General features: G+C 44.2%; 1 protein-coding gene across 1 annotated transcript; it reads right to left on the reverse strand.

Annotated features, from left to right (window-relative positions):
- Positions 1-10,566: 10,566 nt before the first annotated feature.
- Positions 10,567-15,508, reverse strand: LOC119363015 (PHD finger protein ALFIN-LIKE 9-like). Its single transcript, XM_037628313.1, has 5 exons — positions 15,418-15,508; positions 15,241-15,273; positions 12,144-12,372; positions 11,329-11,455; positions 10,567-11,158 (listed from the first exon to the last, which is right to left on the reverse strand). Exons 1-5 carry the CDS (start codon positions 15,506-15,508, stop codon positions 10,820-10,822), a joined length of 819 nt encoding a protein of 272 aa, XP_037484210.1. The 3' UTR covers positions 10,567-10,819.
- Positions 15,509-72,089: the final 56,581 nt, after the last annotated feature.

Raw genomic sequence — 72,089 nt, forward strand, 5'->3', positions numbered from 1 at the left:
ATCCACCAAACACAATTGGTTGAGACTCAAGAATATCTTTCGATATTGCATCAAATATCTTGTCCTAATGTTTTTTCAGAGAAATCTGGACACCAATATTTGTGGATACGACGGTCAGATCCTACTACGTGAGATCGTAGACAAGGTTTGTGTTCCTGCTAGGTGTGGTAGACATCTTGTGAGAATCTTTGAATTAGACCTCGTGGCTACATCCACTAACCATTATCTCAAAGATAATGTTGCTCGTGTTGCTCGGATGCAAGCAGGTTACGTAATAAGCAATATCACTATATTGCATATCTTGCAAGTCAAATCATGTGACTCATTTGTTCACCAAGTCTCTACCGACTTCTACATTCCAGAAATATGTTCATGGAATTGTATGTGATGGCTTCGGAATTTGAAGAATCGGGGGGAGTATCTTCCTGAATTGTTCCTGTTCAAAGCATCATATTATATACTCTTTTTCCCTTCATGAGTTTACTTTACAGGATCTCATAAAGGTTTTTAGTGAGGTTATATCAACATGAGATCATATGTCATACTTTCTATTACCCCACCTGGGTTTTTAGGAAATTATATACGACATATTTATTTTCCTCTAAAGTCTATGAGTTTCTCATATTGAGTTAAAAGAGACAATAGCCATGTTGCATCGTTTTCTCCTTATTTTTTCCACTGGGTTTGAAGGAGTTTTAGCAATATATCAAACACCTTTCTCCTCACATTTTTCACACAGGATTTTTGGAGGAGTCTTTATGAAGATGAAGTCTGCTCACATTATCAAGCATTGATTAGGGGGAGTGTTAGGATTAATTAATGCATGTTGATTAAAGGATAATCCATGCTTGTACTAACCACAGGCAGTTGTAAACTGCCGAATAGGCACCTCCCTGAACAGACGCCTTCCTAGTGGTGTCTCTTCCCTTTGTATAAATAGCAGCATTCATCTAATAAACGATACACAGTTTTCATTACTATTCATTGCCTCTCATTTTCACTTAACAAAGTCCTCAAATGACATGTTTGGAGACTTCGAGTAGTCCCACAATCTCCTTAGTGATCTATTTAGCTATGTCCATTTCTGTTGTTGTAATAAGAAATAAGTATTGTTGCTGCCTTTATATTGTATCAACACATTTGATATAATAAGATTGTAACTCTATCAACATATTTGATATAAATACGATTGTATTCTATGTACTTACATGAGATTTTCTTATTGGAAGTTCTTTATCTTATATATAGTTCTCCATGGTGACAATCTGATGGAAGAGGACAGTGCCACCACAAACTCCATACTGAGGGAGATGAAATATTTCCTAACTCTAAAAAAGATGACTGGAGATATTCTAACTATACCACTAGGTGCGATATGGTAGTTGGCACTGGACGTGCCATATTTACCCTCCCAGGTGGTAGACAAGTGAAAGTTGTGGATGCTTTGTTGTATCCCGACTCATCACATGCTCTAATTAATTATCGAGATATCCATAGAAATGTCTTTCACATTAAAACCCATGAATACAACAAAGAGGAGTATCTACTCTTCACCAAAAATCACGGATATGGCAAGCAGGTACATAGAAAAAATCCTTCTATGTCATCTGGTTTGTACTATACGTACATCAAACCCGTCATGTTGCATACAAAGTGATTTTTAAATATGTTGACGCATTTCAAACCTGGCATGATCGCCTAGGCCATCCCGGGATCGGGATGATAAGAAAAATTACTAGCAATTCCATTGGTAATAATTTGCTTGAGTCAAAATTCCTCAATCTTCAGACTTTGTGTGCACATCTTGCCACAGGAAAACTAACTTTGAGGCCCTCGCACCTCAAAATACAAGCTGGACCACTTCAATTTCTTAAACATATTCAAGGAGACATGTGTGGTCCCATCCAACCATTATTTGGACCTTTTCAGTATTTCATAGTTCTAATTGATGCATCTACATGATGGTCACACATGTGTATTCTATCCACGCGGAATCATGCATTTGCCAAGATAACGAGGCAAGTCATTAACTTACAAGCCCATTATCCAGAAAGTGGAATTAAGTCAATTCGCATGGACAATGCTACATGATTCTCCTCACGTGATTTTAATGATTATTGCATGGCCCTGGGGATTGAAGTTCAGAACTTTGTTCCATATGTCCATACACAAAATGGTTTGGCTGAATCATTGATTAAGAGGATCAAACTCATTGAAAGACCTTACTGGATTGCAACTTGCCAACCTCTTGTTGGGGGCATGCGGTTGTACACGCCGCTTGCTTGATACATTTGAGGCCTATTGCATATCACAATACTCCCCCTCTACAATTGGTACATGGAAATCCTCCTAGCATTTCCCATCTATGTAAGTTCGGATGTGCTACATGCATCCCGTTCTCACCATCACAGCGGGCAGCCATGGGCCCACATAGGAAACTGAGGATCTATGTGGGGTACAAAGCCATCGATTATTAAGTACCTAGAACCCCTTAGAGGGGACCTATTCACAACCCGTCACACTGATTGTATATTTAATGAGGACATTTTTTGGCATTAGGGCGAGACTTCAAGTACTAGAGAGAATGTCCAGAAATTGGTTGGAATGCTTAAGCCATTTTGTCCTGTGATCCATGTACCCAAGAAAATGAATTCCAAGTCAGAAAATCATCAATTTGCAACATCTTGCAAATAATCTGCCAAATTCATTTACTGATCTAAAAGGTGTTACAAAGTCCTTCCGTCCAGAAATGCACTCGAAAGAGTGGAGGTACCAATAAAAACCACTCAACTCCCTATTCCTAAAAAGAGGGAGAGAAGTACGGCCTCTACCTGGAACAAGCTTCCTCTGACCTGGAACAAGCTTCCAGCAAGTAACAAAGCAAATTGAGGACAAAAAGCTCAGAGTCAGTAAATGCAAGTCAACTCAATGTTGAACAAGGTTCCGAATATCATATATCGGGTTCGTATCGGTTTGGCTTGAACATATTAGATGTCGGATATTGGGTGATATATCGGACAGTATGTAGATATATCGAAGGAAATATATCTATACTTTTTCCAATATTCTTGTTAAAATGTCTTTTTTTAAGTATAAAAAATGTATGGTGTCAATGCTCTAGCAAAGCAAATTTAAATTCCTAGCTTAAGAACTTGTTAATTAATAAAGTATGTAAGATAGATTCACAAAATCCTCATTCTAAGATTAAGAACAATATATATATATATATATATATATATATATATATATATATGGGTTCTACGAAACGTTATGCATGACTTTGATGATACGATGAAGTTGTAAATACATAATATTTTTTCACAGCTTTCTGATAAATAATTGTGGTCATCGACGTACCGGTCTATACCAGTGGGCATATCAGGTCAAATATCAGTTGATATTTTGGTCCATGTCGGATGATATGTGTGAAAATGATATTTACAAAAATGATATGTTATGTTTATATCCGTAGAGCCCCAAAACTGATATATCGACCTATATATCGGTCATATCGGGCTAGATTTAAAAGTTTGACATTGACAAACACCTGATGGGTAGTATACGCACAGTGGAAGGGCAACCTCCACAACCCAGCTTCAGTTTGCACAAACTGGCTGGGCCATCGGATCATCCAGACTCACGCATATTGGGAAATCACGAAGAGTCACTAGGGGTGCAGTAAATTTCCTTCAACTATATCGATTTTAGAGAATCTTTCAACCGTAAGTCTACGATGTCGACTTTTATTTTGCTGAAAAAATTATGGATACCCTTCTCACTGATCATGATCCAAGGACTATCATTGAGTGCCAAAAGCGCTCCGACTGGCCAAGATGGAAGGATGCAATACAAGCGGAAATTGGCTCGCTTAACAAAAGAAAGGTATTCACTTAAGAAATACCGACACCTCCCAATATTTTCCCAGTCGGATACAAATAGGTTTTTCTCTGGAAACAAAATAAGAACAATGAGGTAGTGAGATACAAAGCAAGGCTCATAGCACAAGGGTTCACGCAGAGCTGGCATTGATTTCAATGAGAAATATTCTCCTGTAATTAGTGGTACCACTTTCCTTTAAAAAAACATATATTAATTTGATAAAACAAGATCCTTACATCATTCGTTACAAAACTAGCCACACAGGGCGGAGCACTATTACATAAAACACCACCAGACCTGCTATCAAAACTAAATTTAGCAATCTCGTGCACCATCTTATTAGCCAGCCTATCAATCTTCACGATCTTAAAATATTTTATAAGTTTTGATATGCTCAACGCCTTCTTTTTCAGATCCACTAGAGGAGACCCATCGATGGAATCTTTTGCCAGAAAAGATGCAACAAAAGTGCAATCAGTTTCCAAGACAATTGATTTATGAAGTGTGATACTGATGTATAACCCGGCGAGGGACGCACGAAGTTTCGCTTCATCCACACAAGTACAAGAGTGAATAAAATCCCATGATGAAACCAAGACTTCACCCAGGTTATTCCTGGCAACAACCCCAACACTAGCAGATCTCATGCTCACCACGAAACTAGCATCAACATTAATCTTAATATACTCAGGATTCGACGGCTTCCAAACTCGGCCACCAATCACGGGTTGGATAACATACCTCCAATTGGCGATCACCCCCTTACCTTTGTTGCTCAAGTCAACTTGCACAGAGGCGTTTGCTGGCATAGAACATTTCCAGCAATTTCCACAAAGATAACAGAGGCGGATAAAGATTCTTTCCCTCTTCCAAAGATCAGATCATTCCTCAAATGCCAAGCTCTTCTGAACATGAATACAACTTGCTCGCGAACCAGTGACCCCAATTGGTCAAGCAGAATAAGAAACCAGTACGGCCCCATACATTTGAAAAGCTCCTCTCCAGGAATATTCCACACATCTCTCATGGCAAAACAGAAAGCACGTGCCTTAGGACAAGTCACCCGGGCATGGAAAATACTTTCATCCTCCACACCACAAATAGTGCAGATACCTAACACCGTCTGGTGATGAGCAACTCTGTTTAACTGGGTCACCAAACTGTTTGATGCAGCTCGCCAGGCAAAAATTCTTATTTTCTGCGGAACTTTGGCCTTCCAAATAACGTCCCACACCCTCCTATCCTCATTACCGACAGTGCTAGGCATTCCAGCCTCGCCCTTACAATCCTTTAGATTTAAATCCGGTCTGTACGTACTTTTAATAGAAAACATACCATTTTTCTCATAATGCCAAGCAATTTGATCGCCCTCTCCTACAACCCGAATATGTAAATTTAGGATCTCCTCAGCAACATGGTGATAGAATAAGTACTTGATTAAAATTGTCATCCAATCTACTTGTTTCGTTCATGCATAATTCAGACACCCATTTAAGTGTACTACAATTCTTCTTTACTATAACTCTGAAGCCGAAGTTTGTAGGAAGCCAATTATCTTTTCAAATATTTCCATTTTTACCATCAAAACTCTCTAGAAGACCCCTTTTTTAGCAGATGCAGGCCAAGCATAATGCCTTGCCAATTCACCGAAGTAGCTTGCGGGAAATAATATCCAGGGTGTGACCATTGGGATAATATTTTTCCTTTGAAACCTTAGCACACAAAGAATCTGGGTACACCAATAACCGCCACGCCTGCTTGGCCAAGAGTGCTTGATTAGATAACCTAAGATATCGGAAGCCCATGCCTCCTTATCTTTTTGGATTAGTGAGTTTATCTCAAGCTAACCAATGAGTTTTCCTCCTGTCTTCTTCGTCTCCCCACCAGAAATTCCTTATAATCTGAGCCAGCTCATCACATAATGAGGCTGGAAATTTGAAGATGCCCATGGCGTACACTGGGGACGCTTGCAACACTGCCTTGATTTGAGTTTCCTTAATACGGCTTGAAGCGTATTTTTCAATCCAATTTGATGATCTTTTTAAAGCCTTATCTTTGGTCGACTGGAACTTACCAACCTTCATTCTACCCTCAGGTACCGGTAAGACAAGGTACTTATCCTCACAAACTTCTGCAGTAATATTAAGAATGACCATCGTGGCCACCTGATCTTCCATGCTACACTTTTTGCCAAATTTACTCGAACACTTATCAGGACTCAGAAGCTGAACAGTTCCCACCTCATAGGTCGAGAAAATATTTTAATGACTAAGGCTTGATCTATGGACCCCTTGAAAAAGAGCAGACTGTCAGTCGCAAACAATAGATGAGAAATACTTGGAGCTTGTCTGTGCAAGTGAAACTCCTTTAGATCACCTTTATCACATGCATCCTTTAACAGCAAAAAGAGGGCCTCGACCACAAACAGGAACAAATATGGAGATAAGGGATCCCCTTGCCTGAGACCACAAGATGGATAAAAAGGTTCCAACAAATGGCCATTAAAACGAACTAAGAATATCACTAATGAAACACACGCCATAATCTAATCCAAATTGGCGCAAAACAAAAAGCCCCCAACATACTCTTTAAAAATTGCCAATCCACTCGATCATATGCGTTTGCCATGTCCAACTTATAAGCACAAAACTCTCCACACTGATCTTTTAATGTACTGAACAAATGAATACATTCGAAAGCAATAAGTGCCTTATCCGAAATTAGCCTTCCTGGAATAAAGGCACTCTGGGTGGGATAGATCATACCATCCAAGAGAGGTCTCAGTCTATTCACGAGGCACTTTGAAATAACTTAATAAATGACATTACACAGGCTGATGGGTATGAAATCTTTGATGGACTGAGGGTTCTTCACCTTGGGAATAAGGACAATGTAGTGTAATTTACACCTTCGAGCATAACACCCGAGATAAAAAAAACTATCGAGCTGCCTTTACAATGTCCTCCTTGATTAAACCCTAATTTCTCTAAAAGAATCTTGCAGGAAACCCATTTGGACCTAGTGCTTTTAATGGACCTATCTAAAAAAGAGCATCATTGATCTCTTCCTCAGAAAAAGGTTTACAGAGCTCTGCATTCATATCATCTTTGACGAGAGGTTTCACAATCAAAATAATACAAAAAGGATCAACATTAGTGTCAAAAGTGTCAAGTTGTTGGAAAAATGAATTTGTGATACCCGTGATTTCTTCCATGTTCTTCGTAAGAGACCCATCACTCCTCTTAATAGCAAAAATATATATTTTCGCCCTCCAAGAGGCATTTCTCTCGAATTTTTTTGTATGATAGTCCCCCAAAATCATTTTCTCGATACATGACCTTTGTTTCCACATAATTTATTCCTTTATAAGAAGCTCATCCCTCTCCAAAAGAATTTCCTTTCTCTCCACCATGGCCGCCTTATCGCTCCTTTGAGAAGAGCATTTAATCTTTTACGAGCAGCTTCCAATTTTTTGGGAGATAACCAATGTGAGCCTGACTCCAGGAATGCAGGGATTTCATTAATTTACCCAGATTAGTCGCCACATCCTTCAAATCCTTAACTTGCGTACTTTTATCCAATGCTCTCTAACCTGTTCATCCAAAGCCAGACTTTCCCTCTCCCAAAAAGCTTCATATCTCAAATGCATTTGAAAGGGACGTTAGGCTAATTACCGGACAACTGAATATACAAAGGATAATGATCTGACCTGGAGTAAATAATGTGTGAAACCTTGCAATGAGGGAAAATAGAAGACCACTAAGGACACGCCACCGCACGATCAAGTCACACCTTCACATTTCGATTTCCTTCCTGCTTATTATCATACGTCCAAGGCACTCCATGAAAACCCAGATCAAATAAATTGCACATAGAGAGAACTTCCCAGAAATTAGCCATGAGTTTAGGCAATCTTTTATTACGATAAAAATGCTCATATTGCCACATAGCTTCATTAAAATCGCCGACCATAAACCAAGGGCAAGAACCAAGAAATTTAATCTGCCTCAAACAACGGCGAAGCTAGACAGAACTAGCTGGGGGCGAAAGGTAAAATATGAGTGCTTGGGGGGGGCAAAAGCTAAAAAAGTTCTCATCTAAGCCCTCGCAACAATTTTTTATTCAAAAGTTGCTTCAATATTGGGGGAGGGGGGCACAGCCCCCAGTAGCCTACATAGCTCTGCCGTTGTCATCAAAAGCTTCCACATGACATAACTCTGGCTCGCCTTCGGTTCCCCATAAACCAATGTGCATCTCCATTTTGGTACCACTCTTACAGATATACAAGTCAATAAAGTGATCACCAAATTTGTTTAACTCCACAAAGAAGCATTCATCCCAGAATACCACTAAACCACCGTCTTTGGCTTTACTCGAAACTGTAAAAACATTTTTCATACCCAAACGATACCGCAAACTCTCAACATAATCTTTAGTTTGCCTTGTTTCAGAAAGAAAAATAATGTTGGGTCGGTAAGACTTATTGAGGCACACTAATTCTTGAACTGTACGAGGTCGTAGTGGTGCTACTTTCTGATACTTTATATCTTTGGTAGTGCAAAATCATCTATCTATGCAGTTGATGAATGTGATGACATTATATCTTTACGGGTCACTAGATTCGGACATGTATATGAAGATTCCTCACGGAATCTCTATCCCGAATACAAGTGTAAAACGCAACATGTATTGTGTAAAACCCAACATGTATTGTGTAAACTTCAATATGTCATTATATGGCTTAAGGCAATTGAGGCGGATGTGATACAACCAACTCAGTGAGTTCCTTCCACAATAAGGTTACTCCAATAGTAGTGATTGCCCATGTGTCTTTATCAAAAAAGTCTACAGGATTTTGCATCATTTTAGTGTACATCGATGATCTCAACATCACAGGCAACACACAAGACATTGATGAAGCACACAATCACCTAAAGATGGAATTTGAGATGAAGGATTTGAGTAAAACCAAATATTGCTTAGGTATTCAACTTGAGTACCTTCCCTCGGGAATCATGGTACACCAAGTGATCCAGAAAATATTGGAGAAATTCAATATGGACAAATCCTACCCATCTGAAACTCCCATGGTGGTTTGTTCTCTTGACGTAGAGAAAGATCCATCCAGGCCAAGGGATGATGGAGAAAAAATATTGGGACCCGATGTTCTAAACAGACTCCGGTGGCCATATCTACCAATCATTCTGAAATAATTTCATTATTTGAGGCATCACATGAATGTGTGTGGCTTCGCAGAATGATAAACCACATACAATAGTCATGTGGAATTGGTTCTATTGAATCACCTACCATTATCTACGAAGATAACGCGGCTTGTGTTGCGCAGATGCAAACATGATAAATCAAGAGTAATATCACTAAGCATATTTGTCATAAGTGTTTTTCCCCATGATCTTCAGAAATGTGAGGAAATAAACATCTTGCAAGTTAAATCATGTGAAAACCTTGCTGATTTACTTACGAAGGTTGTACCAAATTTTACATTCCAGAAATATGTTCATGGAATTGGTATGCGACGACTTCGGGACTTACAAGTATCAGCGGGAGTATCTCCGTGAACTATTCTTGTTTAAAACATCATATTGCACTATTTCTCTTTGTGAGTTTATGTTTCGAGTTCTCATCAAGGATCCTAATGAAATTTTGAAGAAGAGTCTTTCGTTGTGATGATACTACATTGGACAATCTTAGAGAGGATGATCCTACCAGGACAAGCGTGTGAAGATTCTACATGGACAAGCGTACATTAGGGGGTGTTATGATTAATTAGCACATATATTTACTAGGGAAAATCTCCTCTTGTCTAACTGCATAGCAGTTCCTTAGTGTCAAACAACGCATCTATAGGATGCACCTGTTCGACATGTCGTGCCTGTTCGACGCGTCTCTTCCAGAGGTATATAAACTGTACTCAATCCATATTATCAATCAATACAGTTGATCATTTTTACTTTAAACAGGATGGTCACATGAAATGTTTGTTGCTTGTTGCTGATTTTAAGACCTCTTCTTTAGAACCGGTAAACTAAGTTGTGTCCTTTTGAGTACCTCTGATTGCAATTTTATTTGCTTGACTTTTTTTTGAAACAAGTTACTTGCTTGACTTCAACATTGTTAAGGAATAATGCTTAATCAACAACTGACTTAGTTTAGCAATAGTTATGCGGTTATCTCTTCCGAGAGATGCTTCCCCTGACCTATCTCAATAAAAACCTTGCAATGCTGGCTGCTCTTGAGCCATTGAGGAAATCATGCTGCCCTTTGTGCGCCTCAGGCTTGCGTGCAGTTCCCCAGCGCTCGCCTTTGGCAGTTCGCGTGCCGAGAATGACACGGTCGTCCATGCCTTGCCTCCTGGGGCGTTCACGCGTCGGCTCCTGGGGACGAGTCCTTTGACGACCTCGCTGCGGCTGCCTCCCAAGGTGGCTTGTAAGGTTACGGCAGCCTGACTCAGTAAACCAACGCGTGAGAAAATAGTTGGCGTGCAATGTGACGCCCTGTTTCGGCTCTACACAGGTCGCCGTCCGTGGCACGGACGCACAAGGCCATGCTACAGGTGGCTGAAGTCGTAGTGATCTCCTGCTACAAGCCTACAAGTAGAACGGCAAGACAACCAAGCCAAATAATGGGCATTCTTACAGAAACTGTAAATAAAACGGGCAGCCCAGCTAAACAATCATCGTCGAACTATGAATTTAATTAATAGTAATAATACAACAGATATCAAATCCACATTCATCCCAGCTAAAATAAGAAGAATCCTCTACTCGAAGCCAGATTAATAAAGTTACATTTTACAAGCCCTCCTAAGGGCACGCGCCTTGACGCCTGGAAACTTTTGTTACAGCGACTGCAATAAGAGCTCAGTCCTACTACACGGCGAGGCCGGTCGGTCGCCCCTCGCCGGATGACCGCGACGGCCTTACGAGGACGGGCGCGCCCGCTTGTTGCTGCCGCTGCCGCCGCCGTTGGCGCCCATGCACGACGGGCACTTGTACTGCTTGATGTGCTCCGCCTTGGCCGGCGTGATCTTGACACACTTGCCGTGGAACCACTTCTCGCACATGTCGCAGCCGATCCAGAACTCGTCCTGCCCGTAGTTGTCCCCACACGCGCCGCACAGCGTATCGCCGTGCTCTTCCCCGCCACCGCCACCGCCGGCGGCGCCTCCACCATCCTCGCCCGCATCCGGGGCTTCGTCCTCATGATCTTCCTCCTTCAGCTGGGGCTTGGGCTGCTTCGCCCGAGGCTCCGAGGTTTTCTGCTTTCACAACGGAGGGTGCAAGTGAGACGACCATAGGGCAAACTAATATTCAGACGCAATAAACTTCAGTAGACGACCTTGGCATCTACCAAAAAGTGTCAAACTTACTTGCACGGGCAGAAGACAAAATCATGGTATGAGTAAATCAAAGGAAAAGTGAGCCGTACCATTTTATTGTTGGCCTTGGATTTGCTATTGCTGTGGTTATTGTTGGTCGGAGCCTTGGTTTTACTCTTCCCACTAACAACATCAAAAATCGTGGGAAGCTCATTAATCATACCAAACAGGCGCTTCCTGCATTAAGATAACAGCAAAGCATCAGTAACAACACATCAGGTCAACAGCGAAAGAAACAGCAAGAATCTCAGAGTAGGTGGTTCTCATTAAGATACAACATGCTTTAACCGCAGAATGTCATGGATCATCTTCTGTATACCAAGCAACTCTAATAAGCTCACATTATGAATGCTACCAAAAGTTAACCAATTCTCACTCTCATTATTATGGGTCTTTCAAAACATGGGCTAAAGTTGCAAAATGACATTAAGCAATGCACATTTACACAAGTACCCATGATACCAGGTTAAAATGTTTCCAAGCGTTTCACAAAATGACATGAAGCAATGCACATTTACACAAGTACCCATGATACCAGGTTAAAATGCTTCCAAGCGTTTATGGAAATTGCTACTGCAGGTTTGTGCAGTTTGACGAATGCATTTTGGTTACAACTCATTAGACGTGAGCCAAACAATTTCCAGCAGTCCATTCTGGGCTTTATTGTTAAGACCATGATTAAGCTGCAATTACCTAGTAAATTTCGTTTCTTAATGCTAGGCATCAAATGTGGTTATGAAAATAATATAGGAAAGAAGGAACTGCACAGATGGAAGAGAAAGAAAGCACAGCACGATACTGGCAGGATAGTAGGTAAACAGAACAGTATAGATTCATGGAAGATGAGTGGAAAGTGGAAACTCACCTGTCACTTTTATCAAATCCGAATCGAGCACCAAAGTAGAATGCAACAGATAGTAACCATGCGTCGCTGTGTACTGCAACCATGGATAGCCAATCTTTTTCCTGCATTCCATCTCGTGCAAAGTTGATGCCCAATGCTGGCTCTGGGAGCTCAGGTGGCACTTCTTCAGCAGGTAAGTTTACTTCCCAATGCTCATTGGGAAACCCATAAAGGCACAAATTTTCTTTTTCTGCAGACGAGAACACTGAGTTATGTATGTATGGACTCAGAAGAATCTCAAAGGGCTCTCACAGCATTTAGGCTGCGCTGTAACTAGATTACCCCACATAATCATAGATATGTAACTGAAGAAATAAAAAAGAAGATGCTCCAAGCTTGAGTTTGCACATAAGTTGAAATCATCAAGCATATTTGAAATGAAGGAAAGACACATGTAAACCTACAAAATATTCAATTAAATCACGTATTCATGGCAACCGTATTCCTAACAGAAGAAGCAGTATATATCATACAAGTAATCAAGATGAAGAAGGTGACGTTTTGGCACTAGGGGTCCAGATGAACCCGTTATCTGAGCCATCAAACTTATTGTATGGATCTGTGCCAAAAGCAGGGCAGACATATGGGCATGCAGACATCTTGCATGGACAGGAAGTGTACGTCAGGCCAGCATACAAATTGCAGCGCTGAATCTCACAGTCTATTTTGGCAAGCTAGACTACAGATCCGACATGACCGATGGTACATGAAACAACTAAGTGTCTGTACCATAGTACACAAAATTTAGCCGAGTCAGTATTTTTTTGAAGGGAAGGAAAGAGTCAGTCGTGGTACTCCCAGTTTATCATTAAAACATTGTACCTGCATGTACCTAAGTCCATGGGTGTTGCTTGTTTTGCATTGCCGTCTGAAATGTGCTGTGCTCAAGTTGGATTAGTGTGTGCATTTTGTTTACACCGTTTAGATAAGCTACAACACATACTCCATTGGGTTGTTGTGAGTCTCAGGCAGCAAGTTTGGGATGGCTGTTACGACTAAATAAAAGGAAGAAGAGGCACAAAGTTACCACATCACAAAAATTGTAGTGTCTCGTGTTCTTTCAAGTGGTCGCATGAGTATCCCTCCGTGGCTGCGTCTACCATTCGTGTTCCTCGTGTGAGTTGATGCTGGCCTGAAACCAAGACTTCTAATGAGCAGCTCACGCTAGCGTGGCGGCAACCATGGCACCACGTATCAGCTCGATCCTGATCTACCGCAGCAGCTTCTCCTCTGGCCACCGTCGACACCAACTGGCCTCCTGAGTACCTCACTAGGAGCAAGACGAGCAGGACATGGATCTGGTGGAAGTTTTTGTTCGGCTGAGCAGATGGGGCAGGTGTAGTTAATGGCTTCTCCCGAGCCGGTGGCACGTAACTTGCAACGATAGTTCATGAAACTTATTCTGCGTTTGTGGTGCCAAGGAAAAGACAGCAACCTCATTATTATTGCGCAGACATGGGCGAGGTCACTAATCTGCAATACAGATGAGTGTACAACCGCTAGCAGGAATGTTGGCACCACTCATCGGTCGTGACAATGACATCGAGAGTATCTAGACCTGAGAGCCAAACTGAATATCTGGATGAAGAGCTATAAAAAATAGCCAAGACTCCAATCATTACCAAGCCCGAAAATACACGAGAAGAATATCAAAGATCAAGTCATTTACAACATAAAAAGGACACCATTTGATCAAGATAATACTTAACCGTGTTATGAGCTTAGGAAGGGAAGTTAGCACACTGGAAAAAGGCAAACATACAATTGATGTAATCAATCCATTGCAGGAGAATAGACATATTGATTCATCTATTAATGGGATAAAGTTCCCTCTGAGATTTTACCTTGCATTTGGCACACTATGCATGCCGAATGACACCTCACGATAATTGCACTAACCAGCATTCAAATTCATTTTTATCCAACCCTATAGCATTCTGCCGATGAATCTACATAAGCCCATTCAACTCAATTCACCGTGTTACACTCCTAGGCAGCTAGAGAAATACGGATGCTCTCTTGGTTTCCTCCATATTCATAGTAAGTTCCTCAGAGCATTCCGATGGTTACAAGCTGCAATGGCACTATACTGTGCAGAGGGCAGTAGAGGCATTGAAGAACAAAGAAGGGGGAAAGGCTGACGACAGGGCTATGTTAGGGGTGCAAATTTACAAAACATTAAAGAATGCAATGCTAGGCAATCCTCCACCACCAATACACTGAAGGAACCAACATCGCTGTTCTTTGCCCTATGCAACAGTAGAACTGTACACACACTGGTAGACAGCAAGCAGCAAAGAAAGGCATGTCCTACTCCTATCATTGTAGTCTGCCAGTCCTTGCAAGTCAAGAACTGCATCAACCATTATTAGGGCAGAAGAATCACACCCCACCAACCAAGCAGGACCCAGTAGTGCTGAACCCAACAAACCAAACTCACATACGCACTAGCCAACTAGCAGCTCCCCAACGACCAGTGCCACCTTTTCTACTACTACCAAGATAACTACTAGCTCCCAAAGGTGGAAGCTTTCAGCAGGAAGGGACACTGATGAATTCATTGACCACTCAGTCTCTAGGGCAGCAGGGCCAAGCATGTGGAATGATCTGAGCCGTCCGTTTCCGGGCATCCGACTGGTGAGGCCTACGTCAGAGTCTCCCCTCCACAGGAGGCTCGTTATTAAGTCCAACAATTAAGGCCCTCTGCTCGATATTCAGAGGGCTTCACGCACCCTGCATATTCTATTGCGACTTCTTCGGTCCATGGATTCAAAATAAGCACTAAAATTGCGGGGAGGATTTGAAATAAAGTAGAGATTAGTCTGTTAATTCCTCAGTATTCAGAGTAACACTCAGTCAAGCATGTTTAGATGAAAAGGCACATCGATTATTTTCTAAGAAACTCCACTAAACACCCATCCCTAATTGGTAGTAGTAATTACGATATAAATGTTAATTATCTGCGAGATTATGGAAGGATAATACAGCAAAATCTGCAGGGAAAGAGCAGCGAAGAACAGCAGGGCAGACAGACAGACAGACGCGAGAATTCACTCACCCGGGTCGCATTGCCGGAAGAATTCCTCCACATCTGCAGCAAGAACAAAGGCAGAAACAGTCAGGAGAAAAAAACAAGGCGAGAAATCCCATGCAACGGCAGCGTAATTCGGAAAGCCGGAATCTTCGGCCGCCGAGAAGAAAAACCAATCTGGCGAGCGAATCTGCGGCGACCTACCGGTGGTGAGCGCGCGGGCGAGGCCGTTGCGGCGGCCCTTGTAGTCCCGGAAGACCTCCTCCACCGTCCTGGGGTTGTACTGCGCGTCCATTGTTAACCGCAGAGGATTCGAGCGCGGGGAGGCGGAGGGGGAGGGGGGAGCGGAGGGGATGGGTACTGTGCTTGTGTTTTATTTTGACGTCTTCGGGGTAGTATCTTTTTTTTAGGGAAGTTTTAAAAAGAGGAAAGAGGGGCGGACGCCAAGGGTGGGACTGCGACTTAAGTGGATTGGAGAGCACGGCGGACGTGTCCGTGCGGGTGGGGCCCGCCGCCCGTGGGACGTCCATCCATGGAACGGAATGGATACGTGTATCTTTTTCTTGTGGGCGAGTTGCGTCAGCGTGCGTGCGTTTTTTCTTGCACATTTTTACGGTGTCCTTTTTTGCTCTTGTTTTCGTTTTTTTGGACTTTTTGTTCCTTTGTCTGCATGACGTTGGTCAGTTTCCGGTTGCGGATTTTTTTTCAAGAGTACGCCAAGAGCGTACCTAAACTTTATAGAAAGGAGAAATAATTATAAGAAGATTGTTCTGGCCCTCACCATAGGTCGGCGATGCCAATGAGACTCCCACTCCTACTCCTACCATACACGACTACTCACATAACTGTTGTACACTCCTTGCTCCTGCCGCTAACCAAAGTCGTAGCTCTTGGTAGATCTTGGTGGAAAGTTCCTCTTCATTGCTTATGCATTGGCCATCAAAAACTCGTTCATTCCTTTGCTTCCAAATACTCCAACAAGTCAGTAGCACCAGCAAGTCAAATCCCTTCCGATACCTCTTGGGGATCCGCTTCCGGGCGGTTGGCCACCAATCCTGTAATATCTCTATCGCAGAGAGAAGCATCTGCATGTCAATCTGGGCCCACCGGAAGCATTGTAACCACACTTGCCTCGAGTAAACACATTGGAGCATTATATGATCCACCGAGTCTTCCTCTTGATCACAAAGGAAACACACCGATGTTGCGTCCTGTAATCCATGCCGAAATCTTCGATCGGAGGTCCAAAGTCTTCGTTGCAGTGCCAACCACATGAACAATCTGCAACCCAGTGGGACGCAGCATTTCCACAGTCCTTTGGCGCATCCTAGTTTGACAACCCCCTCGTTCATAATTTGGTAAGCAGATGAAGCCGGGTACTGTACCGATGCGGACCACTTCCAGATCGCTTGATCCTCCATAGAAGTGTCAAGATCTGCAGCACTTAAGATCTCCCGTAGGTGGATGAATTGGACAAGTCCCTCGGTGGACAGTTCCCCTTTGATGTCATTGATTCAATTACTCGAGGTCAGCCCTTCCCTTGCCAACTGTCGATTCACCGTTTGAGTTCTTACTTGTGCTACTACCAGCGGTGCAATTTCCGCTATGCGGAGACCCTGGATCCATCTATCTTTCCAAAACAAGATTTGGCTCCCATTGCCCAAAGTCCAATGCACTAAGCTAGCGAAAGTTGCTTGCATCTCCTTGTCCGCCGACATAGTCAGGCCCTGCTAAGGTTTGGAGTTGTCAGTATGTCTTAGCCATTCCCATCTGAGTCTGAGGGCAATTCTTTGAGTATGTAGATTTATCACACCCAGCCTGCCAAGCTCCTTCGACCGGCATACCCGGCGCCAGGCCACCAGAAACTTTCCACCATGGATCTCCTTTGTTCCTGCCCAAAAGAATGCCTTACATCCTCTATCGATGCTATCCGAGGCCCACTTTGGAGCATTAGCCACGATAAGATGATGGGTAGGCCTAGCCCTCACGACGTTGTTGATTAGAATCAACCTGCCAGGCCTTGTTATCAGGCCTCTCGTCCATCCTGGCAGAAAGTTGAGCATTGCATCAACCATTGGCTGCCACTGATTGCGTGTTAGTTGCTTGATCGAGAGTTGGAGGCCGAGATACTTGCACAGGAAATTCTAGATCCTCCAAGGTAGGGTTGCGGCTACTCTCTCGGTGTCCCTCAAGTCCGGCCTAATCAGGATCGCCGATGATTTTTGGTAGTTAATCTTCAGTCCTGAGGCCTCTCCAAAGATGTGCATTACTTCCTTGACAAAATCTAGATCCATGTGTGTCAGCCTGATGAAGAGAACGACATCATCTGCATAGATCGAAAGCCGTTGTATCGGAGAGCATCCGGGCATCGGGCTTAGGACTCCAGTTTGTTGGGCCTGAACAATGAGAGCAGACAGAGCATCCATAGCAATGACAAATGGGAGAGGGGAGATTGGGTCGCTTGCCTCGGGCCACAAGCATGCATGATCTTCTCTCCTATGTTGCCATTAACAATCACTCTAGAACTGGTCGAGGATAACAGCATGGCAATGAGCGATCTCCATCTACCTGGGAATCCTTTCTCATGAAGCAGTTCAAAAAGGAACGGCCAGGACAGCGAATCAAACGCTCTCGAGATGTCCATCTTCACCATCACCCCCTTAGCTTTCCGTTTGTGCAAATTCCTCGCCACTTGACGCACAAGCATGAAATTATCATGAAGGTTTCTGCCCTTGATAAAAGCTGATTGGTTTGAGTGAATCATCTCCTCCATGCGCCCACTAACTTTGGATGCCAATAGCTTGGCACAGATCTTAGGGATGTTGTGGAGCAAGCTGATCGGTCTAAAATCCCCTATCTCTGAAGCATCCGTTTTTTGGGGGGGATTAGAGTTATCAGCGCCTTATTGAACCTGCCAAAACCTCGTCCATTATCCAGCATAAACTTCTGAATTGCAGCAATCATGTCTCCCTTAATTACGGGCCAGGCTTTGTGGAAGAAAAGCCCAATGAATCCGTCCGGCCCCGGCACTCTGTCAGCTGGTTTTATGACATCCCAGATTTCCTCCTCTGAAAAAATGGTGTCCTGATCTGACAAATCGATGGCCTCCATATTCAGATATTGCAAACCAAGAGTGAACTCTCTCGCCCTGGATGTGTCCAAAATCTCCTCGTAAGCCTGATTGAAAGTCGTCTCATTTCCCTGTTGATCGGTGATGATCTGTCCTCTGACCGAGATCGTCAGAATGTAGTTTTTGTCCTTCCTCCTGTTCGCAAGAAGCTAGAAGAATTTTGAGTTTGCATCGCCCTCACGAAGCCATTTGATCCTAGATCGCTGCCTAGCAATCGTTCTTTCCAACGAAGCCAAGCCAAGCAGATTCTTCTTCGAAATACCATGGAGCCATCTCTCCTCCGTAGTCAGGCTTATGTCTTCCATGGCCTTGTGAAACATCTTGATAACCAGGCTCGCGATTGCCATCTGAATTTTGACATTACCAATCTTTTTCTGCCCCCAAGCCATGAGAAATTTGGCGGTGTTCCTAAGAAGCTCATCAAGGCGCTTATACGGATCCGTGATGCCCGGCGGGCACACCCAGGCCTCCTTCACAGCCTCCTCGAATCCATCGATCTTGGTCCAGAAAACTTCAAACCTGAAGCGCATGGGTGTGAGAATGTGTTCCTCCAAAGCGAGGTGCAGGGAACAATGATCAGAAATGTCAGTGGGCAGCGCTTGCAGCATGCAATTGGGGTATTCCAATTCCTGTCAAATGAGATGAAAGCGTGATTGATCTTGGTGAGGGTTGCTAGCTCTCGTTCATTATTCCAAGTGAATTTGCGGCCATGAAGGAAGAGTTTCTTTTAGTTCCATGTTGTCGATAAAACGCCTAAATCTACCCATCATCCTCCTATCAAGGTTGGCGTTGCTCTTGTCAGAAGCACACAGGATGAGGTTGAAGTCGCCAATCACCATCCAAGGCCCCGGGCATAGAGCACGCCTTTCCACCAATTCATCCAGGAAAGCAATCTTTTCCGTGTCCCCCTGGAGGGAATACACAACAGATAGCCACCAGGGCGATCCCACTAGAGGAGCGACATAGCCCGTGATGAAATTTGAGTCATTGACCAGGTTAGACACCTGGACTAGAGTCGAATTCCATGCCAACAAAATACCTCCACGTGTCACAATGGCAGGAAGATAGGCAAAACCGTCATACGTCGGACCAAGACATTGCAGAATAGTAAAGCGGTCCACCACAGCCAATTTGGTCTCCTGGATACAAATGAAAGCGACATTGATAGAATCTACAAATTCCCTAAGGGCCTTCTTCTTGGCCGGACTATTGAGGCCTCTCACATTCCAACACACGAAATCCACATTGGTGCCAGACATCAAGAAGTCTAGCATCCAACTGGTAGTAATCTACTTACTCAGGCAGTGCCCACTATCGTCTCTCCATCCAGCCTATCCAAGTCCATGGGAATGGACTTGCCAAAGATTGTTGCTATCACTCTAAGTTGACGCTCCTGAATAGGTGAGTCAAATATCTCTTTAAGCATTATCATAGCACTGTCCTGGACCGCAAGGTCGTCCTTTGCAACTCCCAGAGTCTTGAGCAGAACCGCTTCAGCAACAAAGCTTTTTGCTTTCTTGGCGCCGCAGTGCTCACCGAGCGAGTGGTGCGTCTAGGAGTGAACGGGTCCTGCCCCATATGCACCCCTTTGATTGTTTCAATTTCCTTAAGCAGCGGTGGTGCTAGTTTCTTGAGAAGACATGCATAGAAGGATTTTAGCTTCCCCATTGCCTCTCTTTCTTTTTCCGTCAGGCAAGGATGTTGCAGTACTCGTCTTGTGTAAGCCTCATGGGCGAGAGTGTCATCTGCTCCGTCCCGTTGCGCGGTGGCGTGTCACGGGGCCTCTCTGGTTCTCTTTATGTTGTCCAATCTGCTCAGACGACATGTATTTGGGTGACTCACCGGGGATTCATGACAGGTGGACCGTCGGCACGTCCGGAGCCACAATCATGTGGTGTTGTGCGGCAAGCCCACGTGCGTGGTCTTGCACGTTGTCCCGTACGTGACGGGCCAGGCACCAACCGCGAGGCTGGTTTGGTCGCGATAATCGAGGCTTGTGTCACGCCTGCAGGCGCCGACTTCGCGTGGGTGCCCTCTATCGAACTGGTTCGGCTCGCGCATGGGGCCAGCCTATCAACACTGTTTGCCTTGTAGCGGGTTGTGTTTGAGTTGTTTTGTTGGCGTTGCTGGGTACGTGCAGGCGGGGCGCATGGTGCAAGCCGAACAACCGAGATGTCCGGCAATCAGACGCACGGTCAGACAGGCCCCACCGCGCGCGCACCCTGTTGGCGTGACCAAACCGGCTCAACCGGAGACGAACATGCGGGCAGACACGCCGACTGCCCCAACGCTAGTCAATGAGTGCCGGGCAAGATCAGTTACGTTTTGCTATAAGTTTGTTGTTTTATGCCGCCCGACAAATGTGGTGCACACACTAGCAGCATATCGTCAATTTTAGGTGACCCGACCGTCGTCACCGACCCGGCTAGGTGAGCGAGCGAGCGCTCGTGCGGTATTCTGTTTTTCTCCTTCACACCTTACTAAATGTGGTGTAGAGATCCTGATACATAAAAATGTCGCACACCTCCTAAACTAGCGGTATGGGACTAAACTTTTAGCACCATCACTTGTCGTTTTCCATGGTCCTATAGTTTGAGATTTCAAATATTCTACATGGGCTAGGCCCATTATTTCTAACGATCCTTCACCAGATCTCAAATACCATTTAGAGACTTTTCTTTTCTCGTTGCTTGTTTAAGACACTAGTGTTTCAACAGAGGGTATTAAGTTGAACTTCTACCCAGAGCTTTAAGCTACATCCATCCAGAACTTGACAATGAGACTATCACTTGAATTGCAAATTTTGTGTGGACATATTTCACTCAAAGTCTTAACCAGTACCTAGTTGTCAGTAGGCTACCCTGTGGTTTGGAGCATATACACCGTACTCCCTGGTCTCTTCGTGAGCTTGCTAGAGATCATCCAAATCTCATAGAGTGCAACGTTTACAGTCAGAACTCATATAGGTGCATTCTTTCAAGATTGCTTTGTAGGACAACATCTTTGCTAATCATAGCCAGTAGAACCACACTAAGGCATGTTGCCAACTTGCCTTATATCTCTGAGAGTTCTGCATCTTCATCTAGAAACGACCATCATATATTACTCTCCTCAATTAACCAATAGCTTGTCCTTCCCAGATCCTAATTCACGAGATCTCCGGTCACAAAGGTTGGTTTACTACTAAGGTGTAACATATATGGGTCGCATACCCATCTCCCTCGATGCATTATCTATCACATTTCGTGATAGTCCCTTTGTAAAGAGATCTGCAATGTTTTATCTGTTTGATTATATGTAACAGTTATTACTCCGGAGTTTCTCAACTTCCTGATGGACTTCAAACGTCTCTTCATGTGTCTTAATGACTTTGCATTATCCTTAGAATTGTTCACTTAAGCGATAATTGTTTGGTTGTCACAACTAATAAGAATAGTCGTTACAGGTTTTTCGACCACAAGCAAGTCCATCAAGACCTCACGCAGCCATTGTGCCTCAATAGTGGTTGTGTCAAAAGTAGTAGGTTCAACTTCCATAGATGACCTTGTCAATATGGTCTATTTGCAAGACCTCCATGACACTGTGCCACCTCCATGAGTAAATACATACCCACTTATGGCGTAGAGTACATCAACATCGGAGATTCAATTCGAATCACTATATCCTTTTAGCACAACAGGATGCCCTGAATATTGAATTCCCCTCAAATAGCGCAAGACCCTTTCTAATGCATGCCAATGATCATCACCCAGGTTGGACATGAACCTACTCAGTTTGGTCACAGCAAAAGAGATATCTGGCATGTTGCGCTAGTAAGTACATGAGTGAACCGATAATTTAAGAGTATCTTAATTGATCTCTCATTTGTTTCTTATTCTTTCTGAGTGTCACACTAGGATCATAAGGTGTTGGAGAAGGCTTGCTATCCATAAAGCTGAACTGGCTCATGAACTTTTGAACATAGTGAGATTACATTAGAGTAATCCTACTCTCATCCTTAATAAGTTTGATATTTAGAATTACATCAGCTTCTCCCAGATCTTTCATGTCAAACCTCTTTGATCGAAAAGACTTGACCTCATTGACCGCAACAATGTTTGTACCAAAAATCAGTATGTCTTTCACATACAAACATAATATAACACTATTGCCCCCACCATGGCGATAGTAAACACACCTATTAGCCCCATTAATAACAAATCCCGCAGAAGTCAGAGTTCTTCCAAACTTCTCATGCCATTTCTTAGGTGCCAGTTCCAGACCTTACAAAGATTTTAACAACTTGCATACATTTCTCTCTTCACCCTTTACCACGAACCCATCAGGTTGATCCATATAGATTTCCTCTTCCAACTCTCCATTTAGGAAAGCATCTTTACATCCATTTGATGAATGATAAGACCATAAGAGGTTGCCAGGGAAAGTAGCACCCGAATGGTTGTCATTCTAGCAACAGGTGAGTAGGTGTCAAAGTAATCTCTGCCTCTTTTTTATTGTAGCCCTTGCCATAAGTTGTACCTTGTACTTATCAATAGCACCATTAGGCATTCAGGCCTTATATAGCTTCTTTTTGAGCACCCACTTACAACCATAGGGTCCTTCGGTTAGCTCCCAAGTTTCATCAGAAAGAATTGAGTCCATCTCATTATGAACAGCTTCTTTCCAATCATCTACATCCGGAGATGCATATGCCACATAGACCAGCTTGAGCGGTCGCTACTTTCATGTTTCCCGGTGAACGTTTTGTTTTTATCCCAAAAAAGGTGCGAGAGGGGGGACTCCAACCAGGCACCCCCTGCACCATTGTGCATGCCTCCAGCACTTAAACTACAACAACTTTTGTGTACAAAACGCACTAAAACATGTATGTTTGTTATATGAAGCTATACTTTTTAAAAATATATATTTTTTTTTCATTTTAAAAAATACAAAAATCCAAATTTTTCTCCATTATTGGTAGAACAATAAACCTTTTTTAGAGGGGATTTTTATTTTTCTAAACTTGGCATGTGCATTTTTTTATTATATGTAACATGACATTTGTAGGCCCTTTTTAATGCCCCACATGGCAATTCTTTAGTGAAGAGCATGGTATTTTAATAATTAATAACATCGCATTTCTATTATTAAGAGCATGTCAGTTTTATTATTAGTAGCATGGCATTTTTATTTTTAATTACATGATTTTTAGTTTTTCAAGAGGGATGTCAGTTTTATGATTAAGAACATGACATTTTTATTATTAATAACATGGCATTTTTATTATTAGGTGGGTGGCAGTTTTATTATTAACATGTTGGTAGTTTATTATTTTGAGCATGACATTTTTGTTATAGTTAGCATGGCATTTTTATTTATAAAGAGGATGGCATTTTTAGTGTTGAGATGATGGCATTTTTTTAAAAAAATTGTTCCATGACAATTTTTCTGGGCTTATCCATATAAAATATTTTTTATCTAGTGGAAATTTTATAAAGTAGCACGGTAATTTTCCTTTTTTTTCCTTTTAGAGCATGGCATTTTATTATAGTTTTCTGTATTTTTAGAGCATGGCGTTCTTAATAATTTTAGCATCGAAAAAAATTATAGATCGCTATCATTTTTTTATAAAAAGTTTTAGCATGGCAATTTAAATTGAGGAAAAACACTTTAACTGGGCCTTTTGGGTCTCAAGTTTTCCCTGCCCCCAATGACCAGAAACGTTCGCTGGGGGATGCCTCTCCGAGCGAATGAAACATGCAGCTAGGAGCCCCCTCCCCTGGCGTCCGTTCCCCGGTTATTGTGCCTACAGAGGACATACTACATCACCGAAATATGGCTACGTATGATACCAGTCCATTGTGTGGATCCCCGAACAACTGAAGACACTCGCTAATGGAGTGCAGCATGGCAAGGAACATTTGGGACCTGTCCAATGACTCGATGGTGGAACATATATGCATGATGTCTACTACACAACTTTGTAGACTCATGTTGGGCCTCCAAGCGCAGAGTTTTGTAGTATAGTAGCAAATTTCCCTCAAGTGGATGACCTAAGATTTATCAATCCGTGGGAGACATAGGATGAAGATTGTCTCTCTCAAACAACCCTGCAACCAAATAACAAAGAGTCTCTTGTGTCCCCAACACACCCAATACAATGGCAAATTGTATAGGTGCACTAGTTCAGCGAAGAGATGGTGATAAAAGCGTAATATGGATGGTAGAAATATATTTTTATAATCTGAATAAATAAAAACAACAAGGTAGCAATCGATAAAAGTGAACACAAACAGTATTGCAATGTTTGAAAACAAGGCCTAGGGTCCGTACTTTTGCTAGTGAAATCTATCAACAATGCTAATCTAATCGGACCATATAACCATCCCTCAAAGTGTGATGAAGAATTAACACCAAGTTATTCATTCCGATCGATCTATCAAGAGTTTGTACTAAAATAACACTAAGTTATTCTTTCTGATCAATCTATCAAGAGTTCGTACTAAAATAACACCAAAGCAAATTCAGATTCATAATAGTCAATCCAACAGAAGGAACCTCAAAGAGTGCCCCAAGATTTCTACGAGAGAAATAAAAGACGAGAACATGCATCAACCCCTATGCATAGATTGCCCCAATGTCACCTCGAGAATCCACGAGTTGAGTGTCTAAACATATACCAAGTTAATCAATATAATACCCCATTGTCACCACGGGTATTCATATGCAAGACATATATCAAGTGCTCTCAAATCCATAAAAATATTCAATTCGATAAAACGAAATCTCAAAGGGAAAACTCAATTCATCACAACAAGATAGAGAGGGAGAAACACCATATGATCCAACTATATTAACAAAGCTCACGATACATCAAGATCGTGCCATCTCAAGAACATGAGTGAGAAAGATTAAACACATAGATACTGGTACAAACCCTCAGCCCCGAGGGTGAACTACTCCGTCCTCATCATGGTGGTCACTAGGATGATGAAGATGGCCACCAGTGATGATTTCCCCTTCGGTGGTGTGCCGGAACGGGCTCTCAATTGGTTTTTGGTGGCTACAGAGGCTTGTGGCGGTGGGACTTCCGATCTAGGGTTACTGAGGGAGTTCCGGACTAGGGGGTGTCCGGATAGCCGAACTATCATCATCGGTCGGACTCCAAGACTATGAAGCTACAAGATTGAAGACTTCGTCCCGTGTCCGGATGGGACTTTCCTTGGCGTGGAAGGCAAGCTTGGCGATACGGATATGTAGATTTCCTACCTTTGTAACCGACTCTGTGTAACCCTAGCCCTCTCCGGTGTCTATATAAACCGGATGGCCTTAGTCCATAGGACGAACAACAATCATACCATAGACTAGCTTCTAGGGTTTAGCCTCCTTGATCTCGTGGTAGATCCACTCTTGTAACACACATCATCAATATTAATCAAGCAGGACGTAGGGTTTTACCTCCATCAAGAGGGCCCGAACCTGGGTAAAACATCGTGTCCCTCGTCTCCTGTTACCATCCGCCTAGACGCACAGTTCGGGACCCCCTACCCCAGATCCGCCGGTTTTGACACCAACATTGGTGCTTTCATTGAGAGTTCCTCTGTGTCATCACCGATAGGCTCGATGGCTTCTTCGACCATCATCAACGATGCAGTCCAGGGTGAGACCTTTCTCCCCGGACAGATCTTCGTATTCGGCGGCTTTGCACTGCGGGCCAATTCGCTTGGCCAACTGGAGCAGATCGAAAGCTACGCCCCTGGCCGTCAGGTCAGATTTGGAAGTTTGATCTTCACGACTGACATCCGCGGGGACTTGATCCTCGATAGATTCGAGCCACAGCCGAGCGTGCCGCACTATCATGGCGAGCATGATTTAGCTCTGTAGCCGGACAATACCCTGGAGGCCGCACTTGAACCTGCTCCGATCTTCAATTCGTAGCCGGCTGCGCATATCGAGGATGGATGCCTAGACACCGCCTCGGGGGCTGCAACCTCTACGGCGATAGAGCCGAACACTGACTTTGTCCCTCATAAAGCTCGTGATTCCGAGGCGCCGTACTCCTCGCCGAACTCCGAACCTCCCGCGCCCCCCCCCCCGATCGAATCTGATTGGGCGCCGATCATGGAGTTCACCGCGGCGGACATCTTTCAACACTCACCTTTTGGCGACATCTTGAGTTCGCTAAAGTATCTCTCGTTATCAGGAGAGCCCTGGCCGGACTGCGGTCAGGACGGTTGGGATGCGGACGATGAAGAAATTCAAAGCCCACCGACCACCCACTTGGTAGCCGCTGTCGACGATTTAACCGACATGCTAGACTACGACTCCGAGGACATCGACGGTATGGACGACGATGCCGGAGACGACCAAGAACCAACGCCTACTGGGCACTGGACAACCACCTCATCATATGACATATACATGGTGGATATCCCAAAAGATGGGAATGGCGAAGGAACAGAGGAGGATGACCCCTCCAAAAAGCAGCCCAAGCGCCGACGTCAGTGGCGCTGCTCTAAATCCCGCCACAGCAAGAATGAAGACTCCGGCACCGGAGATAATAATACACCGGACAGTGCCGAAGACAACCCACTCCAGCAAGATGCAGCGCAGGAGGACGGAGACGCCAGCCCTTATGAAGGAGCGGCAGAAGAAGAGGCAGAGGATTATACGCCTCCCTCCGGAGACGAAGCGAGCCTCGACGATGACAAATTCGTCGTGCCTGAGGATCCCTTCGAACAAGAACGTTTTAAACGCAGGCTTATGGCCACGGCGAACAGCCTCAAGAAAAAGCAGCAACAGCTTAGAGCTGATCAGGATCTGCTAGCCGACAGATGGACTGAAGTCCTCATGGCCGAAGAGCATGAGCTCAAACACCCCTCCAAAAGCTACCCTAAACGCAAGTTGCTCCCCCGATTAGAGGAGGAGGCTTACGAACCCGCATCACCAGGAGACAATACGGCTGACCGACCACCCCGTGGTCGCAATAGAGAGGCCTCTAGGCCCTTTACTAGACCCGTACCCCGGCATCGCTCGAAAAGCACACGGCCACAGGGGAACACTCCGGACTTGCGAGATATATTGGAGGATAAGGCAAGACAATCAAGATCGATCTATGGATTGCGTGGGCGTCCCACGATACGTGATGACAACCGTTGCGCCGGACACAGTAAGTCCGGCCGGGCCGAACAAAATAGACCAAGCTCCCTTGAGCTCCGTCGTGATATCGCCCAGTACAGAGGCACCGCACACCCACTATGCGTCACAGATGAAGTAATGGATCATCAAATCCCCGAAGGGTTTAAACCCGTCAATATTGAATCCTACGATGGCACAACAGACCCCGCAGTTTGGATCGAAGACTATCTCCTTCACATCCACATGGCCCGCGGTGACGATCTTCACGCCATCAAATACCTCCCCCTCAAGCTTAAAGGACCAGCCCGACATTGGCTCAACAGCTTGCCAGCAGAGTCAATTGGGAGTTGGGAGGACCTGGAAGCCGCATTCCTCGATAACTTCTAGGGCACTTATGTGCGACCACCAGACGCTGATGACCTAAGCCACATAATTCAGCAGCCAGACGAATCGGCCAGACAATTCTGGACACGGTTCTTAACCAAGAAAAACCAAATCGTCGACTGTCCGGATGCGGAGGCCCTCGCGGCCTTCAAGCATAACATCCGCGACGAGTGGCTTGCCCGACACCTGGGACAGGAAAAGCCAAAATCCATGGCAGCCCTCACATCACTCATGACCCGCTTCTGCGCGGGTGAGGACAGCTGGCTAGCACGCAGCAACAACCTCAGCAAAAATTCTGGCAGTCCGGACTTAAAGGACCGAAATGGCAGGCCGCGTCATAACAAAAACAAACGCCGCATTAACGGCGACAATATTGAGGATACGTCAGTCAATGCCGGATTCAGAGGCTCTAAACCCGGTCAGCGGAAAAAGCCATTCAAAAGAACTACTCCTGGTCCGTCCAATTTGGACCGAATACTCGACCGCTTGTGCCAGATACACGGCACCCCCGAAAAGCCAGCTAACCACACCAACAGGAACTGTTGGGTATTCAAGCAGGCAGGCAAGTTAATTGCCGAAAACAATGACAAGGGGCTGCATAGCGATGATGAGGACGAGACCCAACTGCCGAACAATAGAGGACAGAAGGGTTTCCCCCCACAGGTGCGAACGGTGAACATGATATACGCAATGCACATACCCAAAAGGGAGCGGAAGCGTGCACTCAGGGATGTCTATGCGATGGAGCCAGTTGCCCCGAAGTTCAATCCATGGTCCTCCTGCCCGATCACTTTTGACCGAAGGGACCACCCCACCAGCATCCGCCACGGCGGATTCGCCGCACTGGTCTTAGACCCAATCGTCGATGGATTTCACCTAACCAGAGTCCTGATGGACGGCGGCAGCAGCCTGAACCTGCTTTACCAGGATACAGTGCGCAAAATGGGCATAGACCCCTCAAGGATTAAACCTACCAAAACGACCTTTAAAGGCGTCATACCAGGTGTAGAAGCCAATTGTACAGGCTCAATTACACTGGAAGTGGTCTTCGGATCCCCGGATAACTTCCGAAGCAAGGAGTTAATCTTCGACATAGTCCCGTTCCGCAGCGGCTATCATGCCTTGCTCGGACGTACCACGTTTGCAAAGTTCAACGCGGTGCCGCACTACGCATACCTCAAGATCAAGATGCTAGGCCCTCGAGGAGTCATCACGGTCAACGGAAACACTGAACGTTCTCTCCGCACGGAGGAACATACAGCGGCTCTCGCGGCAGAAGTGCAATGCAGCCTCCTAAGGCAATTCTCGAGTCCGGCCGTTAAGCGGCCGGACACAGCTAAGCGCGCCCGGAGTAACTTACAACAAGACCACCTGGCACGTTCCGAGCACGCGTAGCAGTGCGGCCCCAACCCCAGCTCCTGCGAAACGTCAAAGCAGGTCCTTCGCGTACACCATTACGCTCTGAAGATACCATGGGCATGGGGAGAGGGGCACGACCATGATAGACCCAGACTACGGCTCAACCACACCAGGGGCTCTCAAGTGTGTCGTTCTTTTTTCTTTTCTTTTTACCTTTTATTTTTTACCCACAGGACTCCGTTTGTTAGAGGCCTTGTCCGGCAGCAGACCTGCCGAACTCACGATGCAACAGCCAGGGAAGGATAAAGGCTACAATGAATATACAGGTGGTCTCCATTACAAGCATTTTTTTACACCAATCTGCAGCCTACCCCTGGAGGGGGACATGTTTAAGAGTCCCATCCCTTGCTTATCGCACTATTTGTATCGTTCTGCATTCGTAGCAGCACTTATTGAATAAAACAATGCAGCACCTTTTTGCTTATAATTGCATTTCTTTTTCATACATATGTTCATTCACGGCATGTTGCATCCGTACACTTTGGTACGGCTAATATACACCAGGGGCTTATGTTTCCCGCATTATGGTGTGATGAGTCCGAACACTTTCACAAGTGCGGCACCCCGAACTTATAGCACTATATGCATCGGCTCCGAATCATGTCTTGGGTCAATAGTTGGGTTTGCCCGGCTCCCATGTTTTGGTACCTTATGTTCCGTTATATCGGCTAAGGTAGCACTGGGAGAACCACTGCGATTGCGCCCCAGTTGAGCTGGGTTAACGCCTCAGTGGAGAAAGCTAAAACTGACCGTCATGATGAGGTGAGAGTCGGTCGCTGTTTGAGAGGTTTTTTGCAAGTCCTTAAAGACTTATGCCGCTTAGAGCGAGGAGCCGGATACTATCCGGCCAAGGCGTGGATATCGCCCCAAATTCGGCCTTCCGAAGACTAGGGGCTTCACCGAAATTTAAAATTATAGAATTCTATGGCTAAGTGAGAGTGTTCAAGCATTATAAGTCCGGTTGCCTTGTTCGCTGTGTTGAGCGCCTCCCTAGATGGACCCAAAAATGGGAACAAGAGCGCTCAAGTTTATCCCGAACACCCCAGCACTCGTGGCATGGGGGCTGAAGCCGACAACTTGCCATCTCTCAGATTTGATAAACAGCCGCACAGAAGGTAATATTTTAAATTAACAAGCGTTGCTTAGCGCATATGAACTAAGTTTTCAGCGCACAGGATAACAAAATGCGAGTATACTCAAATATTACATCTTTGGAGCACTCACCCGCAATAGTGCGGGCGCCCTTCAGCACACTCTTATAATACATCTCGGGCGTGCGATGCTCCTTGCCCTCTGGTGGCAGGTCCGTCACGAGCTTCTGGGCATCCATCTTGCCCCAGTGCACCTTTGCGCGGGCAAGGGCCCGACGGGCACCCTCAATACAAGCGGAACGCTTGATGACTTCAACCCACGGGCACGCATCCACCAGCCGCCGCACCAGGCTGAAGTAGCTCCCAGACATGGCCTCCTTAGGCCACAGCCGAACTATGAGGCCCTTCATGGCCTGTTCGGCCGCCTTGTGGAGCTCAACCAGCTGCTTCAGCTGGTCGCTAAGGGGCACCGGATGTCCGGCCTCAGCATACTGAGACCAGAAGACCTTCTCCGTCGAGCTCCCCTCCTCGGCCCGGTAGAATGCGGCAGCATCGGACACGCTGCGAGGAAGATCTGCGAACGCTCCTGGAGAGCTCCGAATTCGGGTAAGCAACAGGTAATTAACACTCACATGCTTACTTTGCATGAAAAATGCCTTACCCGCTGCTATTTTCTTCACCGCCTCAATCTCCTGGAGGGCCTTGTAGGCTTCGGCCTTAGCGGCTTTGGCACTCTCAAGAGCCGTTGCAAGCTCAGACTCTCGAGTCTTCGAGTCACGCTCCAAGCTCTCATGTTTTTTCACGAGATCCTGGAGCTCTTGTTGTACCTCCGCCACCCGCGCCTCCTGCTTCTCTCGCTCGGTGCGCTCCGCGGCCGCATTGTGTTCGGCCGCGGCCACCGCCTCCTTCAGGGTCGCCACCTCGTTAGTGGCCCCTACAATACCCACGTTATCCTTGTCATTTTTCTTGCAACCAAATCCTTTTCTGTAAGGTACAATTTTCATAAGGTATTACTCACCTTCTTTTTCCTCGAGCTGCTTCTTGGCATGGCCGAGCTTGTTCTCAGACCGCTCGAGGTTTTCCTTCAAAGTATTGACCTCCGCAGTCCATGCGGCGGAGGTCAGCAGCACAGCCTGCAATCCCATATTGACATATTTTTTATGACTCCTGCGTTTATCTTTCTAAAGATCCTCAGTCCGGCTTTTCTTTCTGAACATCGAACCGAGCATCAGGGGCTACTGTCTATGCGGTACCATTTTACATATATTGAAATTCTTACCTCAAAGCCTGTTAGAAGGCTGCTGCAGGCTTCGGTCAGCCCGCTCTTGGCGAGCTGAACCTTCTGAATCACCGCACTCATAACAGTGCAGTGTTCCTCTTCGATGGAGGCACCGTTGAGCGCCTCCAGCAAATTATCCGGCACCTCCGGTTGGACGGAGGCAGCCGGCGTCGCGGTCTTGCCCTTCTTATGAAGGGGTCGCCCGCCGGACTCCGGAGCCACTGTGGCCTCCGGGGCTGAGTCCGGTGCAAAGTCCGGGAGGGTGTCCTGTGACACCTCCGGGGCCTCCTCCTCCTGGTGGGTCCCTTCCTGGGATCCCACCTCGGCGTCGTCCGCGGAACGGGGGGTGGAGGCAGTCGGAAGGGAATCCATATCTGACGCACCCAAGGACCCGCTAGACAAAACGGGAAGATCATCCTTGGGCGGACTGCAGGGTTGTATGCGGCATTAGAAAGACATTATGTGGCGAAAATAAAAAACCTTGAAGTTATTCGGGAGTCCGCATACTTACGATTTCGCCAGGGGCTTGGCCCTTGGAGGCCAGTCCTCGTCGTCATCACTGGCGTTGGCGGAGCAGTCCGGGGGAAGAGTTTTTCCCTTCTTGGACCCTTCGGCCTCCCTTGTTGGGGAGGCCTTCCTTTTCTTCCCTCCCCCCGCTAGGGGAGAGGCTTTCTTCTTCTCCTCCTCGCCTTGGTGGGAGGAGTCGGCCTCGGATTCATCATCCGATAACACCTGAAAACGGGAACTCTTTCGAGTCCCCGTGGCCTTCTTCTTGGCCTTCTTCTCCGGCACCACGTGGGGTGCCGGAGCCAGCAGCCCCGTTAGGCGGGCGTCCGCTGGGTCCTCTGGCAATGGGGCCGGACAGATAGTCCGTTCGGCCTTCGCCAGCCAGTCCTGTCAAAGGTAAAGGGAGTTTAGATCCCGCATAGAGTCAAACTATGGAAAACAAGTGGCAAAATCACTTACCTCGTCAGCTGGACGCTGCGAGCGGAATCCGCGATCTTCGGTAGCGGATGCGGGAGCCTCGGTGCCCTTGAACAACACCTTCCAGACATCTTCGTATGTAGTGTCGAAGAGCCCGCTCAGGGTCTGGTGCTGCGCCGGATCGAACTCCCACATGTTGAAACCCCGTCGTTGGCACGGGAGAATCCGGCGGATGAGCATGACCTGGACTACGTTGACAAGCTTGAGCTTCTTGTCCACCAGCTTCTGGATACAGGCTTGGAGTCCGGTCAGCTCCTCCGAGTCCCCCCAGATCCGGCCACTCTCTTTCCAGGAGGTGAGCCGTGTAGGGATGCCGGATCTGAATTCAGGGGTCGCCGCCCCATCGGCGTCACGCGGCTCGGTGATGTAGAACCACCCCGATTGCCACCCCTTGATGGTTTCCACGAAAGTGCCCTCCAGCCACATAACGTGGGACATCCTGCCCAGCATGGCGCCTCCGCACTCCGCTTGGCTGCCCTTCACAACCTTCGGCTTGACATTGAAGGTCTTGAGCCACAAGCCGAAGTGGGGCTGGATGCAGAGGAAGGCCTCGCACACGATGATAAACGCCGAGATGTTGAGGATGAAATTCGGGGCCACATCATGTAAATCCATGCCGTAGTAGAACATGAGCCCCCGGACGAAGGGATGAAGTGGGAAGCCTAGTCCGCGGAGGAAATGGGGAAGAAACACTACCCTCTCATGGGGCCTGGGGGTGGGGATGAGCTCTCCCTCGTCGGGGAGCCGGTGCGCGATGTCGCTGGACAAGTATCCGGCGTCGCGCAGCTTCTGGATTTGCCCCTCCGTGACGGAGGAGGCCATCCACTTGCCTCCCGCTCCGGACATAGTTGGAGAAGGTTGAGGTGAGAAGTGCGGACTTGGGCGCTGGAGCTCGAGTTCGCGGAGATGGATAAGCCAAGGAGGAAGAGGCGCAGGTAAAAGGGTTGGATCTTTATCCCCTTATATGGGCGGACAAAAACATGCGTCCCCACCGGCCTGGTAAAACTCGCTTATCTCCCAAGCGTCACAATCAATGGCGCGGTTGGGTTACCCACGTCCGTATTGATGGGAATCCCGGAATAAGGGGAACACGATCTCTGCTTCGACAAGACGTGCCAAGGAAACCGCTTCGCTAAACACGCTGAGGTGGAACAATAAAAACAATTTGAGTAAAGGCTTGGAAGTGGTGTGACGTCACGCCGCAGAATACGTCAGCAGATTGATCTTGTGTAATATTATTCTCTCTACGGTGGTACGTGGAATTTATTTTTGCAGAGCCGGACACTATCCTGGTGTTCACGATCTTCTATAAATTATTAGGAGGAGGAACCCGCCTTGCAATGCCGAAGACAATATGCGCGCCGGACTCGTCGTCATGGAAGCCTGGTTCAGGGGCTACTGAGGGAGTTCCGGACTAGGGGGTGTCTGGATAGCCGAACTATCATCATCGGCCGGACTCCAAGACTATGAAGATACAAGATTGAAGACTTCGTCCCGTGTCCGGATGGGACTTTCCTTGGCGTGAAAGGCAAGCTTGGCGATACGGATATGTAGATTTCCTACCTTTGTAACCGACTCTGTGTAACCCTAGCCCTCTCCGGTGTCTATATAAACCGGATGGCCTTAGTCCATAGGACGAACAACAATCATACCATATGCTAGCTTCTAGGGTTTAGCCTCCTTGATCTCGTGGTAGATCCACTATTGTAACACACATCATCAATATTAATCAAGCAGGACGTAGGGTTTTACCTCCATCAAGAGGGCCCGAACCTGGGTAAAACATCGTGTCCCTCGTCTCCTGTTACCATCCGCCTAGACGCACAGTTTGGGACCCCCTACCCGAGATCCGCCGGTTTTGGCACCGACAGTTACCCCGAGGGTTTTTAGAATATTTGACAATTTGTAGGGCGAAGAGGCGGTGCGGGAGATCACTGAGGGGGGCACAACCCCCTGGGCGCACCCAGGTGGGTTGTGACCACCTCGGGCCTCCCCTCTGGTACTTTTTTAGCCCATCCCGGGTCTTCTGGTCCAAAAAAATCTCCAAAAAAATTGCTGCATTTGGACTCCGTTTGATATTGATTTCCTGCGATGTAAAAAACAAGCAAAAAATAGCAACTGGCACTAGGCACCATGTCAATAGGTTAGTCCCAAAAAATGATATAAAATTGCTATAAAATGATTGTCAAACATCCAAGAATGATAATATAACAACATGGAACAATCAAAAATTATAGATACGTTGGAGACGCATGATACGTCTCCAACGTATCTATAATTTTTTATTGTTCCATGCTATTATATTATCTGTTTTGGATGTTTAATGGGCTTTATTATATAATTTTATACTATTTTTGGGACTAACCTATTAAGGAGGCCCAGTCCAAATTGCTGTTTTTTGCCTATTTCAGTGTTTCGCAGAAAAGGAATATCAAACGGAGTCCAAACGGAATGAAACCTTCAGGAGAGTTATTTTTGGAACAAACGCAAACCAGGAGACTTGGAGTGGACGTAAAGAAAGAAACAAGGAGGCCATGAGGCAGGAGGGCGCGCCCAAGGGGGTAGGCGTGCCCCCCACCCTTGTGGGCCCCTCGTGGCTCCCCTGACCGACTTCTTTCTGTTGGGGAACATAGTAATTTCAAAAATTTCCTATGCACACGCAATATCATGGTGATGCATAGCAACGAGAGGGGAGAGTGTTGTCCACGTACCCTCGTAGACCGAAAGCGGAAGCGTTAGCACAACGTGGTTGATGTAGTCGTACGTCTTCACGGCCGGACCGATCAAGCACCGAAACTACGGCACCTCCGAGTTCTAGCACACGTTCAGCTCGATGACGTCCCTCAAACTCCGATCCAGCCGACTGTCGAGGGAGAGTTCCGTCAGCACGACGACATGGTGACGTTGATGATGTTCTACCGATGCAGGGCTTCGCCTAAGCACCACTACGATATTATCGAGGTGGATTATGGTGGAGGGGGGCACCGCACATGGCTAAGAGATCCAAGGGATCAATTGTTGTGTCTCCAAGGGGTGCCCCCTCCCCGTATATAAAGGAGTGGAGGAGGGGGAGGGCCGGCCCTCTCTCTATGGAGCGTGTCGTGGAATTGTCACGTCAGATGTCCTCATGAAAGGACTTAGTTGAGGAGTCATCGCAACTAGGAAGCTTGAAGGGGTTAATTGGGATAAGGGACACGAGAGGTTTATACTAGTTCGGCCCCTTATGGTGAAGGTAAGGCCTACGTCTAGTTGGATTGGTATTGATGTTTCGATGACCAGGGAGCGAGATACGCTATGCCCGGCTCTCGAGCAGTTGTTTCTTGCCCTAAGCCGCCAGCAGGTCGTCCCGTTATATACACAGGTTGACGCCATGTGGCTTACAGAGTCCCGGCCGGCTTATAAACAGTGTCCGGCTCCGTGACTAGTTAAATCTACCTTATGATACAAGTCATGCCATTGTGGCGGTTTACTACAACGGGCCTTAAGTCGCCTGTGGGCCTTAGGCCCTTTATTGAACCGCCATCTTCATGCTTGGTCTTGGGCTTCTTTCTGGTGAGTCTTCTTTGCGTAACCCGGCCCCTCCTGGGCGGCTTACACAAATAGTTATATCCCCAACATTAGGCTCCAGATTGATTTGAACCTATTCATGTCAATATTAAAATACCTTAAGAAATAAATCTTCAGTCTTCTGACTATGCAAAGGTTTTCTTTAACCTGCCATGACGTCATCCTTTGGATCTGTGTTAACCCGCCGTGACGTCATCTTTACTTAAATTCATTCTTTATTTCATCGTATCCTCCAACCGATCCTTGCCTTTACTGACCGTCCCAAAAACCGAGGCATCAGGGCCGCTGGATAATAATGCTTATCTCCTCGTTTCTCGTGCTGTCTTAGTCATCCTTTCCCTATAAATAGGCATGACCTAGGTCTTCCCATTCTCCTCCTTCAGTCGTCTTCTTCCTCTCGCTGCTTCTCTGCCGCTCGAGCTCCGCCGCCGTCGTCACAGATCTCCTCGTCTTCACCAACTCAGGCCGCTGCATCAACCTGGTTTGACCAGAAAAATGCGACGACCTTCCACAGCAATCCTGCATCCGTAAGTCTCCTCTTCCTCGCTCCTCAGATTCGCATTAGGACCTTCGAGTTCTTCAGTGTTCTTAGTTGCTCATTAGGAACCCCTGGTGGAAACCTAATGCGGTAGCTGTTTCGCACCCACTTTGATTGCAAGTAGATCCCTTTCTGTCGCACAGAGGCCCTGCTCGAGCCCTTGAACTTCATCTGTGCCAGTTCTAGGTCTAGAAAATTTTCTTTTTAGAACAGCTGTTTGATCCAAAATAATAACAACAACTTGTGAAACCTGTTTGTTTGACCCGAAAGTAAAATCTGCCTCTGTCGATATGTTTAACTGCTCTTTGACACCTGTAGCGGCTTAATATTTATTGCATAGTTATCCATATATCATTAGGCCCCTTCTTAAGCCGCCAACTTGACTAGTTTAAAATATTTTCCTCCGGGTTAAATTTGAACCGGAACCTCTTATTTTGTCATAGGCCTCAATTTTCGTCATGGCACCTAAGGCAGCCAAGGCTCCTGTGACCTGTAATTGGGTCCCATCCATAGTCACAAGGAGTAAATTGTCTGAATTTGTGAAGTCTGGCCATCTGCCTAAGAAAGAGGTCATGTCTTATCGTGCCCCTGACCCATCTGAAGAGAAGCCTCAACCCAGAGAAGGGGAGGTGATTGTTTTTACGGATCACATGAACCGGGGATTTGCCCCTCCCGGTTCAAAATTCTTCAGGGAGGTTTTGAATTTCTTTGACCTTAGACCTCAAGACATTGGACCCAATTCCGTGTCAAATATTTACAATTTCCAAGTCTTCTGCGAGGTGTACCTGGGAGAGGAGCCAAATCTGCTTTTGTTTAGAGAGCTTTTCTACTTGAACCGGCAGAATGAACGTGCCAACGGACCCAGTCTTGAACTTGGCGGCATCTCAATCCAGCGGCGGAGAGACTGCCTTTTCCCTTATGCAGAACTGCCGAGTCATCGAAAGATTGGAATCAGACGTGGTTCTATTGCCAGGACACTTCTCCGGCTGACGAGAGCCCTCTGCCCGGCTTCCGCGCTCTGCGCCTTGAGTCCAACCATCCGCTGGCGGATAAGCTAACTGCTATTGAGCGTCTGCCTCTCAATCCCACCATCAAAAAGATCAAAGCTCTTTTGGGAAACGGCCTAAACGGCATTGATCTGGTCCGAGTCTGGGTCACTTAGCGAGTACTTCCGTTAAGCCGCCGTCCCGGCTTAATGTGTACTTACTCAGGCGAAAAGGATGATCCACTACGTCATAGCCCTGATGATTTACCATATGATGTGGTGGAAGCCAAGACCCAGTCGCTGCTAAAGGAGGGCACAGTAACTAGTAATGCCTTCGGCTTACTTCCCTTCTGCAAGAAGAACCCGGCCCCCGCAATGAGTTATCAACCTCAATAAATACTCTTTGCTATGTTATACCTTATTTGTACTCATAATTTCTTATCTTTTTTCACAGGCCGATGATAACTTCTGGAAGGTCAAGTATGACCATGAGGCTGCTAAACAAGCCAGGACAGCCAGGAAAACCGAAAGGAAAGCCGCCAAAACGGGAACTTCAAAGAAGAAGAAGCCCAGCGCTTCCGATTTACTCAAATTGGATGACACTTCTTCAGATGACGAAGAGGTAATCCTTTAATTCTCTTAACTCCTTTGTCATTACTTGATTGACATTCTATCCTTTTAGGAGGATACGGGGAACAGCCAGGCGGTTGACGAAGAGGTAACTATAATCTCCTCCGACTTGGAGCCTTTGCCAAAGCAAAAAATCCGAAGGGTGACCCGGAAAGTAAGATTTTCACATCCTCTAGCTTATCAAGATCCTCAATTTCTTTTGAAGCAACAACAGCTTGAAAACCGGAGGCAGACCCAGACCAACAAGGATGCAGAGCTCTCTTCCGGCTTACCTGGCGTAACTAGGAAGCATCGGACTGAGGTTATCTCCGATTTACGTTCTGTTTTACCTTTGGCGGGTTTAATTTGCCAACCTCTCAATTCATCTGACTCCAATTATCAGGATACCTCTCCTTCCTCTGGCGAGTCTATGCAATCAAACATGCCGGCTTTCAAAACTGCTCCCAGGTAATGTAACCTTATTTACTTTAGGCTTTACCTTACTGATGCTTTTGTATTCACCCTTCTACCTTTGTTGACAGCATGCAAGTGAAGCCCAGTAAGAGGGCAAAGAAGAATAAGCCGCCCCAAGCCCCGGTCGTGACTGAACCGGTGCTTGACATGTCTGCTCCTGATAGTTCCTCCCATCAACCGCCGCCTGAACCGGCCTCTGATATTCCAGTGCCAACCTCTGACCCGCCTGCCAAAGAGACTGTCAATAGCTTTGATAACCCGGAAGCTCCTAGCCTGGTCAAGACAAATGATCCAGAAGTTGAGGTTCTGAAAAGTCAGTTTGTTGAGCCAGGGTGGCCGACTGTCCTTGCCAAATGCACTGCCAAGGAAGAACTCATTGAACGCCGAAAGGCCAAGCTAGACATTACTGATTATACTCACTTAAGTATTGGTGATATAGTCTCAGGCTATCTGAATCAAGTGCATAATAGTCGTGACCTGGAAATTGACATGGTGAAACAAATACAACACAAATCTGAGGTATAATTTATGCTATTTTCCTGAATCTTACTTATTGTACCAGCCCCCAAGTCTATTGCTTATGAATAAATATGTTGTAGACTTAGAAATCTGCTTACTGCTGGTTTGTCCGGTTTAAAGAGAATATATTTAACACGGTTATAGCATGATAGTTTGAACTTGCGATACACATTAGCCCCCAAATGCCAAGTATCTTTACTTGTAAAATGCTTGGGACTTAATATGCATGACCCGGATTTGTAGGTTAAAAAATTCTTTAAAATACATTAGCCCCCAAGTGTCAAGAACCTTTGTTTGCAAAGTACTTGGGACTTGAATGTTACCTTACCACGATCCTTACCATAACCCGGTATCAATGCAGGCCACCATAAGTCAATTTGAGTCGGAGATTGATGACTTGAAGAGCCGTCTGACAGCTCAAGGACTCGAAAATCAAAAGGCCAACTCCAAATTTGAATTTAACGTCTCTGAACAAGAGAAGTTGAAAAAGAATTTTGAGTCAAAGAAGAAAAACTAGACTGACGAGAAGGCTTCACTGGTCACCCGGACCGAGATGGTAGAGGCATCACTTACAGAAGCAACAACCGAGCTGTCCGACTTAAAGCGCCATATATCTCAAATGGTCTCAGCCATCTTCGGTAAGTTATTGTTCATAACCCCAAACATTGCAATCCTTCCTTTGATGACTGCTGTAATCGTTATCTCTGGCTCACTTTTATGTTTGTGAACACACAGGCCCCAGGAGCACCAACCTCAAGCAGAACATGCTGATCAAACTTAAGGCGGTTTACACTCTAGTGGAGCAACTGTACACCGAGTCACAACATGCTTTGGCCGTTGTAGCCTTATCAAATATCACGCCCCACCTTCTGCAAGACGTGCTAAAGTATCTCACTGTGCTACCTCAGCGGATCCAGGATTTAAGGCGGGCATCTTCAAGAGCCGGGGCCGTAGCCGCGTTGAGCCGGGCAAAGGCAGGGATTCTAGAACTAGACCCGGCCGACCTTGCTCTTGGATACCCGAGTCTGAAGGAGGATGGTACCGTATTTGATGATCATGATTTCACCGCCTGCGTCAAAGTCATACGTCCCGTGGCTACTCTTATTGGGAACGATACTGACCTCACCAAGTATTCTCCGGGCTATGACAATGAGAACCGGAGAATTCCAAACACTCCATATGATCAAGTCAGCATGATCCCTCCAACGCGTAAGCATACTTTTGCCCCTGAAGTGGACCCAGCCGGTTTAATAGATGATGAAGCTGAGTTTGAAACCTTGAGTGGCATTGACTGGGCCTCGTTAACCTTCCAAGACAAAGCAACCGACGGAGAGGCGGAGAAGGATAACCCGGAATCTTCAAGCCCGCCGAAGGAGTGAATCGCCAAGCATTTTGCAAAAAACAATGCTTCATTTATTCAGACTCAGGGAGTCTTGTAATAGGGTAGAAAAAACTTCTCAATGTTTGTCATGCCTTCGCGCATGTTCCTAGCGCTTAACACTTTCGTAAGCCGTCATCGCTATATATTTCTAGCTTATGTTGATCGTTTATTTCCTTGACGTTTAAATTTGCTTACCTTATCCTACACATAAAACAAGCAAAATTCCCTTGGCGGTTTATCGCGTCGGGGGTCACATAAAGTATTGATAACCCGGAACACGAACCAAAGACATCATATACAGGCCAGTTTATGACTATATTTGTTAAACATAATCATAATAGCATACCTGTGATCCCTTTGATAATCTTCCCTGCTTATATGATGTTCAACTGGCACTTAACAACCCGGGGTGATCAATATTAAACTGGAAGAATCCAAAACCATCTCATAATGCTTTCAAGAAGGTCTCAAGATAGTCAAAATAGTTATGCTTATGATGGATAATAAACAACATTTACAGGCTTCTGATTTGAATACAATCAATAAACCGTTCCAAAGGGGTTAAGCTAAGATTCGGATATGATCATATAGCCCCCAGTGGCTTTGGTGATGCCGATCAAGTGGGTATCGATAGCTATGTTCTCTTTGGTTCGAATACACCCTATGTTTGAACAGGAAGCCCCCAAGTGACCATAAGAGTTGTTTAATGACGCTAATTCGAATACGATCCATGTCAGACCCAAAGGGGTTAAGCTGTGATTCAAATATGATCAAGAAGCCCCCAAGTGGGTTTGGCAATATGCCGATCAAGTGGGTATCGACAGCTATGTTCTCTTTGGTTCGAATACGACCTATGTTTGAACAGGAAGCCCCCAAGTGACCATGGCTAGATTCAGACATGATCATAAGCCAGACCAAAGGGAAAGCCAGATTCAAATGTGATCCGCTCCCTGTTGGTTGTTTCCACCACCTGATAAAGAAGACACATAAACCTTTGAGGGTAAAAAGGACAGAGGTCCTGCTTTATTTCTTTATATAATATATACATTGTCAAAATATATACATCTTGAGAGCCGGTGGCTCAAGTATAGTAAGGCCGGAGATGAGCAATATTCCACGGCCGGCGGGTCTCCTCCTCCGACTTACGTGAGTCTTTGTGCTCTCGAACATCGATGAGGTAGTATGATCCGTTGTGCAAATTCTTGCTGACCACAAAGGGTCCTTCCCAAGGTGGGGATAGCTTGTGCATGTCAGACTGATCCTGGATGAGCCGGAGCACCAAATCGCCTTCCTAAAAGGTTCTGCTCCTAACCCGGCGGCTATGATAGCGGCGCAGGTCTTGTTGATAAATCGCTGAGCGGGCTATTGCCAAGTCTCGCTCCTCATCCAACAAGTCAAGCGCATCCTGATGAGCTTTTTCGTTGTCAGCCGCAACATAAGCCGCCACACGGGGTGAATCGTGCTGGATGTCACTTGGCAGGACCACCTCTACACCATACACCATAAAGAAAGGTGTGTAGCCTATAGATCTATTAGGCGTAGTGTTGATGCTCCACAACACAGAAGGTAACTCCTCTACCCAACAACCCGGAGTCCGCTGTAAGGGGACAAAGAGCCGGGGCTTGATACCCTTCAGAATCTCTTGATTAGCTCTTTCTGCTTGACCATTGGATTGAGGATGAGCAACAGCCGAAACATCAAGCCGGATATGTTCTTGTTGATAGAACTCTTCCATGGCACCCTTGGAGAGATTAGTGCCATTATTAGTTATAATGCTGTGTGGGAAACCAAAACGAAAGATCACCTTTTTCATGAACTGAACCACCGTGGCTGCATCACACTTACTGACTGGCTCTGCCTCAACCCACTTTGTAAACTTATCCACTGCCACCAGGAGATGTGTCTTTTTATCCTTAGACCTCTTGAAAGGCCCAACCATGTCAAGCCCCCAGACTGCAAACGGCCAAGTGATTGGAATCATCCTCAATTCTTGAGCCAGCACATGAGCTCGTCGTGAGAACTTTTGACAACCGTCACATTTACTGACCAGATCCTCCGCATCAGCATGAGCCGTCAGCCAGTAGAAACCATGACGGAAAGCCTTGGCTACAAGAGATTTTGACCTGGCATGATGGCCACAATCCCCTTCATGGATCTCACGAAGTATCTCTTGGCCTTCCGCAGGTGACACACAGCGTTGGAACGCCCCAGTGATGCTTCGGTGATGTAACTCGCCATGAACAATCGTCATAGATTTGGAGCGCCTGACGATTTGTCTTGCCAAGGTCTCATCCTCAGGTAACTCTCCCCGGGTCATATAGGCCAAATATGGCACTATCCAATCCGGGATAACGTGAAGAGCTGCCACCAACTGTGCCTCAGGGTCTGGCACCGCTAGTTCTTCCTCGGTAGGCACCTTGACAGAAGGGTTATGCAAAATATCGAGAAAGATGTTAGGCGGCACCGGCTTACGTTGAGAACCCAGTCGGCTTAAAGCATCAGCCGCCTCATTCTTCCTTCGATCAATGTGCTCCACTTGATAACCCTTGAAATGCCCAACCACATCATCTACTTCACGATGATAAGCCGCCATGAGAGGATCCTTGGAGTCCCACTTGCTTGATACCTGTTGGGCCACGAGATCTGAGTCGCCTAAGCATCTTACCCGGCTTAAATTCGTCTCTTTGGCAATCCGGAGACCATGGAGTAAGGCCTCGTACTCAACTGCATTGTTAGTACAAGGAAACATAAGCCGGAGCACATAACAAAATTTGTCACCTCAAGGGGAAGTTAAAGCAACTCCAGCCCCCGAGCCTTCTAACTGCCTGGACCCATCAAAGTGAATAGTCCAATATGTGCTATCTGGCTTCTCCTCAGGTGCCTGCAACTCTGTCCAATCATTGATAAAGTCCACTAAGGCTTGAGACTTAATAGCAGTACACGACATATATTTCAAACCATGAGGCCCAAGCTCGATAGCCCACTTGGCGACTTGTCCTGTGGCTTCCCTATTCTGGATGATGTCTCCCAAGGGGGCAGAACTTACCACAGTTATAGGATGACCTTGAAAGTACTGCTTCAACTTCCAGTTGGCCATAAACACTCTGTAAAAAAGTTTCTGCCAATGTGGATACCTTTGTTTAGACTCAATGAGCACCTCACTGATGTAGTAAACCGGCCGTTGAACCGGATGCTCCTTGCCAGCTTCCTTACACTCCACCATGATGGCAACACTGACGGCTCATGAAAATTAGCAGCCACGTATAACAGCAACGACTCTTTATCAATGGGAGCCGCAAGAGCCGGTGCTTCAGACAATTGCCTCTTCAAGTCATAAAAGGCAGCATCTGCAGTATCACTCCAGACAAAAGTGTCAGTTTTCTTCATCATCTGATACAGTGGTAGGGCCTTCTCACCTAACCGGCTTATGAACCGGCTTAAAGCGGCAACACGACCCGCCAATCGCTGAACATCATTGATGCACGCCGGTTTAGACAGAGAGGTAATTGCCTTAATCTTCTGCGGATTAGCTTCAATGCCTCTGTTTGATACCAGAAAACCCAAGAGATTGCCTGCAGGTACACCAAACACACACTTGGCCGGGTTAAGCATCATCTTATAAACCCGGAGATTATCAAAGGTCTCTTTCAAGTCGGATATCAAGGTTTCCTTCTCTCTGGACTTCACCACGATGTCATCTACATAAGCATGAACATTACGCCCGATTTGATCGTGTAGACAGTTCTGCACACATCGCTGATAAGTCGCCTGAGCACTCTTGAGTCCAAACGACATAGATACATAACAGAAGGCTCCAAACGGAGTGATGAAAGCCGTCTTCTCCTGGTCCTTCACTGCCATTTTGATTTGATGATAACCAGAGTAAGCATCCAAGAAGCTCAAACGTTCACAACCCGCCGTAGCATCAATGATTTGATCAATACGGGGGAGAGCAAAGGGATCAGCCGGACAAGCCTTGTTTAAGTCCGTGTAGTCCACACACATCCGCCAGGTGCCGTTCTTTTTAAGCACAAGCACCGGGTTAGCCAATCACTCCGGGTGAAAAACTTCAACAATGAACCCGGTCGCTAAGAGCCGGGCAACTTCCTCTCCAATAGCTTTCCTTCTCTCTTCATTAAACCGACGAAGAAACTGCCTTACCGGCTTATACTTCGGAGCAATATTGAGAGTGTGCTCAGCAAGTTCCCTCGGTACACCTGGCATGTCAGAAGGTTTCCATGCAAAGATGTCCCGGTTCTCACGAATGAACTTGATGAGCGCGCTTTCCTATTTAGGATCCAAATTGCTGCTGATGCTGAATTGCTTAGAAGAGTCACCTGGGGTAAAGTCAACAAGCTTCGTCTCGGTGGCCGATTTAAACTTCAACGCCGGGTCATGCTTTGTAGTTGGTTTCTTCAGGGAGGTCATATCCGCCGGGTCAACATTATCTTGAGAAAATTTGAGCTCTTCCGCTGCACAGGCAGACTCAGCATAAGCCGCGTCGCCTTCTTCACATTCCAAGGCTACCTTTCGACTTCCATGCACAGTGATGGTGTCCTTGTGACCCGGCATCTTGAGCTGCAAATAAACGTAACACGACCGTGCCATGAACTTAGCATAAGCCGGCCGCCCAAACAGAGCATGATATGGGCTCCTGATTTTGACTACTTCAAACGTCAATTTCTCAGCCTTGGAATCATATTCGTCTCCAAAGGCCACTTCCAGTTCAATCTTGCCAACTGGGTAAGCCGACTTACCAGGAACCACTCAATGGAAAACAGTGTTGGATGTCCTCAAATTCTTATCAGTCAACCCCATTCATCGAAAGGTATCATAATAGAGGATATTGATGCTACTACCTCCGTCCATGAGTACCTTAGTGAATTTATATCCACCAACCTGAGGTGCTACCACCAAGGCTAACTAACCCGAATTATCGACCCGTGGAGGGTGATCTTCTCTACTCCATACAACGGGTTGTTCTGACCACCTCAAGTAACGAGGAACTGCTGGCTCAACAGAATTCACGGCCCTCTTATGAACCTTCTGGTCGCGTTTGCATAAGCTAGTGGTAAACACGTGATACTGCCCACTATTCAACTGCTTCGGATTGCTTTGATAACCCGACTGCTGCTGCTGCTGCTCTCGTTGACCAGACTGCAGTTGATTATAGCCGCCTTGATGTCCCTAAAAGCCGGAACTTGAACCACCTCCCGGGCCATGAAAACCGCCAGCCCCTGAGCCGCCGCCAGGCCCATGATTGCCATCAAAGGTGTTGGAATTCTTAAACGCCTTCATGATCGCGCAATCTTTCCACATGTGGGTGGCGGGCCGCTCCAGGGTGCCGTGTCTCGGGCAGGGCTCATTGAGTAGCTGCTCAAGAGATGGGCCTGACCTGCCGGATCGAGGCGGCTTGCCCTTACATCTCTGATTGTTACCTTGCGCATTGGCGTTGGCCACAAACTCCGGGTTACCATCCACCTCACGCTTATTGCCTCCTTGATTCATCGGGTTATGCTGCTGACCCTTTCCATTGCCGTTCTTCTTTCCCTTCCCGGTCTTTTCCTCATCAGATGTAGGATCCTTGGTACTATCAGAGTCGACATATTTGACTAAAGCCGCCATCAGCGTACCCATATCATTGCAATCAGGCTTAAGGCGTCCCAGTTTCTGCCTCAGCGGCTTAAAACGACAATTCTTCTCCAACATGAGGACTGCAGAACCGGCATCCATCTTGTCAGATGAATGTATTATCTCCTTGACCCGGCGTACCCAATGAGTCGTAGATTCACCCTCCTCCTGTTTACAATTTGTCAAGTCCACAATCGACATAGACTGCTTGCAAGTGTCTTTGAAATTCTGGATGAAACGGGCTTTTAGTTCTGCCCATGAACCAATGGAGTTGGGTGGCAGACCCTTTAACCAGGACCGGGTTGTTCCATCTAACATCATGGTGAAGTACTTAGCCATCGCCGCGTCGCTGACTTCCAATAACTCCATGGCCATCTCATAACTTTCGATCCAAGCTCCGGGCTGCAAGTCGGCCGTGTAATTCAGCACCTTTCGAGGTCCCTTGAAGTCCTTGGGTAGGCGCACATTACGCAGAGCCGGTACCAGACAAGGGACACTGCCGGTTCTAGTGGCTACTCCCGTCTCAACGGAAGTCGTTGGATAGTTTGGGAAATCTTGATGTGTCGTCTGTTGAGCCGCTAGCTGAGCCGCTAGCTGAGTCGCCCGCTCGTTCTCCTGACATACTCGGTCTTGCACCGGATTATAGCCACCAGACTGGTTACGGCGTTGGGCGTTGCTTGACAAAGCTTCAGACTCCATGTGCCTGCTGTAACTCGGACTCCGGTTCTAACGAGGCGGTGCTAACCAAGGCAGAGGAGTTGAATGAATCATGTCCCGACTGTAAGAATAGGTCTCTTGCTGAGCCAAGGCCGTCTAGAGAAGTTCTATGACCCTCCGGGTCTCCACCGCTGTCGGGTCATCACTGTCCACGGGAAGAGCCGCCAAACGCGCCGAAGCCGCGATTAAGTTCTCCACGGGGTTGGAAAAGTGAGCCGGCAGTATCGGCACATAATGTGGTGGTGCCATGCTCACATGAGGAGGTGGCATCTCTCGAGGCTGAGCTGGTCCTCCTGCTCCGGCTGTCATAAACTGATTGGTCTCTGGCGGGTTACTTGGGCCAGCTCCGGGTGTATCAAAAAGAACCCGAGGGTCGTAATTCGGAGGTAAACGGGACTGGGTTTTCTGATGTCTCCTCCTCATCACCTCATTGGACACGTTTAAGCTCATCGTGAGCTGGTAAGCTTCTGACTGTAGCCGTTGCGCCTGGGCATCTAGAGCCACCTGCTCTGTGGCTAATCTAGTGTCCTCAGCTGCCAAGGCCTCCTTGGCCCGAGCTATCTCCTCACGTACCCGTGCCACCTCCGCGTCATGCTCATCTTTGTTTGCAGGAATAACCGTGGTGGTTAACAGGGCCGTAAGCTTGTCCATGAGATCTATCAGTACCTGAGCCGGTGGTCGCACAGGGCCTCCTGCCCCGACTGCCCCAGTTCTGGATGTTATCGCCGTAGCGGCCGTAGAATTTTGGCCGGGTTGAGTCCCAGCTATGAAGATTCCTACCCATCTTAGCGGCTCATAGGGGTCCGAAATACTAGTGCCATCGGAACAGCCCCCAAGCACGCCGTGTTGCACTTGGTATGGCGAATCTGTTGAACCGGTGGACGAATCATCATCCGAGAGGACGGCCGTCTCACCACCATCTTCAGATTCTTCAGAGAGTTCCTCTCAGTGGATGCAGCCCACGAAGGCATGCTTCATGACAGGTTGAACTCGGGTCTTCCTCGCACACTGAGCTGTCTCGACGAGGTCGGTGCAGTTGTCCGGCTCAGGGCCCGGCTCACCAATCCGGCTGATGAAGACGTGGATTCCGCCGAAGGGGACCCGGTACCCGTACTCAATTGAGCCGGTGTCGGGGCCCCAGCCTTTGTTGTCGATGTAGATCTTACCGCGATGACTCTTGGTCATCTGGCCCACTACGTATCCCTTGAGCCCTTCGAAGTTGCCCTTCAAGAACTCAAATCCACCATGCGCTGGCCCCACGGTGGGCGCCAACTGTCGTGGAATTGTCACGTCAGATGTCCTTGTGAAAGGACTTAGTTGAGGAGCCATCGCAACTAGGAAGCTTGAAGGGGTCAATTGGGACAAGGGACACGAGAGGTTTATACTAGTTTGGCCCCTTACAGTGAAGGTAAGGCCTACGTCTAGTTGGGTTGGTATTGATATTTCGATGACCAGGGAGCGAGATATGCTATGCCCGGCTCTCGAGCAGTTGTTTCTTGCCCTAAGCCGCCAGCAGGTCGTCCCTTATATACACGGGTTGACGCCCTGTGGCTTACAAAGTCCCGGCCGGCTTATAAACAGTGTCCGGCTCGGTGACTAGATAAATTTACCTTATGATACAAGTCATGCCATTGTGGCGGTTTACTACAACGGGCCTTAAGTCGCCTGTGGGCCTTAGGCCCTTTATTGAACCACCATCTTCATGCTTGGTCTTGGGCTTCTTTCTGGTGAGTCTTCTTTGCATAACCCGGCCCCTCCTGGGCGGCTTACACAAATAGTTATATCCCCAACAACGCGTCCTAGGGAGTCCTACTCCCACCGGGAGTAGGATTCCCCCTTTCCTAGTAGAACTAGGAGCCCTTCCAAGTAGAAGGAGTAGGAGAGAAGGAAAGGGAAGGGAGAAGGAGAAGGAAGGAAGGCCCCCCAATCCCTAGTCCAATTCGGACTAGTCCATAGGGAGGGGTGCGGCCACCCTTTGGGGCCTTTCTCTCCTTTCCCGTATGGCCCATTAAGGCCCAATACAAATTCCCGTAACTCTCCGGTACTCCGAAAAATACCCGAATCACTCGAAACCTTTCCGATGTCCGAATATAGTCGTCCAATATATCGATCTTTACGTCTCGACCATTTTGAGACTCCTCATCATGTCCCCAATCTCATCCGGGACTCCGAAATCCTTCGGTACATCAAAACACATAAACTCATAATATAACCGTCATCAAACTTTAAGCGTGCGGACCCTACGGGTTCGAGAACTATGTAGACATGACCAAGACATGTCTCCGGTCAATAACCAATAGCGGAACCTGGATGCTCATATTGGCTCCCACATATTCTACAAAGATCTTTATCGATCAAACCCCATAACAACATACGTTGTTCCTTTTGTCATCGGTATGTTACTTGCCCGAGATTTGATCGTCGGTATCTCAATACCTAGTTCAATCTCATTACCAACAAGTCTCTTTACTCGTTATGTAATGCATCATCCCGCAAATAACTCATTAGTCACATTACTTGCAAGGCTTATAGTGATGTGCATTACCGAGAGGGCCCAGAGATACCTCTCCGACAATCGGAGTGACAAATTCTAATCTCGAAATACGCCAACTCAACATGTACCTTCGGAGACACCTGTAGAGCTCCTTTATAATCACCCAGTTATGTTGTGACGTTTGGTAGCACACAAAGTGTTCCTCCGGTAAACGTAAGTTGCATAATCTCATAGTCGTAGGAACATGTATAAGTCATGAAGAAAGCAATAGCAACATACTAAATGATCAAGTGATAAGCTAACGGAATTGGTCAAGTCAATCACATCATTCTCCTAATGATGTGATCCCGTTAATCAAATAACAACTCTTTTGTCCATGGCTAGGAAACATAACCATCTCTGATAAACGAGCTAGTCAAGTAGAGGCATACTAGTGACACTATGTTTGTCTATGTATTCACACATGTATTATGTTTCCGGTTAATACAATTCTAGCATGAATAATAAACATTTATCATGAAATAAGGAAATAAATAATAATTTTATTATTGCCTCTAGGGCATATTTCCTTCAGTCTCCCACTTGCACTAGAGTCAATAATCTAGTTCACATCATCATGTGATTTAACACCAACATTCATATCTGTATATGATTAATACCCATAGTTCACATCGTCATGTGATCAACACCCAAAGGGTTTACTAGAGTCAATAATCTAGTTCACATCTTTATGTGATTAACACCCAAAGAGTACTAAGGTATGATCATGTTTTGCTCGTGAGAGAAGTTTAGTCAACGGGTCTGTCACATTCAGAGCCGTATGTATTTTGCAAATATTCTATGTCTACAATGCTCTGCACGAAGCTACTCTAGCTAATTGCTCCCACTTTCAATATGTATCTAGATTGAGACTTAGAGTCATCTGGATCAGTGTAAAAGCTTGCATCGTTGTAACTCTTTACGACGAGCTCTTTTATCACTTCCATTATTGAGAAATATTTCCTTAGTCCTCACTAAGGATATTCTTGACCACTGTCCAGTGACCTACTCCTAGATCAAAATTGTATTCCCTTGCCAAACTCAGAGCAAGGTATACAATAGGTCTGGTACACAACATAGCATACTTTATAGAACCTATGACTAAGGCATAGGGAATGACTTTTCATTCTCTTTCTATTTTCTGCCATGGTCGGGTTTTGAGTCTTACTCAACTTCACACCTTGCAACACAGGCAAGAACTCATTCTTTGACTGTTCCATTTTGAATTACTTCAAAATCCCATCAAGGTATGTACTCATTGAAAAAATCTTATCAAGCGTCTTGATCTATCTCAATAGATCTTGATGCTTAATATGTAAGTAGCTTTACTGAGGTCTTTCTTTTAAAGAACTCCTTTCAAACACTTCTTTATGCTTTCCAGAAAAATTCTACATCATTTCTAATCAACAATATGTCACTCACATATACTTATCAGAAAGGCTGTAGTGCTCCCACTCACTTTATTGTAAATACAGGCTTCACTTCAAGTCCGTATAAAACTATATGCTTTGATCAACTTATCAAAGCGTATATTCCAACTCTGAGATGCTTGCACCAGTCCATAGATGGATCGTGGAGCTTGCACATTTTGTTAGCAACTTTAGGATTGACAAAACCTTCTGGCTGCATCATATACAACTCTTCATTAATAAATCCATTAAGGAATGCAGTTTTGACATCCATTTGCCAGATTTCATAAAATGTGGCAATTGCTAACATGATTCGGACAGACTTAAGCATCGATACGAGTGAGAAAATCTCATCATAGTCAACACCTTGAACTTTGTCAAAAACCTTTTTTCGACAAGTCGAGCTTTGTAGATAGTAACACTACTATCAGCGTCTATCTTCCTCTTGAAGATCCATTTATACAATATGGCTTGCCGATCATCGAGCAACTCCACCAAAGTCCACACTTTATTCTCATACATGGATCCCATCTCAGATTTCATGGCCTCAAACCATTTCGCGGAATCTGGGCTCATCATCGCTTCCTCATAGTTCGTAGGTTTATCATGATCTAGTAACATGACTTCCAGAACAGGATTACCGCACCACTATGGTGCGTACTGTACTTTGGAAGACCTATGAGGTTTTGTAGTAACTTAATCTAAAGTTTCATGATCATCATCATTAGCTTCCTCACTAATTGGTGTAGGAATCACTAGAACTGATTTCTGTGATGAACTACTTTCCAATTCGGGAGAAGGTACAAATTACCTTATCAAGCTCTACTTTCCTCCCACTCACTTCTTTCGAGAGAAACTCCTTCTCTAGAAAGGATCCATTCTTAGCAATGAATATTTTGCCTTTGGATCTGTGATTAGAAGGTGTACCCAAAAATCTCCTTTGGGTATCCTATGAAGACACATTTCTCCGATTTGGGTTTGAGCTTATCAGGTTGAAACTTTTTCACATAAGCATCGCAACTCCAAACTTTAAGAAACGACAGCTTAGGTTTATTGCTAAACCATAGTTCATACGGTATCGTCTCAAAGGATTTAGATGGTGCCCTATTTTAACGTGAATGCAGCTATCTCTAATGCATAACCCTAAAACGATATTGGTGAATCGGTAAGAGACATCGTTGATCGCACCATATCAAATAAAGTGTGGTTACGACGTTCGGACACACCATTACGCTGTGGTGTTCCATGTGGCGTGAGTTTGTGAAACTATTCCACATTATTTTAACTGAAGGCCAAACTCGTAACTCAAATATTCATCTCCACGATCAGATCGTAGAAACTTTATTTTCTTGTTACGATGATTTTCCACTTCACTCTGAAATTCTTTGAACCTTTCAACTGTTTCAGACTTATGTTTCATCAAGTAGATATATCCATATCTGCTCAAATCATCTGTGAAGGTCAGAAAATAATGATACCCGCCACGAGCCTTAATACTCATTGGTCTGCATACATCAGTATGTATTATTTCCAACAAGTTAGCAACTCGTTCCATTGTTCCGGAGAACAGAGTTTTAGTCATCTTGCCCAAAAAGCACGGTTCGCAAGCATCAAATGATTCATAACCAAGTGATTCCAAAAATCCATCTTTATGGAGTTTCTTCATGCGCTTTACACCGATATGACCCAAACGGCAGTGCCACAAATAAGTTGCACTATCATTATTAACTTTGCATCTTTTGGCATCAATATTATGAATATGTGCATCACTACGATCGAGATCCAACAAACTATTTTCATTGGGTGTATGACCATTGAAGGTTTTATTCATCTAAACAGAACAACAATTATTCTCTAACTTTAAATGAATAACTGTATTGCAATAAACATGATCAAATCATATTCATGCTCAACGCAAACGCCAAATAACATTTATTTAGGTTTAACACTAATCCCGAAAGTATAGGGAGTGTGATGATGATCATATCAATCTTGGAACTACTTCCAACACTCATCGTCACTTCCCCCTCAACTAGTCTTTGTTTATTCTGTAACTCCTATTTTGAGTTACTAATCTTAGCAACCGAACAAGTATCAAATACTCAGGGGCTACTATAAACACTAGTAAGGCACACATCAATAACCTGTATATCAAATATACCCTTGTTCACTTTGCCATCCTTCTTATCCACCAAATATTCAGGGCATTTCTGCTTCTAGTGACCATTTCCTTTGCAGTGTAAGCACTCAGTTTCAGGCTTTGGTCCAGCTTTGGGCTTCTTCGCGAGAGTGACGACTTGCTTGTCATTCTACTTGAAGTTCCCTTTCTTTCCCTTTGCCCTTTTCTTGAAACTAGTGGTCTTGTCAATCATCAACACTTGATGCTCTTTCTTGATTTCTACCTTCATTGATTTCAGCATCACGAAGAGCTTGGGAATCATTTTTGTCATCCCTTGCATACTATAGTTCATCACGAAGTTCTAGTAACTTGATGATGGTGACCAGAGAACTCGGTCAATCACTATCTTATCTGGAAGATTAACCCCCACTTGATTCAAGCGATTGTAGTACCCAAACAATCTGAGCACATGCTCACTAGTTGAGCGATTCTCCTCCATCTTTTAGCTATAGAACTTGTTGGAGACTTCATATCTCTCAACTCGTGTATTTGCTTGAAATATTAACTTCAACTTCTGGAACATCTCATATGGTCCATGACGTTCAAAACGTCTTTGAAGTCCCGATTCTAAGCCGTTAAGCATGGTGCACTAAACTATCAAGTAGTCATCATATTGAGCTAGCTAAACATTCATAACGTCTTCTGCTCCTGCAATAGGTCTGTCACCTAGCGGTGCATCAAGGACATAATTCTTCTGTGCAGCAATGAGGATAAACCTCAGATCACGGACCCAGTCCACATCAGTGCTACTATCATTTTCAACATAGTTTTTCTCTAGGAACATATCAAAATAAACATATGAAAGCAACAATGCGAGCTATTGATCTACAACATAATTTGCCAAATACTACCAGGACTAAGTTCATGATAAATTTAAGTTCAATTAATCATATTACTTAAGAACTCCCACTTAGACAGACATCTCTCTAGTCATCTAAGTGATCACGTGATCCAAATCAACTAAACCATGTCCGATCATCACGTGAGATGGAGTAGTTTTCAATGGTGAACATCACTATGTTGATCATATCTACTATATGATTCACGCTCGACCTTTCGGTCTCCGTGTTCCGAGGCCATATCTGTATATGCTAGGCTCGTCAAGTTTAACCTGAGTATTCTGCGTGTGCAACTGTTTTGCACCCGTTGTATTTGAACGTAGAACCTATCACACCGATCATCACGTGGTGTCTCAGCATGAAGAACTTTCGCAATGGTGCATACTCAGGGAGAACACTTCTTGATAATTAGTGAGAGATCATCTTATAATGCTACCGTCAATAAAAGCAAAATAAGATGCATAAAGGATAAACATCACATGCAATCAATATAAGTGATATGATATGGCCATCATCATCTTGTGCTTGTGATCTCCATCTTCGAAGCACCGTCGTGATCACCATCGTCACTGGCGCGACACCTTGATCTCCATCGTAGCATCGTTGTCGTTCCACCATCTATTGCTTCTACGACTATCGCTACCGCTTAGTGATAAAGTAAAGCAATTACAGGGCGCTTGCATTTCATACAATAAAGCGAACACCATATGGCTCCTGCCAGTTGCCGATAACTCGGTTACAAAACATGATCATCTCATACAACAAAATATATCATCACGTCTTGACCATATCACATCACAACATGCCCTGCAAAAACAAGTTAGACGTCCTCTACTTTGTTGTTGCAAATTTTACGTGGCTGCTACGGGTCGAGCAAGAACCGTTCTTACCTATGAAGCAAAACCACAATGATAGTTCATCAAGTTAGTGCTGTTTTAACCTTCGCAAGGACCGGACGTAGCCACACTTGGTTCAACTAAAGTTGGAGAAACTGACACCCGCTAGTCACTTGTGTGCAAAGCACGACGGTAAAACCAGTCTCGCGTAAGCGTACGCGTAATGTCAGTCCAGGCCGCTTCATCCAACAATACCGCTGAACCAAAGTATGACATGCTGGTAAGCAGTATGACTTGTACCACCCAGAACTCACTTGTGTTCTACTCGTGCATATAACATATACGCATAAAACCTGGCTCGGATGCCACTGTTGGGGAACGTAGTAATTTCAAAAATTTCCTACGCACACGCAAGATCATGGTGATGCATAGCAACAAGAGGGGAGAGTGTTGTCCACGTACCCTCGTAGATAGAAATCAGAAGCGTTAGCACAACGTGGTTGATGTAGTCGTACGTCTTCACGGCCCGACTGATCAAGCATCGAAACTATGGCACCTCCGAGTTCTAGCACACGTTCAGCTCGATGACGTCCCTCGAACTCCGATCCAACCGAGTGTCGAGGGAGAATTCCATCAGCACGACGGCGTGGTGACTATGATGATGTTCTACCGACGCAGGGCTTCGCCTAAGCACCGCTACGATATTATCGAGGTGGATTATGGTGGAGGGGGGCACCGCACACGGCTAAGAGATCCAAGGGATCAATTGTTGTGTCTCCAAGGGGTGCCCCCCTCCCCGTATATAAAGGATTGGAGGAGGGGGAGGGCCGGCCCTCTCTCTATGGCGCGCCCTAGGGGAGTCCTACTCCCACCGGGAGTAGGATTCCCCCTTTCCTAGTAGAACTAGGAGCCCTTCCAAGTAGAAGGAGTAGGAGAGAAGGAAAGGGAAGGGAGAAGGAGAAGGAAGGAAGGGGGCGCCCCCCTCCCTAGTCCAATTCGGACTAGTCCATGGGGAGGGGTGCGGCCACCCTTTGAGGCCTTTCTCTCCTTTCCTGTATGGCCCATTAAGGCCCAATACGAATTCCCGTAACTCTCCGGTACTCCGAAAAATACCCGAATCACTTGGAACCTTTCCGATGTCCGAATATAGTCGTCCAATATATCGATCTTTACGTCTCAACCATTTCGAAACTCCTCGTCATGTCCCCGATCTCATCCGGGACTCCGAACTCCTTCGGTACATCAAAACACATAAACTCATAATATAACTGTCATCGAACTTTAAGCGTGCGGACCCTACGGGTTCGAGAACTATGTAGACATGGCCGAGACACGTCTCCGGTCAATAACCAATAGCGGAAACTGGATGCTCATATTGGCTCCCACATATTCTACGAAGATCTTTATAGGTCAAACCGCATAACAACATACGTTGTTCCTTTTTTCATCGGTATGTTACTTGCCTGAGATTCGATCATCGGTATCTCAATACCTAGTTCAATCTCGTTACCAGCAAGTCTCTTTACTCGTTATGTAATGCATCATCCCGCAACTAACTCATTAGTCACATTGCTTGCAAGGGTTATAGTGATGTGCATTACCGAGAGGGCCCAGAGATACCTCTCCGACAACCGGAGTGACAAATCCTAATCTCGAAATACGCCAACTCAACATGTACCTTCGGAGACACCTATAGAGCTACTTTATAATCACCCAATTACGTTGTGACGTTTGGTAGCACACAAAGTGTTCCTCCGGTAAACGGGAGTTGCATAATCTCATAGTCATAGGAACATGTATAAGTCATGAAGAAAGCAATAGCAACATACTAAATGATCAAGTGCTAAGCTAACGGAATGGGTCAAGTCAATCACATCATTCTCCTAATGATGTGATCCCGTTAATCAAATGACAACTCATGTCTATGGCTAGGAAACTTAACCATCTTTGATTCACGAGCTAGTCAAGTAGAGGCATACTAGTGACACTATGTTTGTCTATGTATTCACACATGTATCAAGTTTCCGGTTAATACAATTCTAGCATGAATAATAAACATTTATCATGAAATAAGGAAATAAATAATAATTTTATTATTACCTCTAGGGCATATTTCCTTCACTTTCACACTCATATACCTTGAAAACATCCAAGAGCACCACGAAACCCTATTTCCACCGCCGCAACCTTCTGTACCCATGAGATCCCATCTTGGGGCCTTTTTCGGTGCTCCGTCGGAGGGGGAATCGATCACGGAGGGCTTCTACATCAACACCATAGCCTCTCCGATGAAATGCGAGTAGTTTACCTCAGATCTTTGGGTCCATAGTTATTAGCTAGATGGCTTCTTCTCTCTCTTTGATTCTCAATACAAAGTTCTCCTCGATCTTCTTGGAGATCTATTCGATGTAATACTTTTTGTGGTGTGTTTGTAGAGATCCGATGAATTGTGGGTTTATGATACATATTATCTATGAACAATATTTGAATCTCCTCTGAATTCTTTTGTGTATGATTTGTTATCTTTGCAAGTCTCTTTGAATTTTCAGTTTGGTTTGGCCTACTAGATTGATCTTTCTTGCAATGGGAGAAGTGCTTAGCTTTGGGTTCAATCTTGTGGTGTCCTTTCCCAATGACAGCAGGGGCAGCAAGGCACGAATTGTATTGTTGCCATCGAGGATAAAACAATGGGGGTTATATCATATTGCTTGAGTTTATCCCTCTACATCATGTCATCTTGCCTAATGCGTTACTCTGTTCTTATGAACTTAATACTCTAGATGCATGCTGGATAGCGGTCGATGTGTGGAGTAATAGTAGTAGATGCAAAATAGTTTCGATCTACTTGTTGCGGACGTGATGCCTATATACATGATCATGCCTAGATATTCTCATAACTATCCGCTTTTCTATCAATTGCTCGACAGTAATTTGTTCACCCATCGTAATACTTATGCTATCTTGAGAGAAGCCACTAGTGAAACCTATGGCCCCCGGGTCTATTTTCCATCATATAAGTTTCCGATCTATTTTATTTTGCAATATTTACTTTCCAATCTATATCATAAAACACCAAAAATATTTATCTTATTATCTCTATCAGATCTCACTTTTGCAAGTGGCCGTGAAGGGATTGGCAACCCCTTTATCACGTTGGTTGCAAGGTTCTTATTTATTTGTGCAGGTACGAGGGATTTGCGTGTAGCCTCCTACTGGATTGATACCCTGGTTCTCAAAAACCGAGGGAAATACTTACGCTACTTTGCTACATCACTCTTTCCTCTTCAAGGGAAAACCAATGCATGCTCAAGAGGGAGCAAGAAGGATTTCTGGCGTCGTTGCCGGGGAGTCTATGCACAAGTCAAGACATACCAAGTACCCATCACAAATTCTTATCCCTTGCATTACATTATTTTCCATTTGCCTCTCATTTTCCTCGCCCCCACTTCACCCTTGCCGTTTTATTCGCCCTCTTTTTCCCATTCGCCCCTTTTTCGCTTGCTTCTTGTATTTGTTGCCACTATGTCTGAAACTGGAGAGGTTATCATTGAAAAGGATAACGTGGGAAACTTTGATGCTTTTTATGATCCTGCCGAAGAACCCACCATCTTACATACTAAAAAGTTTCTAATCGGTAGTGGTAATATTATTGGAAAAGGGGTTATTCAAGATTTCTTTACTTGTGCTGGTGCTTTGCCCGCTATGGGTGGATCTATTCTTCATATAACTAGTAGTCTTGTGGATGCTATATCCTTGCTTATAGTTGAACTTGAAAGACAATTTATGCATATGCATCCTTGCATACAAAGGATTTTCCGGGAATTTTCCAATATTGAGCATTCTTCTGTTAAGCATGCAGCTACTATCTTTTTGGCACATGAGTTCAGATTTATAATGAAAGAACCTAAAGAAATTTTTGCGCACTATAGGGTGGACGGTGGTCATCCTCCCATAGAGACGATCCTTTTTAATCAAGAAGACATAATGCGTTTATGATCTTTAGATCATGTTGCTTATAATGAAAACCTTAGAAAAAAGGTTCCTACCGATGTTCTAGTTGATAGAATCTCCGAACTTAATGATGATTTTGCTATTCAAAACAATGGGTTAGGATTTTCTCTTGAGCAAAGGCTCATGACCTTTTGCCAAAAGAATGCTTATAATGATGAATTGGTTGTGCAATATGAGGGGCCAAAGGAGGAACCCATACCTCCCGAGCTTGATCTTGGGGACTTCTATCCCATTAAATTTAGCCCTTTGATTACTTTTGCTTGCCACAAATAAAACTTGTTGATGAACATAGGGAATATGAGATGAGTTTTCGTGATTTACCTTATCATTATGGTGATACTTATATCTATTCTCGCTTTTATGCTAGCTAGGGGCGTTAAATGATAGCACTTGTTGGGCGGCAACCCAATTTTATTTTTGTTATTTACTTTTTGTTCCTGTTTAGTAATAAATAATTATAGCCTCTGGTTAGATGTGGTTTTATGTTTTAATTAGTGTTTGTGCCAAGTAAGACCTATATGATCATCTTGGGTGATAGTTAATTTGATCTTGCTGAAAAATAGAAACTTTTGCGTGCACGAGAATAATTTTCATAAATCACAGAAATGTGGTTTTCAGTTGATTCTTTTTGAAGAAGATTAATAGACAAAGTATCTAGGATTTCCTGTTTTGTTAGAATTTTTAGGGTTCCAGAAGTATTCTGAAGTTACAGATTACTCCAGACTGTTCTGTTTTTGACAGATTCTGTTTTTCGTGTGTTGTTTGCTTATTTTGATGAATCTATGGCTAGTATCGGGGGGTATGAACCATAGAGAAGTTGAAATACAATAGGTTTAACACCAATATAAATAAATAATGATTTCATTACAGTACCTTAAAGTGGTGGTTTGTTTTCTTGCACTAACGGAGCTCATGAGATTTTCTGTTGAGTTTTGTGTTGTGAAGTTTTCAAGTTTTTGGGTAAAGATTTTATGGATTATGGAATAAGGAGTGGCAAGAGCCTAAGCTTGGGGATGCCCAAGGCACCCCAATGTAAAATTCAAGGACAACCAAAAGCCTGGGGATGCCCCGGAAGGCATCCCCTCTTTCATCTTCGTCCATCGGTAACTTTACTTGATGCTATATTTTTATTCACCACATGATATGTGTTTTGCTTGGAGCGTCTTGTATGATTTGAGTCTTTGATTTTTAGTTTACCACAATCACCCTTGCTGTACACAACTTTTGGAAGAGACACACATGAATCGAAATTTATTAGAATACTCTATGTGCTTCACTTATATCTTTTGAGCTAGATAATTTTGCTCTAGTACTTCACTTATATCTTTTTAGAGCACGGCGGTGGTTTTATTTTATAGAAATTATTGATCTCTCATGCTTCACTTATATTATTTTGAGAGTCCTTTAGAACATCATGGTAATTGCTTTGGTTAAAATTTTAGTCCTAAAATGACGAGCATCCAAGATAGGTATAATAAAAACTATCATATAAAGTGCATTGAATACTATGAGAAGTTTGATACTTGATGATTGTTTTGAGATATGAGGATGGTAATATTAGAGTCATGCTAGTTGAGTAGTTGTGAATCTGAGGAATTCTTGTGTTAAAAGTTTGTGATTCCCGTAGCATGCACGTATGGTGAATCGTTATGTGATGAAGTTGGAGCATGATTTATTTATTGATTGTCTTCCTTATGTGTGGAGGTCGGGATCGCGCGATGGTTAACTCCTACCAACCCTTCCCCTAGGAACACGAGTGTATTACTTTGTTTTGATAACTTATAGATTTTTGCAATAAGTATGTGAGTTCTTCATGACTAATGTTGAGTCCATGGATTATACGCACTCTCACCCTTCCACCATTGCTAGCCTCTCTTGTGCCGCGCAACTTTCGCCGGTATCATACACCCACCATATACCTTCCTCAAAACAGCCACCATACCTACCTATTATGGCATTTCCATAGCCATTCCAAGATACATTGCCATGCAACTTTCCACCGTTCCATTTATTATGACACGCTCCACCATAGTCATATTGATTTGCATGATCATGTAGTTGACATCGTATTTTTGGCAAAGCCACCATTCATAATTCGTTCATACATGTAACTCTTGATTCATTGCACATCTTGGTACACCGCTGGAGGCATTCTTATAGAGTCATATCTTGTTCTAAGTATCAAGTCGTAATTCTTGAGTTGTAAGTAAATAAAAGTGTGATGATATTCATTATTAGAGCATTGTCCCATGTGAAGAAAGGATGATGGAAGCAATGATTCCCTCACAAGTTGGGATGAGTCTCTGGACTTTATGAAAAATAAAAGAGGCCAAAGAAGCCCAAATAAAAAAAGAGAGGCCAAAGAAGCCCACAAAAAATGAGAGAAAAAGAGAGAAGGGACAATGTTACTATCCTTTTACCACACTTGTGCTTCAAAGTAGCACCATGATCTTCATGATAGAGAGTCTCCTATGTTGTCACCTTCATATGCTAGTGGGAATTTTTCATTATAGAACTTGGCTTGTATATTCCAATGATGGGCTTCCTCAAATTGCCCTAGGTCTTCGTGAGCAAGCAAGTTGGATGCACACCCACTTAGTTTCTTTTGATGAGCTTTCATACACTTATAGCTCTAGTGCATCCGTTGCATGGCAATCCCTACTCACTCACATCGATATCTATTAATGGGCATCTCCATAGCCTGTTTATACGCCTAGTTGATGTGAGACTATCTTCTCTTCTCCACAACGACCATCGTATTCCACCTATAGTGCTATGTCCATGGCTCACGCTCATGTATTGAGTGAAGATTGAAAAAGTTTGAAAATACTAAAGTATGAAACAATTGCTTGGCTGAAACCGGGGTTGTGCATGATTTAAATATTTTGTGTGATGAAGATAGAGCATAGCCAGACTATATGATTTTGTAGGGATAACTTTCTTTGGCCATGTTATTTTGAGAAGACATGATTACTTTGTTAGTATGCTTGAAGTATTATTACTCTTATGTCAACATTAAACTTTTGTCTTGAATCTTTCGGATATGAACATTCATGCCACAATAAAGAAAATTACATTGGGAATTATGCTAGGTAGCATTCCACATCAAAAATTCTCTTTTTTATCATTTACCTACTCGAGGACGAGCATGAATTAAGCTTGGGGATGCTTGATACGTCTCCAACATATCTATAATTTTGGTTGTTTCGTGCTATTATATTATCTATTTTGGATGTTTAATGGGCTTTATTATATACTTTTATACTATTTTGGGGACTAACCTATTAACCGGAGGCCCAGTCCAAATTGCTGTTTTTTGCCTATTTTAGTGTTTCGCAGAAAAGGAATATCAAACGGAGTCCAAACGGAATGAAACCTTCGGGAGAGTTATTTTTGGAACAAACGCAAACCAGGAGACTTGGAGTGGACGTCAAGAAAGAAACGAGGAGGCCACGAGGCAGGAGGGCGCGCCCAGGGGGGTAGGCATGCCCCCCACCCTCGTGGGCCCCTCGTGGCTCCCCTGACCGACTTCTTTTGCCTATATATACTCATATACCTTGAAAACATCCAAGAGCACCACGAAACCCTATTTCCACCGCCACAACCTTTTGTACCCGTGAGATCCCATCTTGGGGCCTTTTCCGGCGCTCCGCCAGAGGGGGAATCAATCACGGAGGGCTTCTACGTCAACACCATAGCCTTTCACTACATCAACACCATAGCCTCTATATAGACCTCAGACCTTCAGGTCCATAGTTATTAGCTAGATGGCTTCTTCTCTCTCTTTGATTCTCAATACAAAGTTCTCCTCTATCTTCTTGGAGATCTATTTGATGTAATACTTTTTGTGGTGTGTTTGTCGATATCCAATGAATTGTGGGTTTATGATAAAGATTAACTATGAACAACATTTGAATCTCCTTTGAATTCTTTTATGTATGATTTGTTATCTTTGCCAGTCTCTTCGAATTTTCAGTTTGGTTTGGCCTACTAGATTGATCTTTCTTGCAATGGGAGAAGTGCTTAGCTTTGGGTTCAATCTTGCGGTGTCCTTTCCCAGTGACAGCAGGGGCAGCAAGGCACGTATTGTATTGTTTCCATCGAGGATAAAAAGATGGGGGTTATATCATATTGCTTGAGTTTATCCCTATACATCATGCCATCTTGCCTAATGCATTACTCTATTCTTATGAACTTAATACTCTAGATGCATGCTGGCGGCCGATGTGTGGAGTAATAGTAGTAGATGCAGAATCGTTTCGATCTACTTGTCGCAGACATGATGCCTATATACATGATCATGTCTAGATATTCTCATAAGTATGCGCTTTTCTATCAATTGGTTGACAGTAATTTATTCACCCACCGTAATACTTATGCTATCTTGAGAGAAGCCACTAGTGAAACCTATGGCCCTCGGGTCTATTTTCCATCATATAAGTTTCCGATCTATTTTATTTTGCAATCTTTACTTTCCAATCTATATCGTAAAAATACCAAAAATATTTATCTTATTATCTCTATCAAATCTCACTTTTGCAAGTGGCCGTGAAGGGATTGACAACCCCTTTATCGCGTTGGTTGCAAGGTTCTTATTTGTTTGTGCAGGTACGAGGGATTTGCGTGTAGCCTCCTACTGGATTGATACCTTGGTTCTCAAAAACTGAGGGAAATACTTACGCTATTTTGCTGCATAACCCTTTCCACTTCAAGGGAAAACCAACGCATGCTCAAGAGGTAGCAACGTATCAGCATCCCCAATCTTAATTCATGCTCATCCTCGAGTAGGTAAATGATAAAAACAGAATTTTTGATGTGGAATGCTACCTATCATGTTCATCACATTCTTTTCTTTTGTAGCATGCACATATGGGCTTTTATATGGTTCAAAGCAATAGTCTAGTTTTGACATGAAGATTTCAATACTCAAGCATATCAACAAGCAACCATGTCTTTCAAAATATCAACACTAAAGCAAGTTATCCCTAGCCCATCATGCTCAATCATTGGTACATTCATGAAACACACTCGCATATTAGCTACATCCAATGCTCAAGTACGATCATAGTGCCCCTTAGTTGGTTCTTTATAAGAGAAGATGGAGACTCAAAATAAAAACATAAATTTGTATAAAGTAAATAGAAAGGCCCTTCGTAGAGGGAAGTAGGGATTTGTAGAGGTGCCAGAGCTCAAAGCAAAAAATGAGAGATAAAAACATTTTGGGTGGCATGCTTTTCCTGTCCATGAAAACGTTCGAGTAGTTCCCGATACTTTCCATGCTAGATATATCATAGGCTGTTCCCAAGCAGAAAATAAAATTTCTTCCTTTGCTACCATTCTTTCACAATCCATGGCTAGCTGTATCCACGGGTGCCTTCCATACCAACACTTTCCAAGGAATTTATTATTTGACAACATAAAGTAAATTCATTTTTCATTTCGGGACTGGGCATCCCTATTACCTTTGTCATACTCTCATGCAATGACAAGTGAATAAACACTCATCTTGAGAATAACACATCTAGAATGGAAAAATATCAACCACCCCCTACCATTTCATGAGCGATATGAGCACACAAAAAGGAAATTATTTTGAAAATTAGAGTTGGCACATACAAATTTGCTTATAACGGCAAGAGAATATATCATATAGGTAGGCATGATGGACTCATGTGGCAAAACTGGGTTTAAGGATTTTGGATGCACAAGTAGTATTTCTACTTAGTACAAATGGAGGCTAGCAAAAGGTTGAGAAGCAACCAACCAAGAAACGAAAAATCACATAAGCGAGCATTGAGAATAACTAACACCGAATAATGCACCACAAGTAGGATCTAATTTCATTGCATAACTATTGTCTTTCGTGCTTGCATAGGGAATCACAAACCTTAACACCAATATTCTTACTAAAGCACAATTACTCACCAACATGACTCACACATTATTATCTCCACATCGCAAAACTATTGCAAGGAATCAAGTTTATTTTGTCCAATGAGCTTCATGAATTTTTTTATTATATCCCTCTTGAATATCTATCACTTTGGGACTAATTTCATATGTTGCAGTTGCTTTTGACAAGCTCAAATAAATTTAAGTGAAGAAATTGAGCATAAATTTTTTCATCTCTCAAAATAATATAAGTGAAGCACTAGAGTAAATGACAAACTACTCCAAAAACATATAAGTGGAGATTAAACGAGTAGTTAAGTAAATGGGTATCTATTTAAGGGCTTTCGTTTATTTAAACTTTCATATCTAAGTATTTTATTAAAACAACAAGCAAAAGAAAATAAAATGGCATTCTAAGAATAGCACAACTCATGTGAAGAAGAAAAAACTTAGGCTCAACCAATACTAACCGATAATTATTGATGAAGAAAGGTGGGATGCCTACCAGGGCATCACCAAGCTTAGATGCTTGAGACTTCTTGAAATATGAATGTGGGCTTGAGATTTTGTGTCTCCTTAATTCCTTTTATACCACGGTTTCCCTAAATCTCAAGAACTTCATCCACACAAAACTCAACAAGAACTCGTGTGATAAGTTAGATAAATCAATGTATACCCTTATCATTCTCTACTATAGCAAATTGCTAAAATTATAATTTAACATTTCATACTAAATGCCTCTGCATATTTTATACTCCTATCCTCAAATGGAATGATTAAACAAGCAAACATATACAAACATAACAGCAACCTGTTTAAACAGAACAATCTGTAAAGTGTGCAATATTAATCTTACTTCCCTAACTCCAAAAATTCTGAAAAAATTACCACACTGTATAAAATTTATTATATCTTACTATACAAAAAATTTCAACCTTTTAGCACATTTTGACTTTTCTAGAGAATTTTTGCAACAGCGATAAACTTTCTATTTTGAAACAGCAACTCATATACTTGCAAAATAAGCATGGCAAAGGCTATACTTGACATTTTTATTGAAGTAAAAGATGCAAAACATTACTCTAAATATCAGAAAGAAAATCCTAGTAAAGTAAAATTATCCTCCAAGCAAAACATATATCATGTGACGAATGAAAATATTGCTCTAAGTGAAGTTACCGATAATGTTGGAGACGAAAGAGGGGATGCCTTCCGGGGCATCCCCAAGCTTAGTTGCTTGGAAATTCCTTGAATATTACCTTGGAGGTGCCTTGGGAATCCCGATCTTAGGGTCTTGTCACTCCTTATTCTCCTCATATCGACATCTCACCCAAAACTTGAAAACTTCAATCACACAAAACTTAACAGGACTTCGTGAGATAGGTTAGTATGAAAAGCAAATCCTTCACTTTGGTACTGTCAAAGGCAAGATTCATAATTTTTCTCACACAATGCATACTGTAGCATATCATTTCTACAATTTATATTGATCAATATAGGCCATAGAAACAAGAAAACAAGCAAACTAAGCATTGAAAACAGAATCTGTCAAAAACAGAACAGTCTATAATGATCAGGACAACTACCATACTTCTGCTACTCCAAAAATTCTGAAAACTTAGGACAATGTAGGGAATTTGTACATAAATCATCTGTAAAAAATTAAGATCAAAATCACGTTCCAGTGAATTTCTAAAATTCCTGGGCTGAGTGCAAAATTTTTCGATTTTGCACAGATTCAAGTCAACTATCATCCACACTATCTCAAAGGCTTTACTTGGCACTTTATTGAAACAAAAGCAATAAAACATGATTACTACAGTAGCATAATCATGTTAACACATAAAAACAGTAGGGATAAATGTTGGGTTGTCTCCCAACAAGCGCTTTTCTTTAATGCCTTTTAGTTAGGCATGATGAGCTCAATGATGCCCGCATAAAAGATAAGAGTTGAAACATGAAAAAGAGCATCATGAAGCATATGACTAGCACATTTAAGCCTAACCCACTTCCTATGCATATGGATTTTGTGATCAAATAACTTATGGGAACAAGAATCGACTAGCATAGGAAGTCAAAACAAGCAAAACTTCAAGACCTTCAACACATAGAGAGGAAACTTGATATTATTGCAATACCTACAAGCATATGTTCCTCTCTCATAATAATTTTCAGTAGCATCATGAATGAATTAAACAATATAGCTATCACATAAATCATTCTTTTCATGATTCACAAGCATATAAATTTTATTATTATCCACATAAGCAAATTTATTCTCATTCATAGTAGTGGGAGCAAACTCAACAAAATAACTACAATGTGGTTGAAAATTAAAATGATGGTGACAAGTTGCATGGTTATCATTATTATTTATAGCATACATATCATCACAATAATCATCATAGATAGCAAATTTTTATCATAGTCAATTGAAACCTCTTCCAAAATAATGGATTCATCACTAAATAAAGTCATGACCTCTCCAAATCCACTTTCATCAATATAATCATCATAAATAGGAGGCATGCTTTCATAATAATAAATATTCCCAAGAAAACTTGGGGGACTAAAAATACCATCTTCATCAAACATAGCATCCCCAAGCTTATGGCTTTGCATATCGTTAGCATCATGGGTATTCAAAGAGTTCATACCAAGAACATTGCAATCATGCTCATCATTCAAAGATTTTTTGTCAAACATTTTATAGAATTCTTCTTCTATCAACCGAGCACAATTTTCCTTTCCATCATTTTCACGAAAGACATTATAAGTGATGCAACCTCAATTCCAATTTTTCTATAGTTTTCGTTTATAAAACAAATTAGTGATAAAACAAGAAACTAAAAGATTCAATTGCAAGATCTAAAGATATATGTTCAACTACTCACCTCCTCGGCAACGGCGCCAGAAAAGAACTTCGTCGACGAGGTGTGAGTGCTGCACCTAACCTCCCGGGCAATGGCGCCAGAAAAGAGCTTGATGTCTACCACACTACTTGTTCTTGTAGACTTGTGTTGGGCCGCCAAGCGAAGAGTTTTGTAGTACAGTAGCAAACTTCCCTCAAGTGGATGACCTAAGGTTTATCAATCCGTGGGAGGCATAGGATGAAGATGGTCTCTCTCAAACAACCCTGCAACCAAATGACAAAGAGTCTCTTGTGTCCCCAACACACCCAATACAATGGCAAATTGTAAAAGTGCACTAGTTCGGCGAAGAGATGGTGATAAAAGTGTAATATGGATGGTAGAAATATATTTTTATAATCTAGATAAATAAAAACAACAAGGTAACAATCGATAAAAGTGAGCACAAATGGTATTGCAATGCTTGAAAACAAGGCCTAGGGTCCGTACTTTCGCTAGTGCAATCTATCAACAATGCTAATCTAATTTGATCATACAATCATCCCTGAAAGTGCGATGAAGAATCGATCCAAAGTTCTTATCTAGCGGAGAACATAAGAAGAAATAGTTTGTAGCTATTCTTTCCGATCGATCTATCCAAGAGTTCGTACTAAAATAACAACAAGTTATTCTTTCCGATCAATCTATCAAGAGTTCGTACTAAAATAACACTAAGTTATCCTTTCCGATCGATCTGTCAAGAGTTCGTACTAAAATAACACCAAAGAAAATTCAGATTCATAATACTCAATCCAACACAAAGAACCTCAAAGAGTGCCCCAAGATTTCTACCGGAGAAACAAAAGTTGAGAACATGCATCAACCCCTATGCATAGATTGCCCCAATGTCACCTCGGGAATCCGCGAGTTGAGTGCCAAAACATATACCAAGTTAATCAATATCTGATGACCCACAAGTATGGGGATCTATTGTAGTCCTTTCAACAAGTAAGAGTGTCGAACCCAACGAGGAGCAGAAGGAAATGACAAGCGGTTTTCAGGAAGGTATTCTCTGCAAGCACTAAAATTATCGATAACAGATAGTTCTGTGATAAGATAATTCTTAATGGGTAACAAGTAACAATAGTAGCTAAGGTGCAGAAAGGTGGCCCAATCCTTTTTGTAGCAAAGGACAAGCCTGTACAAACTCTTATATAATGCAAAGCGCTCCCGAGGACACATGGGAATTACTGTCTAGCTAGTTTTCATCATGCTCATATGATCCATGTTCGTTACTTTGATAATTTGATATGTGGGTGGACCGGTGCTTGGGTGCTGTCCTTCCTTGAACAAGCCTCCCGCTTATGATTAACCCCTTTCACAAGAATCCGCCACTATGAAAGAAGAATTAAGATAAATCTAACCATAGCATGAAACATATGGATCCAAATCAGCCCCTTATGAAGCAACGCATAAACTAGGGTTTAAGATTCTGTCACTTTAGCAACTCATCATCTACTTATTACTTCCCAATGCCTTCACCTAGGCCCAAATCATGGTGAAGTGTCATGTAGTCAACGTTCACATAACACCACTAGAGGAAAGACACCATACATCTGATGTCTACTATGCAACCTTCTTCTTGTAGACTCGTGTTGGGCCTCCAAGCGCAGAGTTCTGTAGGACAGTAGCAAATTTCCCTCAAGTGGATGACCTAAGGTTTATCGATCTATAGGAGGCGTAGGATGAAGATGGTCTCTCTCAAACAACCCTGCAACCAAGTAACAAAGAGTCTCTTGTGTCCCCAACACACCCAATACACTGGTAAATTGTATAGGTGCACTAGTTCGGCGAAGAGATCGTGATACAAGTGTAATATGGATGGTAGATATAGGTTTTTGTAATCTGAAAATATAAAAACAGCAAGGTAGCAAGTAACAAAAGTGAGTAAAATCGGTATTGCAATGCTTTGAAACAAGGCCTAGGGTTCATACTTTCACTAGTGCAAGTTCTCTCAACAATGATAACATAATTAGTTCATATAACAATCCCTCAACGTGCAATAAAGAGTCACTCCAAAGTCACTAATAGCGAAGAACAAAAGAAGAGATTATTGTAGGGTATAAAACCACCTCAAAGTTATTCTTTATGATCGATCTATTGGGCTATTCCTATAAGTGTCACAAACAGCCCTAGAGTTCGTACTAAAATAACACCTTAAGACACACATCAATGAAAACCCTAATGTCTATACTCCAATGTCACCACAAGTATGCATGGGTTTGATTATACGATATGCATCACACAATCTCAGATTCATCTATTCAAACCAACAAAAAGAACTTCAAAGAGTGCCCCAAAGTTTCTACCAGAAAGTCAAGACGAAAACGTGTGCCGACCCCTATGCATAAGTTCACAAGGTCACAGAACCCGCAAGTTGATCACAAAAACATACATCAAGTGGATCACGTGAATATCCCATTGTCACCATAGATAAGCACATGCAATAAATACATCAAGTGTTCTCAAATCCTTAAAGACTCAATCCGATAAGATAACTTCAAAGGGAAAACTCAATCCATTACAAGAAGGTAGAGGGGTAGAAAACATCATAAGATCCAACTATAACAACAAAGCTCATGGTACATCAAGATCGTGCCAAATCAAGAACACGAGAGAGAGAGAGAGAGAGATCAAACACATAGCTACTGGTACATTGAAAGGATCGAGAAGAGGTGTCTAGAGGGGGGTGATTAGACCCTCAACAAGTAAAGGTAGTTGTTTTTAAGTTTTTCAAGTTTAGGTTGGAGATTAGCACAATTTCAATCATTCACAATACATTTCAAGCAAGCATGGAAAGAGTATATGAGCAGCGGAAAGTAAAGCATGCAACTTGCAAGAAAGTAAAGGGATGGGATTGGAGTATGCAAACGCAATTGGAGACACAGAGATTTTTGGCATGGTTCCGATATGTGGTGCTATCGTACATCCACGTTGGTGGAGACTTCAACCCACGAAGGGTAACGGTTGCGCGAGTCCACAAAGGGCTCCACCCACGAAGGGTCCACGAAGAAGTAACCTTGTCTATCCCACCATGGCCATCGCCCACTAAGGACTTGCCTCACTTGGGTAGATCTTCACGAAGTAGGCAATCTCATTGCCCTTACAAAATTCTTGGTTCAACTCCACAATCTTGACGGAGGCTCCCAAGTGACACCTAACCAATCTAGGAGACACCACTCTCCAAAAGGTAATAGATGGTGTGTTGATGATGAACTCCTTGCTCTCGTGCTTCAAATGATAGTCTCCCCAACACTCAACTCTCTCTCACAGATTTGGATATGGTGGAAAGATGATTTGAGTGGAAGGCAACTTGGGGAAGGCTAGAGATCAAGATTCTTGTGGTTGGATTGGAATGTCTTGGTCTCAACACATGAGTAGGTGGTTCTCTCTCAGAAAATGAGTAGTGGAAGTGTAGGCACGTTCTGATGGCTCTCTCTCCAATGGAGAAGGGGGTGGAGGGATATATATAGCCTCCACACAAAATCTAGCCGTTACACACAATTTACCAAACTCGGTGGGACCGAATAGTGAAACTCGGTCAGACCGATATGGTTCAAAATGTGAACATTAGAGTTTTTGGTGGGACCGACAAGGTCAACTAGGTGGGACCGATGTGCTAGGGTTAGGGCAAAACCTCATCTCGGTGAGACTGATTGCATGAACTCGGTGAGACCGATTTCAGCAATAAGCAAACAGAGACTTGGTCAAGCAAACTCGGTGGCACCGACTCACATTTCGGTGAGACCAAAATAGTTGAAATAGGCAACAAAGAGTTTGCAGGGCCATCTCGGTGAGACCGAGATCCCATCGGTGATACCGAACTGATTAGGGTTTCTGGAAGGGGCTATGTCAAATGAACTCGGTGGCGCCGGATGAATCAAATTGGTGGGGCCGAGTTTGATTTTAGGTTTAGGACATATGAGGAAATGAGAAAGTGGTTGAGGGCTTTGGAGCATATCACTAAGCACTTTGAGCAAGCAAGCCATTAAGCAACACCTCATCCCCTTTTAATAGTATTGGCTTTCCTATGGACTCAATGTGATCTTGGATCGCTAAAATAGAAATGAAGAGTCTAGAGATTTTGCCAATGTTTGTCCTTAGCATCTTGAAGGGGTTCCACATCCTCTTGTCGTTCCACTCCACTATTGGACTCATCTGAAATATACTAGATAAAAGTATTAGTCCAACAAGAGATATGTTGACATTAATTACCAAAATCACCCAGGGAGCACTTGTGCTTTCAATCTCCCCTTTTTGGTAATTGATGACAACATACGTCAAAGCTTTAGATAAAGATATGAAGAGTAACAAGTATAGCTTTGGAGGGACTTGCAACATGCATTGGCTCCCCCTACATGTATGCAATCATGTGAAGATAGATTATGAAAGCATGTGAATGCATAAGCATATCAGAGTAAGCAATGAGTTACATGTATCTTG

Source organism: Triticum dicoccoides, chromosome 2B (genome assembly GCF_002162155.2).
Source record: "Triticum dicoccoides isolate Atlit2015 ecotype Zavitan chromosome 2B, WEW_v2.0, whole genome shotgun sequence".
NCBI lineage: Eukaryota > Viridiplantae > Streptophyta > Magnoliopsida > Poales > Poaceae > Triticum > Triticum dicoccoides.

What these genes read in the sequence shown, in the direction of transcription:
- LOC119363015 (XM_037628313.1), bottom strand. Translation starts at nt 15,508, where the DNA reads ATGGACGCGCAGTACAACCCCAGGACGGTGGAGGAGGTCTTCCGGGAC. An exon ending in CTTCCGGCAATGCGACCCGG is followed by an intron (nt 12,373 to 15,240) that starts GTGAGTGAATTC and finishes TCTCGTCTGCAG; the next exon opens with AAAAAGAAAATTTGTGCCTT. An exon ending in GGATTTGATAAAAGTGACAG is followed by an intron (nt 11,456 to 12,143) that starts GTGAGTTTCCAC and finishes ATCTTAATGCAG; the next exon opens with GAAGCGCCTGTTTGGTATGA.